Raw genomic sequence first — 72,089 nt, 5'->3', positions numbered from 1 at the left:
CCAGCGATTATTGAATTGTCCCCACCAATAATTTGATCTCTTCGAGTAAAGAAAAACAAACCCGATAGAAAGAATGTAATGTTGTTACGTATGTTGCTAAATAGACTTTGATGAACAGGTATTACAAAGGGGTTATATATAAAATGAAAAAAATACCTGTTTCTCAAGTATCTTTGTAACTGTGTTATTTTACTTACATTATAATGAATCAGCTTCCTTTTGTCCACTTAAATTATGTTTACAGAACTATTTTTGCATTTACTGCAATTTCAGCATCTTGGCCAGATTACTCTTAAAAGAGACATTTTTAAAGTCAACAAGAATTTTTTGAACTGCATAAATAAAGGTTACATAAAAGTCACTGCCAAAAACTGAATGCAGCTTCTACCTTGTTACAGGAATGTTGTTTGTTGCTAAAGATGACTTGATATCATTCATGAGGGATACATTTGACTTATGTTTCACATATTATAGACCAACAAGTTATTTATAGCAGTTTAAATACAAGCAATCACTTTTTGGCAAATACCAGAAGTCAGTTTTTGGCAGACAGTTACTTCTAGACACAACACCGGGTCCTCAGGTGGACGCAGTCTTTGAATTTGGACACCCCCGGCCTGTTTCCAGACAGACAATAATAGTGGTGACATTTAACTTTAACGAGAGGAGAAGGCATGTGTTTGGCTCCTTCACATAGTGGACATTGAGTTGTTGTGTGGGGCACCAGTAGTCCATGTCTGTTGCTGTAACAGTAGTTCATGTTTAGAAAATCCCAGCTCACTGATTTGATCGGGGCAATAGTGCCTAAAACGTTGCATTATTTTGCTGAGAGATCTTTTACTTTGCGATAATCTTAGATGAGTAGTTTTATGGACAAAAACCAGCAGGTCATTCAGTGTTCCCTTAGTGCTGTTGTGGAAGTTTCCCATTAAATAAAGCCTGCAGACGAGCGGTGAGCGGTAGCTAACATTCTATAATCCAAACACACAAAGAACACACAACCAAGTTTGATGAAGTCCCTGCATGACCGCGGGGCAGACGGTCAGCAGAGTCTCCCTGAGCCCAGCATGGCTCTCAGTTAAATACCTTCTCCAGGAACAAAAGGCAGTACACAGCTGTTTCGCACCTTAAGGTTCACACTCCCTTGCTACCTCCCAAAGAGACAAAAGATTCTTCCTGTGGAGTGTCTGCTTCCCCCAACTTCCTTACTAGACCCCCACCATTTGTCTTACTGTATGAGTGTGAGACTTGTTAAAATCTAGTGGCGCCAAGGCATCATACAATAAAATAATGTGATTAATACATAAGTAAAAGAAATTCCTATACAGTGCTAATGTATAAGAGACGTTATATGGCTGAAATAACTAAAGTCTAAAATACTTAGTCATTTGTTTAATAGTAATTTAACATTATATAATTCACATATAAAACTATGAATTGTAATTTTAAATGGTTTAAAAGCATGCAGAATAGGATATGTAGGCAAGTATATTTCTCCTTTTTTTATGAAGAAGCAAAGACAAAAAGGAGAAAAAAAGAAACGGGGCAGAGTTCGGTGGTTGAATTATTCGTCCCCACCAATGCCAAAACCAAAACTCCGCCCTTGCTCTGATATATCCCTATCCTTTTTAGGAATAAGAGAGATTAGTGCATCATTAAATGTACTCGGTAAGGAGCTTATTTTTAGTGCCTCAAGGTAAACTTTATGCAAGACTGGAGCTAAAATATCAATATATTTCTTATAGTACTCAATCGGGAAGCCATCCAAGCCTGGCGATTTCCCATTTTTCATTGATGAGATGGCAGCTCTGACCTCTTCTTCAGTTATAGGCACATCCAGTCTTGTTCTTTGTTCATTTTGTTATCTTTTTGTTCAAATACTAAGAAATGACAAAAGAAGATTATTTCATGGAAGAAGATACATCTATCCTGTGTCCCTTGGAATATTCCACACTGTTCTGTAGATACTGCTGCTTATGTGCTGTTCTTCTTCCTCCTCTGCCTTTATCTTCAGTGAACTGTATCAGTCTCTGCAGTATCTTCCAGCTGCAGCAGTCACTTCAGTTTCTGTTCAGTCTGACTGAGGGAGGTTTTTGTACGACTGTTTTTCACTGTGTGAACACCCACTGACTGTTAGGATAGTGCTGACTCTGACAGTAATAAACTGCTGCATCTTCAGCCTGGACTCCACTGATGGTCAGAGTGAAGTCAGAGTTTGATCCACTGCCTGTAAAACGAGCTGGAATCCCTGATTGTCGACTGCTAGCATACTTAATGAGCAGTTTGGGAACTCCTCCATCTTTCTGTTGGTACCAGGATAAAAGATGAGAACTTCCAGAAACATAAACATCCTGACTGGTCGTACACTTGATGCTCACAGTTGCTCCCACAGCAGAGCTCACTGCTCCAGGCTGAGTCACTGTGATCTGTCCTCTGGACTCTGAGGACACGGAGACAAAAACATAAAGCAGCTTCATGGTTTTGTGGGCTTCATTTCAGAGGGACAGATGTTGATAGAGGAGAGGAGTTTGATTCTCTGGACTTTACCTGTGAAGCAGCAGCAGAGGAGAGTCCAGATGAGGACGCAGATCAAAGTCATGTTTTTGATGAGGAGGATTTCTGTGGCTTCTGTTGTGATGAAGGACAGCTGTCAGTCATCCAGTGTTCAACTCTCAGGACTATAAACTCTCCCAGAGCACTGGAGCATGGTGCTGCTGATGCAAAGTGCCTCTCTATGGAAATCATCTGACTGACACAATGAAATCCTTCGTGCTTTTTCTGTCTGAATTAATGATGTCTTTTCTGTTTTTGCTTAGTTTCCTATTAATTGATATTAAAAATTAATCAAAATTTAATTTGCAGTTTATGGTTTACAGTTACAGTTAATGTGTAACCTGCCCCTTACCCTGGGGCACCTGGGTAAAGCTCCAGCCTCTCCAGAATCCTGTCAGATAAGATCACAGATTGAAATAGAAAGTGTGACATCATCAATATTTTTATAACTTTCATTTGATGCTTTTTTTTTATATATAAATTTGTTGTCCCAACAGCTAATTTAGGAAATTATATAGGTGACTCATAACTGAATGATCAGTCATTCAGTGTTTAACAGAACGGCTTATTCATTTATTAATGTCAATAGTAAATGATCAACTGTAATGAATATTATCCGTAGTGTCCATCTTAACACAAGGTCACTCTTCTGAAAAGAAAAACAAATCATCATCAAGAGAACTAAAACCATGAATAACAATAATCAAGAAATATAAATTAAACACAGAACACTTGGTCACAGACCAATGAAAGCTATTTTGATTGAAAACATATATTATGTTGTTTAATTTATAATGACGCAGAGTTGGTAAAAGAGGAAGAATTTATAGATTATCTGGGATGAAGAATAGTTGAGTTCTTTATAATAAATAACACAAAAACATCTGCCTTCATTGAATGAAAGCATTGAATTAATACAAATATTTATATTTTTATTGAGATGTTGAAAACAGAAAAGCTTTTGGAGAATTTCACCAGCCATTTGTACAGTACTGCACTTAAAACAACACAGAAGAGCTACTGATTGAAGGTGTTAACTACAATTTCAAATGGAAACAGAGGATAGCTGGATTCTGAAATAAACACTGGATGCTGGGAAATGGTGCAAAGTAATTGAATGACTGTCTACTACAAACCATTTCATGGGGAAACAAAATTATCTTTGTAACTCATCTTGGAATAATGAGGAAACAAAGTATTTTGAGTTCAAGAGGTGAGCTTGCATGTATCAGCATGAGGTCCAGGAAATCATCAATCAGCTGACAAACTAAATCAAACATAGAGAAAAAAAACTTTATTACTGTCAAGTTACACTCAAGAACTGGAAGACTGGATTAGACTTTGCCAGTAAAACATTTAAAAGGTCAAAAACAGTTAAAAGATGAACTTTTTTCAGCATGACTGTAAGAGAAAATTAAAAGGAGAAAAACTGATCTGACGCAAATCACAACATCTGTCAAAGATGGTGGAGACAAAGTTATGGCACTGATGGTTTTGGCTGTAAGTGTAGCTGGGCCACTGGTATTTACTGATAATGTTACTGCTGATAGAGGTAGCATGTCACAATCTGGGAGGCAGATCGTCTGGAGGAGGATTTGGACCCAAACGCAAGCACGGACGACAGCGTAGCTGTGAGCAAGTTTATTAACAATGAAAGGCAAAATATAAACCAGAGCAGAGCATTCGGTGGGCCTTGAAGGTCTGCACTTCAGTCACATCCTAGTTCTTTGAGTCAGATTTCACTGTGTTGGTGTACACAGTAAAACTGTGAAAATGTGTCTTTGTCCAAAAACTATATTTAAACTAATGTTGTACGATGTTATTGTGATGGTATTTGAAGAAGTCATATCAGCTGAGTCATGGCTGCTGTGCAAACAGTGAATGATTTTGTTGAGTTTGTTTGTTTCAGAGTCAGAGAGCCGTGTCTCTCTACAGTCAGAGGTTTTTGTACGGCGCCTCAATGAGTTTGTATCACTGTGGTGGACTTTTGGTGGAGGAACCAGACTGGAATTTGGAAGTAAGTCGAACTTAAACCTCTTTTATTTTATCAGATTTCTTTCTTGTGGTTATCTTGACTTTTCTGTTCAGTGTGCCAGAAAACAAAAATCATTAAAATAGTTTTTAGATCAATTTTCATGAAGACACAAAGTTAGCTTCAGAATAAATGTTAAAATCAATATTAACAAGTAATATAAAACATCAGAGTTGACTTGAGGATTTATTGAGATATATATATGTCTGGTTAACTCTTGAGAGCTTTTGGTTTTAATTTAGTCTGTTAGAGTCAGAGAGCCGTGTCTCTCTACAGTCAGAGGTTTTTGTGCAGCGGCTCAGTGAGTTTGTATCACTGTGGTGGACTTTTGGTGGAGGAACCAGACTGAATGTTGGAAGTAAGATTATAATGTTTTTAAAGAAACTACATCGAGGTTTAAATGTTAGCTTTATAACAATGAAGTATTCATGTAGAGGTAATATTATAACCATTGTACACTGGAGGCTGACTCCATCAGCTTTATTTTGATTTTATGTCGACATTTCTGACATAAAGACGATGCATTGTGTAAATAATATAAACTGTCATCAGCCTGTGATTATTTTCTAGTTTGAAATCACAGTCACTGTTTCTAAGATGAATTAAATGTAACTGTCCTCAAGTTAAACAGAGTGAAGATAAAGATTTCTGGTCTTTTACTTAGTCAGTAAAAATGTAGAATTTGCTTAGAAATCATAAAAGCACTACAATAAATGACTGAAACTCACATGAGGTAAGTAGAAAACTTGTGTATTATACAGAACGGAGGTTTTTGAAGCTCAACATCTTGTATAATTGTTGCCATATCTGCTTCTTTTATTGCCAGAAGTTAAAGATGGGCATTTGACAGTGTGCAGCACGTCTGGTGTTTCTGTTGTAGCAGATATCATTTCAAATGTCATTAAAATCATGTAAGCAGTAAAAGAAATTAATCCACATCATTCAAGTAGTGCTATTAAGTTTCTTATCTCCAACAAGTGATGTGTTATAGATAACTGATGAATTTGAAGCTAAAATAGTTTTGTAAATGTTTCCACATCTGCTTCTTTTATTTCCAGTGTAGTTTGAACATATTTCAGCTCAAACTGTGTGATGATTCTCTCTGTGCTGATATGCATGAGAGGTTTCTTAAAGGGAAGTGAAACAATGTGTGAGTGAATGACTGGTGGAGCAGAAAAAACACCTGACAGAAACTTCTTAACGGAGAAAATCAAATTGTGGTTCCTGTCCTCTAAGCTGATTGGTGTTTCCTAGGTGATGCCCGCCCCGCCCTGAAGGTGCTGGGTCCCTCCAGTGAGGAGCTGAAACAGGGGAAGGCCACGCTCATGTGTGTGGCCAACAAGGGCTTCCCCTCAGACTGGAGTCTGTCCTGGAAGGTGGATGGCAGTGGCAGCATCAGCTGGGAGGAGAGCAGGAGCCCCGTGGTGCAGGAGAACGACGGCCTCTACAGCTGGAGCAGCACCCTGAGGCTCCCTGCAGACCACTGGATGAAGGTGGGCTCTGTGACCTGTGAGGCCACCCAGGGCTCCCACACTCTGGTCTCAGAGCCACTGATGAGAGACCAGTGTTCCCAGTCCTGAACTATATGTGACTTTTATGCTGGTCTTACTTTCACACTGCTTTTTTTTTTTTTCCAATTCCTTCTCTCATTTTTCATTGCTTTGTTTAAAGTTTAAAGTTTGTTTAAAGTTTTAAAGAATAAAAAAATATCTATATTAAATAAGAATCGAGTGTTTGTCTTACTTTTGTGGTGATGTCAATATTAAACTCTAAATAATGATTTCCAGGGTTCTAATTGGAAGCCAGTGTGCTATCTGTAGTCAATATGAGTCGGTAGAATTAAGCCACTTTCAATACATGAAGTAAAGCAAAGTTTATGTTAAAGAGTAAGTGCGAAGGGGAATTGAGAGACACTGCCATTACTAAGCAGGATATTAAAGACATTACATATATGCAAATTCATTGCATGCTGTGTAATGAAATGTTTCAGCATGTTGCAGTTCGTTGTATAAAACACTGCGCAGGTGGAGCAGAAAAGCGCTGTATAAGAATGAGTCTATTCTCGTGATCAGTGTTGGGGCAGGTATTTTAAGAAGTAATTTAATATACAGAGTTTTTTTGTTAAAAGTATTCAGTACGTTATTTTGCTGTTTTTGTTTCTGTAAAATCACCTGAAACACAACATGTCATAACTGTCATTGAACAATATGAACTTGTAGGCTACAGTCTCTCACACCAACATAAATCCCTATCCTAACGACGACACACATATTTTCTTTCTCTTGGCATTTAGGTATATGAATACCTGTCAAGGGTCCTTGACATACAGGTCTCCGACTCGGAGGACAAAAATTAATGTCCTGTGTCTTAGGAGGGCAGGATTGCTTTGCTTTTTCTTTATACGATGCTTCGCAGTATTCGTTTTGCCTAACAACCTGTTTTTGACTCCTAAATTGTCATTAATGCAACCGCTCTACATAACAGTCAGTGTAACTGATTAGAAATCTTTTATTCATGAACCTACACATTACGGTTTATTTACTAGGTGTATGTATTTTAACAGAGCAAGAGGTGGACCACACGTTTGAAGAGCTGCTGGTCTTTATAACTGGGGCTGACTTACTTCCACCACTGGGGTCCTGCAACATAGACTTTTATGATCAGGAGTCGGGGATACGCATCGATGTGCAGCTTATCCCTGTATCTTCCGAGACGTGTTGCATACGAGGATCAATTTAAAGATCTTATGAACACTGCATTAAAAGCATTCCTGGGATTTGGAAAGCTGTAGCTGCATTTACATGAACTGATGCTGGAAAGCTGTGGTTGAAACCTGTGGCCTTTTGGGAGGAAGTTGTGTTATTCTAAGTGTTCTGAAATGGGATTGCTCCTGGGCTTCTTCACATTTGTACATTTTAAAAGTGTTTAGTATAAAGGTTTTTTGTTCTTACAAATGTGACTGTATATAGTTATATTCATAGTCCCGTTGAGACAGGTGGGGTATGCATGCAACAAGCCATGCACCAAAAAGTGATGCTCAGAAAATGCTTCAAGTATTGGAAGGAAAATAACAATTCATCTAGAAATGTTCTTTTGAAAGGTTGTTGTGCAGTCATGTTTAAGTATTCGGTTATAATGTACTGCATAGTTTCTTGTTGCTGCGTTGTGTTTGTGTTGTTGTTTTAAATGTGCAATAGCTGCCTAACAAACTTTGAACTGAAAGACGCTGACTTTTGTAAAATAAAAGTATTGTAATGTCAGTTCTCATGGTGTCTCTTTACAAATTAAAGTTGAGGCTCACCTGTTACTGTCAAATACTGGTGTTGGGATCCACTGACGAGGGCTGTTCAGTACACAGGTATGTGCTTAAGTCGAGGTAAACGGTTCAATAAATTTACCTTCATCTGTTCTCAAACTGAGAGCTCAAGATTCCAGCTCAACTCAATTTGTTCAACTGCTTTCAGGAACAAAGCAGTTTTAACTCCTAAGTTTAAAGTCAGAGTTGGTTAACTCTGAGATTGGCAGCTGACCTTTGACTATAACCTGTTTAAATATTAATAACTCAATTTGAGGAATGTGAACATGTGTCAGTGCTATTATTAGAACACATACTAATATGCACAGAGGGTAACGAGGGAATACACCACAGAAGGCAGACACAGCTGAACCTCATCAGACATGACGAATACACTCACACAGAACGCAGAATCCAAATAAAACAGGGAACCAGAGAATAGCTCTGAGACACGGGTTGACAGAACATAAGGAACAGAGGGACGAAGAGATGCGACTGGAAAACAGAAAATAAATGAAACAAATCATATTAATAATCAAAAACATGAATAGGAAGTCAACAGGTCTTTGGACCATGGCAGTGTTGAACAGCAAAAAAGAGAAAATCTAAAAACCTGAGAAAGAAAAGATGGAAATTTGATCATTTGACTGATTTGGACTTAAAGTTTCTATTTGAAGTATTTGCTAAATTGTGCAGATAATTATGACTCACTGACTTTTGGTGACTTCATTTAGTGTTAGATTTTTTTTCTTACAGAAATATGATTTTTGATAATGATCGATATTTAGAAATTGAGATTTATTTGAGCTGGTATGAAGCAGAAGTCAAAGGTCATAAATGATTTGTTAAAAATAAATGATATATTTCCAACTTTCTTTTCCTTTAGCAACAATGACATTTTCACTCTGTGTGTGTGTGTGTGTGTGTGTCCTCAGTGAACTGTATCAGTCTCTGCAGTATCTTCCAGCTGCAGCAGTCACTTCAGTTTCTGTTCAGTCTGACTGAGGGAGGTTTTTGTACGACTGTTTTTCACTGTGTGAACACCCACTGACTGTTAGGATAGTGAAAACTCTGACAGTAATAAACTGCTGCATCTTCAGCCTGGACTCCACTGATGGTCAGAGTGAAGTCAGAGTTTGATCCACTGCCTGTAAAACGAGCTGGAATCCCTGATTCTCGACTGCTAGCAGAGTGAATGAGACGTTTAGGAACTCCTCCATCTTTCTGTTGGTACCAGGCTAAAAGATGGTAGTTGCTCCAAACACGAACATCCTGACTGGTCGTACACTTGATGCTCACAGATCCTCCCACAGCAGAGCTCACTGCTCCAGGCTGAGTCACTGTGATCTGTCCTCTGGACTCTGAGGACACAGAGACAAAAACATAAAGCAGCTTCATGGTTTTGTGGGCTTCATTTCAGAGGGACAGATGTTGATAGAGGAGAGGAGTTTGATTCTCTGGACTTTACCTGTGAAGCAGCAGCAGAGGAGAGTCCAGATGAGGACGCAGATCAAAGTCATGTTTTTGATGAGGAGGATTTCTGTGGCTTCTGTTGTGATGAAGGACAGCTGTCAGTCATCCAGTGTTCAACTCTCAGGACTATAAACTCTCCCAGAGCACTGGAGCATGGTGCTGCTGATGCAAAGTGCTGCTCTATGGAAATCATCTGACTGACTTGAATCAATCTGACGATGCTGTTTATCAGGAACAATTCAATCCATCGTAGTATTGAGCAGATATATCAGTTTGTTCTTCAGAATATTCTTATTCCAAAATTTTTTCTATTATTTAAATGTTTTGTTTTATGGTTCATTGATGGATTCACATGTTTATCATAATATTTAGTAAGGATATATCTGGATTAATTTAAAATATGAATTAACGAGGTCACAGGTTCATGCTGTAGAGTAGCTGAGCTTAGTCTCAGAGAGTGAGGAGCTCAGACATGTGGAGGTACAGTCACTGCTCTTTGCTTCAAAGGACTTCTTATAAAACACAAACAGACACAATCAGTATCTTTTAAACGAGGCTGTTATCTCTGACAGCAATACCTATAACACCTCTTTCTGTAGCTATGATCACAACCATGTGACATGTAACAGCGGGGCAGATCAAGCATCGTTGTTCACTGCTGTTGATGTTTTTTTAATCACGAATTACAAACAATTACACAACTGAATTCCAGCTTTATTCAAATGAATAAAACTAAGTAATAAAACCCATCATGATAGAATCTCTGTTATCATCACGGACACTTTAAGTTCAAGAACATGTACCTGGATAAAAGCTGCTGTTGGAGGTAAAATCCTCAGACTGAACTTGGGACCTTCACATTTCTAATTCTTACAGAATTTAATGAGCAGAAACAAACAACTGATTGTTTAGAATTTATGATTGTTCAGCACTTTTCTGCACCTTACTGAGTGCTTACATTTGAGTCTTTCATGCTACTCTATATACAAATCTGTACATCTGTGTCCATAACAGAGAGAGCCAAAATGGGTATGTTTGATTTGCCTTCTGTGGCGGAGGTGTGGTCCTTGGCTCATCTGCAGGGGAGGAGTGGTACAGTGAGCTCAAGGGGGCGGTACCGGGAGGCAGGTGAGCCACAGGTGGTGGCGACTGACTGATGACGCTGTCTCTTTCTGTTTCTCTATATAGTGAAGACAGAGTCGAGCGGGGACGGGGAGAGCTGGACTGGAACAGACTGTGTTCCTTGAGTTCATAACTGTCAGTAAAACGCAATAATAGTGAGCACAATCATCGTGTGTGTTGTGTACTTTTACACCTTTCTAACAATCCTATTTATGTGAAGTTGGGATAAGGTTCCAAGAAACTTAAAACCTCTGTGAAGTGTGAGTGAGGTCAAAGGTCATGAAGCTCAAGTGTCAGCATTATAAGTTAGCTTTTTAGGAGTTTCACCATTTTTCTGTTGGTAACAGAACACGTCATTACCTTCATCTACCCCATGATTGGTTGTAAATCTGAGGGTGATGGAGACCAATTAACTTCTTTTGATGAAATAATACACACTATGTTTGTTGACTCCAGAAACACCAACAGTGACATCTGGAGGAGGTTCCCCACATGTTTTGTTTTTTGTTTTTTTGATTTTTTTTGTAATGTGCGTTACACGTGTGGCATGCCACTATACTGTGGAGAACAACAGTCACTTATGGGGAAAAACGCTCGTCCCAAACGAGTTTAAAGGCATTTGAGTCTCAAAAAGTGGTTTTAGTGTCAGGGTTACAGTTAGGTTATAGTTAGGAATTCACTTTTGATGGTTAAGGTTATAGTAAGCAGTTAGGAAAAGCATCATGTCAATTAGATATCCTCACTAAGATATGAAACCCAGTGTATTTCTTTGAGTGTGTGTACTCAGTCAACTGTATCAGTCTCTGCACTTGAGAGAGGTTTTTGTATGATGGCTTTTCACTGTGTGAACACATACTGGCTGTTAATGTAGTGATCACTCTGACAGTAATAAACTGCTGCATCTTCAGCCTGGACTCCACTGATGGTCAGAGTGAAGTCAGAGTTTGATCCACTGCCTGTAAAACGAGCTGGAATCCCTGATTGTCGAGTGCTAGCACGATAAATGAGCAGTTTAGGAACTCCTCCATCTTTCTGTTGGTACCAGGCTAAAAGATGGTTGTTGCTCCAAACACGAACATCCTGACTGGTCGTACACTTGATGCTCACAGATCCTCCTACAGCAGAGCTCACTGCTCCAGGCTGAGTCACTGTGATCTGTCCTCTGGACTCTGAGGACACAGAGACAAAAACATAAAGCAGCTTCATGGTTTTGTGGGCTTCATTTCAGAGGGACAGATGTTGATAGAGGAGAGGAGTTTGATTCTCTGGACTTTACCTGTGAAGCAGCAGCAGAGGAGAGTCCAGATGAGGACGCAGATCAAAGTCATGTTTTTGATGAGGAGGATTTCTGTGGCTTCTGTTGTGATGAAGGACAGCTGTCAGTCATCCAGTGTTCAACTCTCAGGACTATAAACTCTCCCAGAGCACTGGAGCATGGTGCTGCTGATGCAAAGTGCCTCTCTATGGAAATCATGGAAATGCCCTTGTCCATTATAAAAGGTTTACTCTGTGTTCAAGAATCATTGATTTGGTATTTCTGTCTGCTGTAATTTCATCTTTTTTTCCTCTTTCTCTTTTTAATTAATCCATTGAGTTATTCATAAACTCAACAATTTGTGTTTTGTTGATTATTTTTAAAAGCATTTTTTTAAAGTTTTACATTGTGCATCTTATGCTGAGCAAGCTTTGGTTGTGAGGATTGGGCAGGCTATTCTGTGACGTACTTAAAATCTGGTAATACAGTTGGTAAATATTTGCACGAAGAAAAGTCATCATTTCTTCATCGTGCTCTGTACTACACTATAAAGATTACAGCATAAAAACATAAGCAGCACATCGTCAGAACTTATACTGAATCTTTGCACCAGACCATGTGTGTTACTCATGGCCGTTGATCAGTGGCTGTTGATTAATGGTCATGAGAATTTGCATATTAATGATCAAGGAACTGACCTCCCAGCCCATTGGTCCTTCAGTGGGCTGGTTTCAGTCATTATGCAAATGTCCTGTTTCTAAGGTTGGAGAAACCTGCAGTCAGCTGAGACTGAAGAAGTCACCTGGATGAGTGACGAAACGTTTCTCCCCCTGAAAACGCTGCGTCCAGATGAACAGAATCAACCTTGTGGGTTTTACTTACCTGGATGATTGAGCGTGCATCAAGACACCATGTGCGTTAGTGCCTAATTATGAATAATATTACTCAGATATTGATCAGTGACAAACACAAAAGGCTACAGTTTCAAATATTTTAGACTCTCTGACTGGTGAGAGTAAAATGCTGAACATTTGTCTCAATGCTAGATAGAAAGCACTCAGGCATAGGATTTAGTGTTTATACGAATGTCTGTGGATGAGGCATGTTTTATGAAGAGCTTTGTCTATGTTTATATGTCTGGTTGGGTCTTAGACTCCATCTCACCGCCCCCCCACACACACCCGTCTGGGGCTCTCCCCAGCTTGTTTCTAGGAGGGAGGCGGCTGTCCCTCCAGTGGTCCTGCTTGGGCTCTTGTGCTCTGGGGGGAATCTAGATGTCTGGGTCCTGGATGTCCTCCGTGCTTGCTCCATGTCCTGGGGGGCAGTGCTATGGCTCCCCACAATTACTATTAGATAGTTACATGGAGAAACCTTTTGAAAACAAGCGCACTCACGCACACAGGTGTGCACAGACACTCACCGTCTTCCTTGGATGCTGCCTCTAAGCATATCGTCTGCTGTCGGTCTTTTGTGCTGCTCAGTAGCATTCAGTCTTTATTATTTACTCTTACTTATGCTTATCTAGGTTGTTGCTGTGGTCTCCCTACTGTGTTGTTCTCTTTTTGCTTGTTTTCTTCTTTTTCTTCCAGCAGGTGATCTCATGGGTTTTCATTGTCTTTTCTCACTGTCCCTCTTCCCCTCTGTTTTTCTTTCCCTCTACTTTTCTTAAACTTCTCTTATCTGTCTTTGTCTTTACGATCCCCGGGTTATATCTGTTCCAATTCTAATCATTTAAAAAAAATAAAAAATAAAAAATAATGAAGATCAATCAAGTGGACCAGTATGGCACTGATTCACTTGAGAAAATAAATCTGTTGAGAATTTTTCTTGGCCTTCAGACAATAATTCTGATTGCTTCAGTGCCGAACGGGACAGGACAAAAAAATGTGATCGTCCAAAAGCTCATGGATTGAACTGTATTTAAACTAACATTGTATGATGATATTTGAAGAAGTCACATCAGCTGAGTCATGGCTGCTGTGCAAACACTGAATGATTTAGTTGAGTTTGTTTGTTTCAGAGTCAGAGAGCCGCGTCTCTCTACAGTCAGAGGTTTTTGTACGGCGCCTCAATGAGTTTGTATCACTGTGGTACACGTTCGGTGGAGGAACCAGACTGGATGTTGGACGTAAGTTTATTCTGGTTTACTATCAAATACTGTCTTTTTATTAAAGTGCATTTAACAATTTCTCTTCTGATTTTAAGAGAAAAGCACGTAGCTTTACAATAAGTTTGATGCTGGAATTTTTTATCATCCTCTTGTGTCATGGAGGATAATTCAGATCTGCTCTGTCAAAATATTATGTCTACATTTCAGTCAAATTAAACTGAAAAAAAATCTAACAATAATATAAAGAAGAAAAACTTTCAAGTATTGTTTGAAATTACTTTGAGTTTGTGTGAATTTTAAAAATTGTTTTAGATATACATGAAGAGCATTTCGTTTCGCTGAATTAATTAATTTATTCTATTTATTTGTTTCCAGTTAATATTAATGTCAGTCATGTACAATATTGATGATTTTAAACTTGTTTTGTAAATGTTTCCACATCTGCTTCTTTTATTTCCAGTGTAGTTTGAACATATTTCAGCTCAAACTGTGTGATGATTCTCACTGTGCTGATATGCATGAGAGGTTTCTTAAAGGGAAGTGAAACAATGTGTGAGTGAATGACTGGTGGAGCAGAAAAAACACCTGACAGAAACTTCTTAACGGAGAAAATCAGCTCTTACAGTAAAGGTGTCCGACTGTCTGTGGTTTGATTGACAGCTGTGTGCTCCCTGTGCTCTAAGCTGATTGGTGTCTCCTAGGTGATGCCCGTCCCGTCCTGACAGTGTTGCCCCCCTCCAGTGAGGAGCTACAGCAGGGGACTGCAACAATCACATGTCTGGCCAACAAGGGCTTCCCCTCAGACTGGAGTCTGTCCTGGAAGGTGGATGGCAGTGGCAGCATCAGCTGGGAGGAGAGCAGGAGCCCCGTGGTGCTGCAGAACGACGGCCTCTACAGCTGGAGCAGCACCCTGAGGCTCCCTGCAGACCGCTGGATGAAGGTGGGCTCTGTGACCTGTGAGGCCACCCAGGGCTGCCAGGCTCTGGTCTCAGAGCCACTGAGGAGAGACCAGTGTTCCCAGTCCTGACCTGACTCAACCTGATACTGGTTTAATGCTCTCATTCTCAACTCTGTAACTGTCTCTCCATCTTTCTTTTTGAAGAACAAATAAAGACTAAAACTGTTATTTTCTTTCTCATAATGACAACATTCATGTTTTAGGTAATAAAGATGTTTTGCAAAGTGAATTTTGGTTGAATCAGACATTTAATTTTATTCAAATCTACAAACCTGCACTTGATGAATATATGTTTCATTTAGAAGAATTCAGACCAACTCTGCACTCCAACATGATGTCTTTATTTTACACTGGTAAAATAAAACACAGGCTGAAAGAACCATTAAGGAGATCTGCATTTTGGCAAAAGCTGAAAAAGGAGTTTTAAAGTTGTTCAGGTTATTTTTATGTTTATTTAAATGTGTGTGGTAGGTTGTTGGTGGTGTTGCTCACCTGTACCAGACAGACTGGTTCATGAAGCAATGCTGGGACCTGGTTGCCACGGAAACAGTCTCACCAGACTACAAAGCAAGTCTAAAGAAGAAAGAGTCTTTAGTGTCTCTAATGAGCTGTTTGTTCTGAGGAGAACTCACAGACAGGAGAGTCAACGAATGCAAGGAGTGATTAGAAAGAATCTGAAGAACAAAGTTTTAATTTCATTGACGAACACGGAGAAGATTAAATGAATGATGACATGAACAAACTATGAAAAAACACCTTCGGTTCAATAACAGCTTTTTCACTCATGTTCATGTTTGATGATATGTTTACACTTAAATTCACAGGTGTGTTGTTTTTATTTTGAGCCTCACTGATCAGGAACATTTTCAGCTTTTTGGATTCAGATTATTTTATCTTGATATAGATTCAGTGTTTGCTCTAAGGTCAAAGGTCATGAACAAGACTTATCCTGGTATCTGTTAATGGCCCACGTTTGTTCTTTAGTTAAATATATATTTGAAAGTTGAACACAACATACATGCGATGTAGGACACAAATTTGTGATGAATCACTTCATTTTGTGTGTGTGTGTGTGTGTGTGTGTGTGTGTGTGTGTGTGTGTGTGTGTGTGTGTGTGTGTGTGTGTGTGTGTGTGTGTGTGTGTCCTCAGTGAACTGTATCAGTCTCTGCAGTATCTTCCAGCTGCAGCAGTCACTTCAGTTTCTGTTCAGTCTGACTGAGGGAGGTTTTTGTACGACTGTTTTTCACTGTGTGAACACATACTGATTGTTAGGATAGTGAAAACTCTGACAGTAATAAACTGCTGCATCTTCAGCCTGGACTCCACTGATGGTCAGAGTGAAGTCAGAGTTTGATCCACTGCCTGTAAAACGAGCTGGAATCCCTGATTCTCGAGTGCTAGCAGAGTGAATGAGACGTTTGGGAACTCCTCCATCTTTCTGTTGGTACCAGGCTAAACGCTGATAGTTGCTAGAAACATGAACATTCTGACTGGTCGTACACTTGATGCTCACAGTTGCTCCCACAGCAGAGCTCACTGCTCCAGGCTGAGTCACTGTGATCTGTCCTCTGGACTCTGAGGACACAGAGACAAAAACATAAAGCAGCTTCATGGTTTTGTGGGCTTCATTTCAGAGGGACAGATGTTGATAGAGGAGAGGAGTTTGATTCTCTGGACTTTACCTGTGAAGCAGCAGCAGAGGAGAGTCCAGATGAGGACGCAGATCAAAGTCATGTTTTTGATGAGGAGGATTTCTGTGGCTTCTGTTGTGATGAAGGACAGCTGTCAGTCATCCAGTGTTCAACTCTCAGGACTATAAACTCTCCCAGAGCACTGGAGCATGGTGCTGCTGATGCAAAGTGCCTCTCTATGGAAATGAACTGACTCCAGCAGGACTACATAATTAGTCTTTGCAATGTGAATTCACAGGTTTTCAACATGTTTTGAGATGTAATTGGGTTGGTAGCTTTTTATTATTCTATTTATTACTTTATCCAGGACCTTTAAGCCTTCTCCTGATACACAATCTGGTAATGTGGATTAAAAGCAGAATTAAACATTCATTCAGCTACTGCTATAAAAGTGATCAATGACACCATTGAGGCAATGAACCTTTTGGTGTGACTTTTTTCCTAGACTGACTCCAACACAGACTTGGACCAGTCTCATAATGCTGTTTAATAATGGATCAATCAAATTAACATACCACTGAATAAAGGTCTCAAAGTCAGTTTTCTAAAATCTGGAATGTGTTTGAACAGACTGCCACAAGGATACGTCTTTGTTTTTTAAAGCCATTTCATGGACAGATAAGACCTGTTAATTAAACAGATGATTGATTGATTTTAAGTAAAATAATTGCATGTATTGATAATTAATTACTATCCATATGAGGTCCAAAGAGATCATCACCACAGGAAATAACAAAATAAACATAAGAGCAGAAACTTTAGGACCGTCCGAATCAACCACCTGGTTCATTCGTAAAAGGAATAAATGCATTGGACAGCACGATACTAAAAAGGCCTGAAAAACCACAGAAGAAAACTAAAACTGATAACGACAGAATGCTTAGTTAAGAAAAAAAAACATTCCCTTGGAAAACTTGGATGCAGTTCGCCTTGGTCGCTCAGCACTCAGTGACGCTGACACTGCTTTGCACCTAACAGCTTCAAGGCCAGGGTCCTCAGTTCCCCCTTGGGACCTGGACCTTGTCCTTGGCGCCCTCCATTTGAGCCCCTGGAAAGTGCTGAGTTGAAGTGGCTATCGCTTAAGACTGCCTTCTTTCTGGCCCTAACTTCCACCAGATGAATTAGTGAGCTGGAGGCGCTGTCGGTCCACAGTGACTGTTGTAGGTGGCTGCCAGATGGGAAGGGGGTGGTCCTCCGGCCCAACCCTGCCTTCTTGAAGAAAGCCCTCTCGGACTTCCACCTCTCTCATTCAGTTGAGCTGCACTCAGCTCCCACTGAAGGTTTGGACTAAGAGGCTGCTGGCTCTGTGGCCCGTCCGAGCTGTGGCACTGTATGTTGCATGTACCCACTCGATTCGGACAACGGACCAGCTGTTAGTTTCATTCCATCCCGGGATTCTGGGAAGCCCCCAGTCCAAGTCATCAGCTGTGTCAGCCTGACTGTACTGAGAGTAATTAATAGTAATTAATACTGTTGGATTTGAAGGTAAAATCCACAGACTGAACTTGTGGCCTTCACGTTTCTACCCCTCTTATGATCGAAAATCATGTGGGTCATATGTGTGTGTGTTTATTTGGGTGACTCTGTCATGGTCCTGGGTCATGTGACCCAGTATGCTGAGTTTCTTGATGTTTTCTTATTCCTTTCAGTCTAGTTTCATTTCAGTTTATCGAGTTACATTCAGTCACGCCTGGGTTACACTTTTAATTCATGATTTTTAAAGCTCCCCATTTGTCTCATCCCTGTGTGAAGTTTTCTGTGTTAAGTCTTCGTGTGTTTATCTGTCATGTTTCATGTCCAAGTTTTCTTTGTTTGTCTACTTCCAGTCATGTCTGGGTCTCGTTATGTTTCCCGTTTTATTTTGAAGGATCCTTGTGTTTTGTGTTTATTGTATTTAGCTTCACGTCCCCTGTCCTGTCATTATGTTAATTGTTGTCAGCTGTTTCCCATGTGATTCCGCTTCCCCTGATCATTCCTTATGTGTACTTAATCCGTGTGTTTCTGCTCAGTCGGTGTCAGATCGTCTGTTAACCTCACCACAGTATTCATAGGTTTACCTCATTGTTTCGCTGTGTGTCCTAGTTTACTCAGTGTTCATAGTTTTGTTGTAGTTCTTTCACTGAGTGTCACAGCCTTCTGTTAACACAGTGTTCATCGTCTCCTTAGTTTCCCTAGTTTGATGTATTTTCTTCTGCAATAAAGGCTCGCTTTATTTTTGAAACTACGTTTTGTCTCCACCGTGTCTGCATCTGGGTCTACCTCATTCTTCACACCGGCGCCCCCCGCCGTGACAGACTCTTCCCATCAGAGGATGTATGTGTGGGTGTTTCTCTCTCGTCCCTCACAGGTGCCTGCTGAGTGGTTGGGTTGACTGATTCCTGTTCCCAAACTGTGTACAGAAATCTGTACATTACAGAGAGTGCAAGCATGCACATTTTTTGTTTTCGTCAGCCAAAAGGTTTACTGATCTTTGAGAAAATTATGTAACTTTAATAACTATATGTTATAACTAGGGACCGAAAGTGCTTAAAATCTCAGAGAAGCGGTGTAGGTGAGGTAGAAAGTCATTAGGATTACATGTTACATATCACACATTGTCTCACTTTGTCTTAGATAAGTGTGTGTGTGCGTGTGTGTGTGTGTGTGTGTGTGTGTGTGTGTGTGTGTGTGTGTGTGTGTGTGTGTGTGTGTGTGTGTGTGTGTGTCCTCAGTGAACTGTATCAGTCTCTGCAGTATCTTCCAGCTGCAGCAGTCACTTCAGTTTCTGTTCAGTCTGACTGAGGGAGGTTTTTGTACGACTGTTTTTCACTGTGTGAACACCCACTGACTGTTGATATAGTGAGCACTCTGACAGTAATAAACTGCTGCATCTTCAGCCTGGACTCCACTGATGGTCAGAGTGAAGTCAGAGTTTGATCCACTGCCTGTAAAACGAGCTGGAATGCCTGATACTCGACTGCTAGTAGTATAAATGAGCAGTTTAGGAACTCCTCCATCTTTCTGTTGGTACCAGTGTAAGTAGTTGTTGTTATAAACATCCTGACTGGTCGTACACTTGATGCTCACAGTTGCTCCCACAGCAGAGCTCACTGCTCCAGGCTGAGTCACTGTGATCTGTCCTCTGGACTCTGAGGACACAGAGACAAAAACATAAAGCAGCTTCATGGTTTTGTGGGCTTCATTTCAGAGGGACAGATGTTGATAGAGGAGAGGAGTTTGATTCTCTGGACTTTACCTGTGAAGCAGCAGCAGAGGAGAGTCCAGATGAGGACGCAGATCAAAGTCATGTTTTTGATGAGGAGGATTTCTGTGGCTTCTGTTGTGATGAAGGACAGCTGTCAGTCATCCAGTGTTCAACTCTCAGGACTATAAACTCTCCCAGAGCACTGGAGCATGGCGCTGCTGATGCAAAGTGCCTCTCTATGGAAATCATGGAAATGCCCTTGTCCATTATAAAAGGTTTACTCTGTGTTCAAGAATCAGTGATTTGGTATTTCTGTCTGCTGTAATTTCATCTTTTTTTCCCTCTTTCTCTTTTTAATTAATCCATTGAGTTATTCATAAAATCAGCAATTTGTGTTTTGTTGATTATTTTTAAAAGCATTTTTTTAAAGTTTTACATTGTGCATCTTATGCTGAGCAAGCTTTGGTTGTGAGGATTGGGCAGGCTATTCTGTGACGTACTTAAAATCTGGTAATACAGATGGTAAATATTTGCACGAAGAAAAGTCATCATTTCTTCATCGTGCTCTGTACTACACTATAAAGATTACAGCATAAAAACATAAGCAGCACATCGTCAGAACTTATACTGAATCTTTGCACCAGACCATGTGTGTTACTCATGGCCATTGATCAGTGGCTGTTGATTAATGGTCATGAGAATTTGCATATTAATGATCAAGGAACTGACCTCCCAGCTCATTGGTCCTTCAGTGGGCTGGTTTCAGTTATTATGCAAATGCACTGTTTCTAAGGTTGGAGAAACCTGCAGTCAGCTGAGACTGAAGAAGTCACCTGGATGAGTGACGAAACGTTTCTCCCCCTGAAAACGCTGCGTCCAGATGAACAGAATCAACCTTGTGGGTTTTACTTACCTGGATGATTGAGCGTGCATCAAGACACCATGTGCGTTAGTGCCTAATTATGAATAATATTACTCAGATATTGATCAGTGACAAACACAAAAGGCTACAGTTTCAAATATTTTAGACTCTCTGACTGGTGAGAGTAAAATGCTGAATTTGATTGCTCAAGCAGAGTAGAAAAGTGTTATATAAGAAGCAGTCCATGTACCATTTACCATTGCTTCCTCTTCAGCCCGGACTCCACTGACAGTCAGAGTGAAGTCAGAGTTTGATGTAAAACGAGCTGGAATCCCTGATGTTTTAGTGCTAGTGTAACAAATGGAAAGTTTAGGAGGATATTCAATCCCTCTGTTGAGGCTAGGCTAAACAGTCTGATAATTAGACCTTATGACTGGTCCGTTTGATGGTGACAGTGTCCCCCAGAGCAGAGCTCACTGCTCCAGACTGAGTCGTGGTGACCAGGACTCTGGTGCTACTAATGTACAGACACTCTCTATGGAAATGCTCTGAATCCAACTGGGACTTGAAATAATTTGTGTCTTTATCAGTAGATCAATCATTTTTACAGGTTTTTTTTTTGTGTGTCCCGTTTGGATCTTTAGCCATCAGAATTGTTGTCTTAAGGCCAAGAAAGATGCCAAGCGGATTCATTTTACCAAGTGGATCATCATGGCCTTGCCATATTGGTCCATTTGATTGACCTTTATTATAATTATGAATTTATTTTATTTTCAGTTGCTACAAACGGGGCAGACATGACTGGGGGATAGGACAGGGAGAAAGAATGAAAGAAAGAGAGGGAGAGAAAGAAAACCAAAGGGGAGAAGAGACGGTGAGAAGGGGGGGAAGAAAGAAAAAAAACAAACAAAAAAACAAAACACCTGGATCACCTGTATGGAGAAAAAAAAACAGAAGAGAAAGCAAACAACAAAGAGCAACATAATAAAATAAAAAAAACGGCACCATCACAATTAACTAGCTAGCAGTAGATATCAGTAGATACTAAATAATAAACGATATTGTGCAGCACGCAAGATAGACAGCGCACAGTGTGCTTTGAGGCAGCAGCCAAGAAAGCTGTAGTCCGCGTCTGTGAATACCCGTGTGTACACCTGTGTGCATACCTGTGTGGATCAGCATGCTTGCATTCCAAAGGTTTCTCCATGTAATGATCTGCTAGGGAGTGTGGGGAGCCACAGCCCCGTCCTCCAGGGTATGAAGCAGGTATGGAGGAGATCAAAACTCCAGACATCCAGAGGCCCCCAGAACACAAGAGACCAAGGAAGACCAACAGAGGGGCAGCCGCGCCACTGTCCCAGTAAGAGCTGAGGAGAGTCCCAGATGAGGGCTCATTCAGCAGCCGCGGAGCAGAAGCCAGGGGGGTTGCAGTGACGCGCCCGTGAGCTCCGCCGGCAGCCAGCTGTGCCTGAGTGACCGAGCCCCAGGCCGAGAGGCCCGGGGCACCCCACCTCCGAAGTGGCCCGAGCGAGCCCCAGGTTCCAGGCCCCGATAAGCGGCCGCCAAGGAGTGAGCCGGTGTGTACCCGGACATTTTTACAGTATTAAGGGAAAATGTTTTAAAACCTCTGGCATTTATACTAACTCAGTTCAGGCGTTTATTATGTTGTTACATGGTTGACAAAACAATCAGATTATTTGACTATTTATTGCAAATATGTGTAAATGTATTTTTAATATAGCTCCCGTATTAAGAAAGTGAATAATATTACTAATCTTTCTTGTAACCATGTAACCAATAACCATGAATAAAGTCCGTAAAACCTTTATAAATGTACCTGCACTGAAAAAAACTACTCAGGAGGTTTTCACTAATTCAGTAATTGCCAGTACGAGAGGTCAAGGGAGCCACCAGGCTGAACAAGGAGTCCTGTCTGGCTTGCTTAGCCCATGGGACTCCAGAGGCAGCTGATAGGTACCAACAGGCCAAGCAGAATGCAGCTCGAGTAGTGGCTGAAGCAAAAACTCCGGTGTTGGAGGAGTTCACAGGGCCATGGAAAAAGATTCTGGCAAAGATATACACTGTATATGTGTATACAAAGTATACACAGCTATACCCAAAATGTGTGTCCATTTTTGTGTTAATCATTTAATTTAATTTATTTATTTATTTTTGTTATTTTCCGTGACTATGAGGACTCAAAATGATTTTGGAAACATGACTAATTTCTGTAGTATATTATATTGTGGCATGGACTGTACAGAAGGACAGAAAAACTGGGCGACACCACAGGTGGAACTATTGATTTCAAGGTGCGCCACAGTTGCTTTGGTGGGGTGGACTTCCGCCCTACTCAGATGCAATCTGGAAGGCAAACCAAGTGCACTGTGTCTTCATTGCTCTTGAACTTTACCTGTATTTCAAGGGATTTCATCTTTGTTTTTGTGGCAACATTCCTGGAGCACGTAACACTATACTCTCTGCTCACATTTAACCAAGTGCCACAAAACTCATTCGACAGCACTTCAGCGTGCAAATGGATAATGGCCCAAAGAAAACTGACAACCCAAGACTTTCTCAGGCAAAGAAATAGGATATCCTTGAATGGTCGAGTCACCTTATTTCACCTCACCAGAGCATGCTTTCCTGTTATTAAATACTAAAGTGAATGCAGACAGACACACAAGCAAGCAGAAACTGAATCTGGCTTCAGTAAAGCCCTATTAGAACATCCCAAGGGAAGAAAAACTCCATTTTCTTCATTGGTTCTCCGTTGATTCTAGCCCAGGGGTGGGCAATCTCAGTCCACGAGGGCCGGTGTCCCTGCAGGTTTTAGATGTGTCCTCAAACCAACACAGCTGATTTAAATGGCTAAATTAGCTCCTCAACATGTCCTGAAGTTCTCCAGAGGCCTGGTAACGAACTAATCGTGTGATTCAGGTGTGTTGACCCAAGGTGAGATCTAAAACCTGCAGAGACACCGGCCCTCGTGGATTGAGATTGCCCACCCCTGTTCTAGCCTTTAGGCAGTCATTGTCTACAAAGGATTTAGGTCCAAGTATTGAAAATAAATATTCACAAATATCTTTGTTTGTTCAATTACATGTGTACCTCTGAAAATGAGGGAAAATGTCTAAATATGGCTGTGATTCCTAAACCGCTGATACAAAATTAAAGCGTTTTTCTGTCTTGAATATATTTATATGCTAATGGGACAAATAAGTAGCCATGAACATTGTATTTTGATTGTTATACATCAGAAAATTGTGAAGCTTTCATTTTGACATCTGGATAGACAGGAAAGCCTTTATTTTGACATGTGCATAGACAGAATTAAAACCCAATTCTTTGATCCCCATGATAGAACAGAGAAAACCCGACTCAGAGTGGTCAAAACATTTATATTTCTTTATTCAATCATCTTACGGAAGAGAGAGCCCTGCACAGCCCCAAAAGCCAGTTGCAGAAACTCTAAATTAGAATTTAAAAATGTGTCTCATGTAGGTGTTATTTTGGTCCTTTACACTTTACACTAGTTTTTGTCTGGGTTCCTGTTTTTATTTATATGCTTGTATAGCTCTACACTAACTTCCTGTTAACAGTCTGGCTGATCCCTTAGTTTATGAGTCAAAAGTGGCCTTGCTTTACAAGCTTTTATTACTAACATACATAAAACAATATAATGAGAAAATAAGCACTAAGAATATATTAATTACATGACAACAGGAAGCAGGGAGTGCAGAGAACAGTGGCAAAAGCAAGGCTACACCTTTGAAGTCATTTGTGTTGAATCCAGAACACTCTTTCAGAGGAGTCCTTCAGAAAGCAATGGTTGTAAGTTCTGTCAGTTCTTTCTAATATTAGGCATGATGGTGTTTTTGTGACATTATTTTGTACCTTCTTTGAAGTGTAGTAGTTATAGGTCGTAGCCTCTGAGCTATTGATACAAATGTACGCTCACCCACTAACTGCTTTTTTTTTGTTGTATTAATATCAGATTATACAGGGCTTTGAAGCGTGATGTCACAGGAGGGGCGTGGCCAGGATTTTAGGTCGAGGTGCCATTTTAGCAGGCCAAACAAAGGGCGAAAGCACACGGATAATGTCAGCCACGGTTCATACTTGTCGGTTGTAATGTTAGATCGAACGATCTGGAAAATTGTCTCTCTTTTTATCGTTTCCCCTCCTGGAAGCAAAATGAGGGAGCTCATGTAGCGGCTATTACCAAACGAAGACGTCAGGCCTGGATGGCGGCGGTGAGACGAGATGATGTTGAGTTCTCTACCATCCCCAGATTTCTGTTGGTGTGCTCCCAACATTTTTATTCTGATAAGTTGTAAACAAATTCATATTGCTCTTAATAGGCTTTTAGTTTTATTTTCAATGCACTGAGGTCATAGAAAAATAGAACAAACATCCTAGTGTGTGAAGTACGTTCTGTTTATGGAGTACCTTATTATTTGGCATTATTGCAGGTAAACCAGCCTATGAAACAAATCCAGACTCGATATAAAAACGGGGTCAGCATAATGTTAGACTTTAAGTGACACACAGTATGTTAAGGAGATTCTGCAGTTCATTTATGAATGTATAATCTCAAGCTGACTTATCTTTGTCTGAACGACAACATACTCACAACGTGGCGGCTTAAAAACGGCCAAATCTTGTCCCCAACCATTTGTGAATTGGATGTGCGCCTTCAGGGATTTATAATTCCAAAAATGATTCGCCGTGTATGCACCGACTCCACAGACAAGGTACGAGAAGGTATCAGGGCACGACAATGGTGGTAGGTCTTCAGGGTTTGTACTCCACTGCCGTATTTCATACGGGTCCACCCACGCACGCTATTTTTTCCCAGTACAGTCCTTTGTCTTTTCAGCTGATTTTAAACATGGTTCTAATAATCGCCCCCTGGTGTCTGGCCGCAGTATAGGTCATAAACCCCGCCTCCTCCATGGGACTGGGGTCAGAAAAAAATAAATTAATTGTCCTCAGATAAATTTCTTCCAAAGATTCTTTCTTTTATTATCAATAGTTCCCATCATGCTGATTTATGTCCAAGGGTCTCCTTTCCCATAAGTTTGATTCAAATTCCTACCACAGTGATGTTAAATTGGGGTGTAACGTCATCATAGCAGCTTTGACTGGCAGCTACAGCAGATAGAGCGTAGGCTCTGAGAGGAGAGCCAGCGTTTACATTACAAAACGACAACCGACTGTTTTAACCTGACAGCCTGAGGTGTTCTTCAGTAAACTGAACTACCCAACAGAAGGACCCGAGGCCCCGCCGTTCTTTTTCGGTAAGTTAAATGTGTTTGTAAACTAATCCGTAACTAACGTCCTTAGCTCGGTCATGAAAATTAGGTAGTTAAGATTAGTACTCGACTTTCGGATAAACTTGTTTTGTAAAGTTCCTTTAACTACACCTGCATGCACTCGATGAATATATTTTTAATTTAAATTTTAAAGACTTTAGACCAACTCTGCACTCCAACATGATGTCTTTATTTTACACTGGTAAAATAAAACACAGGCTGAAAGAACCACTAAGGAGATCTGCATTTTGGCAAAAGCTGAAAAAGGAGTTTTAAAGTTGTACAGTTTATTTTTATGTTTATTTAAATGTGTGTGGTAGGTTGTTGTTGGTGTTGCTCACCTGTACCAGACAGACTGGTTCATGAAGCAATGCTGGGACCTGGTTGCCACGGAAACAGTCTCACCAGACTACAAAGCAAGTCTAAAGAAGGAAGAGTCTTTAGTGTTTCTAATGAGCTGTTTGTTCTGAGGAGAACTCACAGACAGGAGAGTCAACGAATGCAAGGAGTGATTAGAAAGAATCTGAAGTACAAAGTTTCAATAACAGCTTTTTCACTCATGTAAAATCTTAAATTCACAGGTGTATTGTTTTTATTTTCACCCTCGCTGATAATAAACATTTTCAGATTTTTGTTGCTTGTTATAAATATTGTGGCTTTGCTCCACTGCTAAGGTCAAAGGTCATGACTAAGATTGACCTTGGTTTCTGTTACTGGCCCACGTTTGTTCTTTAGTTAATTAAGCACAAATTTGTGCTGAATGTCGCTGAGAGAAAATCTGTGTGTGTGTGTGTGTGTGTGTGTGTGTGTGTGTGTGTGTGTGTCCTCAGTGAACTGCATCAGTCTCTGCAGTATCTTCCAGCTGCAGCACTCAGTTTAGTTTCTGTTCAGTCTGACTGAGGGAGGTTTTTGTACGACTGTTTTTCACTGTGTGAACACCCACTGACTGTTGATGTTATGGAGACTCTGACAGTAATAAACTGCTGCATCTTCAGCCTGGACTCCACTGATGGTCAGAGTGAAGTCAGAGTTTGATCCACTGCCTGTAAAACGAGCTGGAATCCCTGATTGCCGAGTGCTAGCAAGGTAAATGAGCAGTTTAGGAACTCCTCCATCTTTCTGTTGGTACCAGTGTAAATAGTGATGTGGGCTGCTGTAGTAAACATCCTGACTGGTCGTACACTTGATGCTCACAGATCCTCCCACAGCAGAGCTCACTGCTCCAGGCTGAGTCACTGTGATCTGTCCTCTGGACTCTGAGGACACAGAGACAAAAACATAAAGCAGCTTCATGGTTTTGTGGGCTTCATTTCAGAGGGACAGATGTTGATAGAGGAGAGGAGTTTGATTCTCTGGACTTTACCTGTGAAGCAGCAGCAGAGGAGAGTCCAGATGAGGACGCAGATCAAAGTCATGTTTTTGATGAGGAGGATTTCTGTGGCTTCTGTTGTGATGAAGGACAGCTGTCAGTCATCCAGTGTTCAACTCTCAGGACTATAAACTCTCCCAGAGCACTGGAGCATGGTGCTGCTGATGCAAAGTGCCCCTCTATGGAAATGCCTTTTTTTGCACAGTAATCCCTCCATATACAAAAATTTGCATGAAAAACGCAAAAATGTTAATACTTCACCAAGTGTAAATTTTTCAGATAGCAAGAAAATATCATTAGTTATTAATCTTTCATTTCTGTAATTTAATAATTAGAATTTGTGCACATTTGTCTATTTAAGAAAAAATTCTCCTATAATTGCTGATTATGCGTGGGGTAGAATAACACAATCTTTATATGTAAATATACTAATAGATTTGCTGCAGACTAAAAGTAAGTGAAGGTACAACCCACTGGACCATATTCAACAGAGACACACTTCACATAGGATTCATTACGTCTGGCTAAAATTAATGTAAAGGATCACACTTAATGACCGTGGACTTATACTTTAGTATTCATAAATCAATGTAAAATGTGTTATTAGTTATTTATCTTAGGAGTCTGGAAATAAAGCGACTGGACCTCTGTAAGTTCTTGAGGATGTTTCATCCGAGAAGTTTCTTTGGTTCTAAAAGGCAAATGGTGGAAAGTCCCAGATTTTCCCTTAAGAGGGACATTGATCCACCATTGATTATGTGCCCCATCACACGAGCCAACCAAAATATGTTGAAGATCACAATGAATTAAATTATCAGTTTTTCCTGTAATCCTAATTTCTCTAAATGTCTAAACGTCTTTCTGTAAAGACTGTTAACATAATACTGAGTAAGGAGGGACTCTGTGACTCATCTGCTGCTCTAGTTTCTAGTCAGACGTTGCCAGGACAGGACCCTTCATCCCTTAAAATGATGAAGCAAATCTGTCAGTTAAAACTCATTTTAAACTGAGCTAAGTCATAAATACAGTTATAGCATTTGTATAAAACTAAAATGCTTGAAAATCAGAAGAAAACTCAGCAACCTTTGATGATTTTAATTAAAATTAAGATAAATACCTCTGGCTGCATAGACAATGCTCATGTTGCAGGAGTAATGTCCTTGGTTTGACTCTATGCTTTTTTCTTGAAGCATCTTTATTGAGCTCGACTTCTGTGAAATGTGTCACATGTAAAGCATTTAATTTATTAATAAACTACAATAAACCTTTCAATTGATCAGCCGTGGACGTGTCTGTAAAGCTGTATAACAGTGCTGCTCTCTTGTGGCCTGTGTGTGGTATTACACACACATGCTGCTCAGAGCTGTTACTGAAGCACTCACTATAATCAGTTATTCATCATATGGCTATAATGTAAATGCTTGAGGAATAATCTTTATTATATAGTTTTTATAAATTGTATTTTTCTTTGAATCAGATAGAGGCTCGCTTTATTTTTGAAACTACGTTTTGTCTCCACTGTGTCTGCATCTGGGTCTACCTCATTCTTCACACTGGCGCACCCCGCCGTGACAGACTCTTCCCATCAGAGGATGTATGTGTGGGTGTTTCTCTCTCGTCCCTCACAGGTGCCTGCTGAGTGGTTGGGTTGACTGATTCCTGTTCCCAAACTGGAAAACTGGATGGACAGAGAGCTCTTAACTACCAGATGACTGACAGCCACATCACCCCTCTCTCCTGGGCCTCCCCCACTGAACAAACAGATTAGGGATGTTTAGAAATCTTTTGTTTCAATATTTTGGCACAGCTCACTGCCAAAGTTAATAAATGGGTGTACTGCATTTACACTTGTTTTTGGTTTTGGCTTATTCTTGGGTGGAGTTGGAGTCGGGAGACAAATTCTTGTTACACCGAGGATGTAATACACTTTTACATAATTTAGTGAGCATCAAAAAACAACACTTACTATTGAAAAAGTACAATTATTCAGCACTTACTGCACCTTACTGAGTGCTGGCATTTCAATCTTTCTCACTACTCTGTGTACAGAAATCTGTACATTACAGAGAGTGCAAGCATGCACATTTTTTATTTTCGTCAGCCAAAAGGTTTACTGATCTTTGAGAAAATTATGTAACTTTAATAACTATATGTTCTAACTAGGGACCGAAAGTGCTTAAAATCTCAGAGAAGCGGTGTAGGTGAGGTAGAAAGTCATTAGAATTACATGTTACATATCACACATTGACTCACTTTGTCTTAGATAAGTGTGTGTGTAGGTGTGTGTGTGTGTGTGTGTGTGTGTGTGTGTGTGTGTGTGTGTGTGTGGGGGGGGGGGGGGGGGGTCAAGATGTGACCCCATAAAGACTTCCCTAATCCTGCTGGTCTGGAAGTCCAGCAGTTCATCTAAACAAAAGGCACTTGAACTAAAACGTATATTGGTGTGTTTGATATACCATAAAACAATAAAGGAAGGTATGACCTCTCTCGTGCCCCCAGAATGTGAGTGTGCATGCCAGAACACTCTGGAAGGCACACAGAGTCTTTACAGACTGCTCAGGATCAAACCTCTTTCAATATGCAATTGATTGTAAAACTAAGCATATATGAGCAAATATTTCTACGCATAAATGACAATCCAATAATATAAACCTGACAGAATCGTTTTGAAATTTTCTACAAAGTTTGAATAAAGTTAACTGTGTGTGTGTGTGTGTGTGTGTGTGTGTGTGTGTGTGTGTGTGTGTGTGTGTGTCCTCAGTGAACTGTATCAGTCTCTGCAGTATCTTCCTGCTGCAGCAGTCACTTCAGTTTCTGTTCAGTCTGACTGAGGGAGGTTTTTGTACGACTGTTTTTCACTGTGTGAACACCCACTGACTGTTGATGTTGTGCTGACTCTGACAGTAATAAACTGCTGCATCTTCAGCCTGGACTCCACTGATGGTCAGAGTGAAGTCAGACTTTGATCCACTGCCTGTAAAACGAGCTGGAATCCCTGATTGTCGATTGCTAGCATAGTAAATGAGCAGTTTAGGAACTCCTCCATCTTTCTGTTGGTACCAGTGTAAATAGTGCGTACTTCCAGAAGCATGAACATTCTGACTGGTCCTACACTTGATGCTCACAGATCCTCCCACAGCAGAGCTCACTGCTCCAGGCTGAGTCACTGTGATCTGTCCTCTGGACTCTGAGGACACAGAGACAAAAACATAAAGCAGCTTCATGGTTTTGTGGGCTTCATTTCAGAGGGACAGATGTTGATAGAGGAGAGGAGTTTGATTCTCTGGACTTTACCTGTGAAGCAGCAGCAGAGGAGAGTCCAGATGAGGACGCAGATCAAAGTCATGTTTTTGATGAGGAGGATTTCTGTGGCTTCTGTTGTGATGAAGGACAGCTGTCAGTCATCCAGTGTTCAACTCTCAGGACTATAAACTCTCCCAGAGCACTGGAGCATGGTGCTGCTGATGCAAAGTGCCGCTCTATGCAAATGCTCTGACTGTAAGACAGATTCAGTTGGTCTGAAGAATCATTTATAAGTGGATCTACCAGTTTATTGCAGTTCTTTTTGGGAATATTTCAAGCTTTTTTCTTTCCTTTCCTTTTTGTTTTGGTTTAATTTTTTTGGTGGGGGGTATCTTAACCCAAGTAACTGCTAACCCGCAGTGAGGTAGTTTATTTTATTTAGGACATGACAGCAAAGCTTAGGAAAAATCATTTTGTGATTCTCATTATAGCTTTAACACTTATTGCTTTAACAGCAGGATGGTCCTGGGTTCATCCAGGCTGGGGACTTTCTTTGTGGAGGGTGCAGGTTCCTCCAGTGTTTCTGTGGGCTCTCTCCGGTTTCCTTCCACATCCAAAGACATGCAGATACTGTGGTTATGTTAACTAGTGACTCTAAATTGATCAAACGTGAAAATGTGAGTATGAATGGTTGTCCATCTCTTTATCTATCCTGGGTGTATCCTGTCTCTTTTCCCAATAGCATCTGAGAGAGGCTCCACCATCCTCTTCACTTAGTCCTGAATCTGCATGGACCCACATGCTCCTGGTGTCACGATCTGGTTACAGGGACTCAAACGCAGAGCGGTTAGGTGTCTCCAAGGTGTAGTTTATTTACAGTGCCAGTGCAATATATGTACAGTGAAGGGATCCAAAACTCCGGGGAATCACAGGGTAGCTCTCTCACACTCGCTCACGTCTTCTTTGCTCACACTCACACACGTTCACACGGCAGGGAGATCGCAGGTCCGGGGGGGGGGGGGGAGATCTGAGGCAGAAGAGAAGGAAAATCACCAACTAATCACAAATCACAAATTATGAAGCACAAGTCCACAGGAGCTGTGAGAACACTAACGTCAGTAGTACAATCATTCAGCGACGAGAGGATCTGTGTTCCAGCCTCAAATAGTGCTCCCGGTGATGACAGGTGATTGTTGTCAGGTGTGTGTGTGGGCCAAGGGCGGGAGCCCACAGTGAGCTCCGCCCAGGCAGAGAGGGAGAGAACAGAAACAGCAAATGTAGCCTTGTGGGGCCGACCGGGCAGGCACGTAGACCATGACACCTGGTCCTGAATAATTCTGATATTTTAATAGAACAGAGCAGAACTTAACTAAACTTCATGCAAGAGTGAAAATGTCAGGATAAGACACATTGCTTGACTCATGAAGTCAACTTTTGCATGAAATGAAACTTGAGAAAACTGATAATTAAAAGTCAAAGGCATTTTGAAGCAGCTCAAACTATAAACATTAATGTGATTCAGGCACTGTTGGAAATCTCTATATCATAATTGTGTCATAACCCATCAGTATTTCAAAGTGTATGCTCTCCTGCTCCCTTTAAGTCACTGTAATCCACTTTTTCAACAAACTCATTAGTTCCTGGATGTTTTCAAAATAAAAGCTTTCTACCATCTTACTTTTCAGAAACACTTTATTTCTACAGGTTTTCCTTGTGAAACAGTTGTGGGAACTAAAAAAATATTCAGTTCAGTCCAATTCAGTTTTATTTATGTAACATCAACTCACAACAGTCACTATTGTAACATAAAAAAGACTTACAAGAATACAGGAAAACCCCAACAATCAGAGAGCCCCCTATGAGCAAATATTTTTCAGGATGATTTTTGATGACGATACTAATAGCATGAGACGTCACATCATTTAAAATTCTAAAGGTTTCGTGCATTTCCAACAATATCAGCTGTAAAAGTAATTCTGTGAATATGATCGTCCTTATCAATCATAACTATTCAAACACAGTAAAGTCCTCAATTTTAAATCACTACATTATTTTCCACGAGCAATTGTGTTTACAGAGTTCACACTAAATATTTGAGCATATTATTCTCAATGAAGATTAAAAGCCTCAATGTGCTCATTCTAGTGACATTTTTTATGACTTGTTATTTATTCACTTCCTGAATGTGACACTGCAGATAGTAAAGGTATGGATGGATGTTTTGACGCTAATTTATTCTGAAAGCAGAAATATTTCAGCAATATAAAGTGTGTGTGTGTGTGTGTGTGTGTGTGTGTGTGTGTGTGTGTGTGTGTGTGTGTGTCCTCAGTGAACTGCATCAGTCTCTGCAGTATCTTCCAGCTGCAGCAGTCACTTCACTTTCTGTTCAGTCTGACTGAGGGAGGTTTTTGTACGACTGTTTTTCACTGTGTGAACACAGCTTGACTGTTCAGCCAGTGAAAACTCTGACAGTAATAAACTGCTGCATCTTCAGCCTGGACTCCACTGATGGTCAGAGTGAAGTCAGAGTTTGATCCACTGCCTGTAAAACGAGCTGGAATCCCTGATGCTTGAGTGCTAGCAGCATAAATGAGCAGTTTAGGAACTCCTCCATCTTTCTGTTGGTACCAGGATAAATAGTTGCCATTAACATTCTGACTGGTCCTACACTTGATGCTCACAGATCCTCCCACAGCAGAGCTCACTGCTCCAGGCTGAGTCACTGTGATCTGTCCTCTGGACTCTGAGGACACAGAGACAAAAACATAAAGCAGCTTCATGGTTTTGTGGGCTTCATTTCAGAGGGACAGATGTTGATAGAGGAGAGGAGTTTGATTCTCTGGACTTTACCTGTGAAGCAGCAGCAGAGGAGAGTCCAGATGAGGACGCAGATCAAAGTCATGTTTTTGATGAGGAGGATTTCTGTGGCTTCTGTTGTGATGAAGGACAGCTGTCAGTCATCCAGTGTTCAACTCTCAGGACTATAAACTCTCCCAGAGCACTGGAGCATGGTGCTGCTGATGCAAAGTGCCTCTCTATGGAAATCATCTGACTGACTCCAGCAGAGACTTGGATCAATGTGATGTGTCTAAAAAGAGTTGTCATGGCATATTTGGCATGTGACTCACATGAACCCTTCATGATTTATAGACAGATGAGAAATTTTGTCAAAATTTACTCGTGCAGTGAGGAGATGTGAAGGCTTTTCTCCTGCAGGGGCATTTTGCTGAAATGATTCAAGACCACTTGTCATTGTCCTGGCTCATTCGACCAAGCGGTTTGCATTTCCTGTGTTTTTGTCATTTTTTTGTATTATGTTCAGTCTACTTGTTTATGTTAAGGATCATTCTTTAATGCCTGCATTGTTCTGTTTAGATTTGGTTATTAGATTTCCCCTTGTGTCGTTGCCCTTTGTGTCTCCCTGTGTGTGTCTGTGTTTATATTGTGGTGTGAGTTCTTGTGCCTTGTTTCTCCTCCGTGTGTTTCATTCCGTCATGTTTATCTATGTTTCCCAGCCCGTCGTGTCTGCTCTCTCCCTCGTGTTCCCTCACTCCCTTTCGTCTGCCTCTTCTCCGCTCCCGCATCATGTTTCCTGTTTTATTGTGAAGGTCTTGTGTTTCCATGGTCGTTTTGTCTCGTTGTGGTTATTCGTGTTAGCTGGGTTCCTCGTGTGTTCTCGTTATCCCTCTGTGTATTTAGGTCAGCGTCTCCCTCAGTCCTGTGTTGCGTCCTCCCTCATGGCTGTGTTTCCCTGTGTGCCTCTTTGTGTTTGTAGTTTATACTTCCCCCAGTCTAGTTTTGTTTTGTATTTCCATTCAGCAAATAAAGCTGGTTTTTGATTTTACGTCCTGTTTCTGGGAGTCTGCATTTGAGTCTTTTCCTGCCTGCCTGCTCAGCCGTTTCATGACACCACTTGTTCTTTGACATAAATCATATAAAGTGTCCTTCAAGTCCTTCAGACTTTAAGACAGTTGAACATCTGTGGGTGAATTTGGATCGATGTGTTAGAGTTAAAAGAGTCCAAATTTGGTAAATATAGCTTGAGAGAAACAACGACACTGTCATATTAGACTCTGTCATTATTTATTCACCAAAGACTAATGAACTCACGACTCTTCAGTTTAATTTGAAACACAGCATGGAATAATTTACTTGATAGAAATGTGAAATATTCGACCCATAACAGAGACATTTTATGTTTCCGCGGGCACTCCGCTGTGTGCGACTCAGGCAGCTTACCAGTTGTTGTTGTTGTTTGCCAGTTTTTCTTGTGGATGAGTGTTGTGTTATGTCAGGCGGTTTACTGATAATCAGCTTATTTGTGGTCTTTTATCTCCTTTTGCTTTGAACACACTCAAGTCACGACTGACATGTAACATGTTCAAGTGGCTTTATTGTCATTTCAGCCATATACAGTGGTGCAGTACACAGTGAAATGAGACAGCGTTCCTCCAAGACCCTGGTGCTACATATAACAGTAAATCAACATAGGACTATAATAAAGTGCAAGTATGCAAGAACTACAAAAACAGAACAGAGTGATACAGACACAAGACAGTGCAACAGAAAAGTGCACAGTACTTTTCTACAAATTATGCAATTATGATGCCGTTATTATTTCACACTAAAATCTTTTTGAGCATTTTCTTTCAATGAAACTTAAATTTTTAAAACTTTTTTTTAGAAATTTTTCTTCAAAAACAGTTCATACATGGCACATTTTTGTTTCTATGTTTTAACCTTTTGCCAAAGTATCTGCAAATAATTTGTCATCCATTTCATTTCGCCTTTGATGAAGATTTAAAATTACTATACTGCCATATGGTTACCATTTAACCATACTCTAAAACAGGGGTGGGCAATTCCAGGCCTCGGGCGCCGGTGTCCTGCGGGTTTAAGATCTCACCTTGGGTCAACACACCTGAATCACATAATTAGTTCGTTACCAGGCCTCTGGAGAACTTCAGGACATGTTGAGGAGCTAATTTAGCCATTTAAATCAGCTGTGTTGGTTCAAGGACACATCTAAAACCTGCAGGGACACCAGCCCTCGAGGCCTGGAGTTGCCCACCCCGGCTCTAAAAGCATGCTGACCACTTTGGGCTCAGTTTATGAGATTTAATTTGTAATTAAGTTATTTTTATTTTTCCCAAATATACCAAAAAAAAAATTGTTTGTTTTTTTCCATTTTTACATACAAAATTGTTTAATTTTTGAGTTATGATAAAATTCTGACAAATTTATTTTTCTGATTATTTTAATTGTAATTGTAGAACTAAGAAATAGATCACAGATTACAGACGAGGACATCAGAAGTCAAAGAAACGCTTTAATATTTTTATCTTTGGTACTGAAACTCGTCTGTTGCCATGGTTCAGCAGTGAAGCCTGTCTGTTACCATGGTTACCAATCTCGGATAGAGAAGTGAAACAGCTGAAGAGCAGTTTCACCCAAACTCCCAGTTTCTCTAACATCTCTCTCTCTCTCTCTGCAGTGGGTCGAGTCCCCCCCTCCCTGACCGTGCTGGCGCCCTCTAGTGAGGAGCTGCAGCAGGGGAAGGCTACAGTCATGTGTGTGGCCAACAAGGGCTTCCCCTCAGACTGGAGGCTGTCCTGGAAGGTGGATGGCAGTGGCAGCATCAGCTGGGAGGAGAGCAGGAGCCCCGGGGCGCTGCAGAATGACGGCCACTACAGCTGGAGCAGCACCCTGAGGCTCCCTGCAGACCAGTGGGAGAAGGTGGGCTCTGTGACCTGTGAGGCCACCCAGGGCTCCCACACTCCACTCTCAGAGACTCTGATGACAGACCAGTGTTCCCAGTCCTGAGCTGACTCACTGGGACTCTGATACTGGCTTTAGTCTGCAGCTTCTCTCAGTCTGCTCCCTCTGTGTCTGTATTGCTTTGATAGTTTTCATGTTTTCATGCTTGTGGCACTGTTGATGGTTTTAATACTTCAAATAAAAACTGAGGTCTTCAAATAGTGGTTTTCATGTGTTTCCATTCAGCTGCTCTTCTGTCTGATAATCATCCTTCAGCTTCAGCAGTGATGCTTCCATACACTGAAAATCTCTGCTTCAGTAACGTTGACTGAGAGAATCACATGTGCTGTATCACATCAGAGTGTAAATGTAAAAAAATGAAAACAACTAAAAAAAGAAAAGAAAAAGCAATAAGTTAAAAATAGAATCACAGCCAACAGCTGCTCCCTGTTATAAATAGTTTTAAAGTCTTTTGCAGCTGCATTATTTTCCATCATGTTGGACTTTGTGATGATCTTTGCTGTTGGGTGTAGAAGAAGTAGAAAACATGGTGACAGATTATTGTAACCTGCATGTGACCCATGATGAGACCCGTCCTGGTTTTCTTCAAAGTCAGAATTGATAAAATAACCCAAAGAAAAACTAAACTTTCTTTATCAACATAGGAGACACTAAAAATGTCTCTTTCAGAACATCAGTGCAGGTTAAAAAGTGTAAATGTCAGAATAATTTATGTCACAAAGATGAAGTTAAAGACTTGATGAACTAAACTTTAAATCTTCAGATCAAATCATGTGAAATATTTCTGTGACCAAGAATGTAGTTGAGCAATCTACATACATACATATATCAGTACTGCAGTTTACTAAAATATTCTCATTTAATAACTACTTCCCAGTTTGAATATTTACAGGAGAGTTTCTTCATCACAGATCTGACTCACAGTATCAACTGTTTTGTGTTTCACATGTTCTTCTGTGCGAGCTCGTCAGGATGGACACAAGTCTGATGTTTTGAGTCAAACCCACATTAACATTACTGTGTGTGTGTGTGTGTGTGTGTCTGTGTGTGTGTGTGTGTGTGTGTGTGTGTGTGTGTGTGTGTGTGTGTGTGTGTGTGTGTGTGTCCTCAGTGAACTGTATCAGTCTCTGCAGTATCTTCCAGCTGCAGCAGTCACTTCAGTTTCTGTTCAGTCTGACTGAGGGAGGTTTTTGTACGACTGTTTTTCACTGTGTGAACACATCTTGACTGTTCAGCCAGTGATAACTCTGACAGTAATAAACTGCTGCATCTTCAGCCTGGACTCCACTGATGGTCAGAGTGAAGTCAGAGTTTGATCCACTGCCTGTAAAACGAGCTGGAATCCCTGATTGTCGAGCGCTAGTGTAGTAAATAAGACGTTTGGGAGTTCCTCCATCTTTCTGTTGGTACCAGGCTAAACAGTGAGAGCTGCCAGAAACATCAACATTCTGACTGGTCGTACACTTGATGCTCACAGTTGCTCCCACAGCAGAGCTCACTGCTCCAGGCTGAGTCACTGTGATTTGTCCTCTGGTCTCTGAGGACACAGAGACAAAAACATAAAGCAGCTTCATGGTTTTGTGGGCTTCATTTCAGAGGGACAGATGTTGATAGAGGAGAGGAGTTTGATTCTCTGGACTTTACCTGTGAAGCAGCAGCAGAGGAGAGTCCAGATGAGGACGCAGATCAAAGTCATGTTTTTGATGAGGAGGATTTCTGTGGCTTCTGTTGTGATGAAGGACAGCTGTCAGTCATCCAGTGTTCAACTCTCAGGACTATAAACTCTCCCAGAGCACTGGAGCATGGTGCTGCTGATGCAAAGTGCCGCTCTATGCAAATGCTCTGACTGAAAACAACAAGTAGTTGGATCAAATAGTCGATGCTGTTTATCAATTAATCAGTCAGTTTATGAAAATGTTTTCTTTCTTGTGTTTTAGGACACATCCAGACATTGATGGATGTGTGGGATTTTTAAATTTGGGTATTTTTTGCAATCTTTTACAAAAACATGTTCATTGACTGAGAGAGGCAAGAAAATGTTTCATGATCAAACCAGAGCAGTACTTTGTGATATAACCCCAAGTGTTGCCAAATGCCAACAAAACATGCAAACAATGTCTGAAGATAAAGGCTCAGACATCCATCCTTGTAAGACAAAATCTGATTTCCTCTTGTTCACTTAAAAAAGAAGAAGAAAAGAAATGTTGTACTTGTCTACTCAAACACATGAACAGAGTTTCAGAGAATCTTCACCCTGAAAGAGGTTTTAGAAACTTACCTGTCAGCAAATCAAAGAACCGCTTACATGTAAGCAACAGGACAGAATAGAAAAGTTTTCCCCAAAAAAGAACCTGCACATTTGAACACGGCGTCAAAAATGAAAGACATTAAAAAATCAGAGGAAAGGTACAATTTGCAAAACCTATTTTAGAGTTTTGTAAAACTCAGTACAAAAAAACTTGCAGTGATTCACATTGATGCATGATGCTGACCACAGGATGCAAAAGTTAAACATGACCACAGCGCAGAATCATTCATCTCTGTTTTAATTTGATATTTTTATAACAGGACAACCTGTGAGGCTGGAAAGACTTCGGTTTCATGCCCTGAACAGGTCACTTTCTGTTTGGTGATGTAGTGTCTGCAGTGTTGGGAAGGTTACTTTTAAAATGTATTCCACTACAGATTACAGATTACATGCCCCAAAATGTATTTTGTAACGTATTCTGAATACTTTGGATTACTTAATATATGATCATGCTTTTTACAACTACATGAATGTACTATTGCTGTGTGATTTATTACTGTTACTGAAGCCTACTTGCCGTACCAATAACAACTCGATTTTTACATCTTAATATAAATGAGTAACAGTAGGTGGACATTAGGTAAGGCTGCACTTTTTGCAGTGATCTGCAAACGCATATATAAAACAGGTCCGCGGCTCCGAACCGTAGTAAAGGACCTCTGGCTGATACGTCGGGTTCGTGTCGGCTCGTAGCTGAAAACTAGCTTTACTTTGTTGTCTGGGTCAAGTTTGTAAGAGACAGAGAGAGGCGTTGAAAGGCTGCTCCAGCAGAACTTATTGTTTCGGAGGAAAACACGAACACAGTGTCCAGTCGAGTCTTAACAGCTTACTTACAGCTGGGCTCGTCAGGCACTCTGTTTGGCTGCTGTGGTTATTATTATATTTACATGCTTCCAGCTCCCGTTTCTAATCGATGACAGCTCGTACTTTTTCTCCCTCTTCGCACTCACAGACACATAACAGGTACAGCAGTCCATTCTCCCTGCAGCGCGGACTACACTGCCCATGAGGCTGCATTCTTTAGGGCGATGCCTGTAACACTCTGCCTGTTGCCTTCATATTAAATTATTTTTTGAATAATAATTTTTAAATATTTTTAAATATTTCTTCACGTCATAATGCTGGCAGCAAGTAGAGATGACATGGGCCGCAAGATTGAGACACAGACATTAGAGCCTCTTAATGTTTTCTTTGAGTTTCAATCAGCATGGAATTACCATAGAGAGTGCACAGCCTAACATATGAAACAGGAGAAGACGTGTAATCCTTTTATTTCAACAAAGTAATTGTAATCTGAATTGATGTGATTAGCAGAGTAATCCAAAGAGTGGGAATGTGCTGGAAATATCTTTTATTTTATGAATTTGTCACATGTTTTAGTAATATCACTTTTGGGTCACTTCGAGGTTCACATGTGGGGAAGCATTCAGCTTTTACTCTATTGCACAAAGTCAGGCATCGTGAGAAAGTTGGTGACACCCAGAGGGGGAGAATTCAACAGGTGGTGAAGTCTTTTGTTAATCAGGTCTTTGACGATGTGGGGAAGAGGCAAGGAGCAGTCTCTATGTGACACTGGAAGAGGAGATAAAGTTGTAAACTCTCTCCCTCTCTTGGAGGGGTCAAGGGTGTGACAACAGCTGTGGAAATGCCTTCTGTTTGACTGTATTTAAAGAGGGCTGCTATTCATCTTTAGACACACGCATCAGTGCCCCACTGAATGTCCTCTCTCCCTCAACTGCTTGGGAATTAAAAAGGTGTTGGCTCATCGTGTCTGCAGACTTTGTTGATTATATTTCCATGACATTATTCTGCAGTCACAAAGTGAGATATGTCACAACAAAGGAGCGAAAACTGAAAAAGTGTTTGTTTACATTGTTGAATTAACACCGAATATAAAAGCTTCAGTGCTCTTTGGTACGGATTCTCCAGTTTTTTTATTTAAAAGTATTATAATTACGATTTTGATTATGTCCCCACATTCGGTGTCAATGATGGTGATGATACTGGAGGATAAACATGAGCTCTAACACATCTGCTCAAATTTACACAGCTTTCACATCACTTCATTGTAGGGGTCGAGTTTTTCTTTATTTGTTACCTGTCTATGAATCTACAGTGTTCAGTTGAGTCACATTCCAAATATGCTGTGAAAAACTCTTTTTAAACGAGTCGTGCTGGAGTCAGTCAGATGATTTCCATAGAGAGGCACTTTGCATCAGCAGCACCATGCTCCAGTGCTCTGGGAGAGTTTATAGTCCTGAGAGTTGAACACTGGATGACTGACAGCTGTCCTTCATCACAACAGAAGCCACAGAAATCCTCCTCATCAAAAACATGACTTTGATCTGCGTCCTCATCTGGACTCTCCTCTGCTGCTGCTTCACAGGTAAAGTCCAGAGAATCAAACTCCTCTCCTCTATCAACATCTGTCCCTCTGAAATGAAGCCCACAAAACCATGAAGCTGCTTTATGTTTTTGTCTCTGTGTCCTCAGAGTCCAGAGGACAGATCACAGTGACTCAGCCTGGAGCAGTGAGCTCTGCTGTGGGAGCAACTGTGAGCATCAAGTGTACGACCAGTCAGGATGTTTATAACAACAACCATTTAGCCTGGTACCAACAGAAAGATGGAGGAGTTCCGAAACTGCTCATTTATGGTGCTGACACTCGACAATCAGGGATTCCAGCTCGTTTTACAGGCAGTGGATCAAACTCTGACTTCACTCTGACCATCAGTGGAGTCCAGGCTGAAGATGCATCAGTTTATTACTGTCAGAGTTTTCACTATCCTAACAGTCAGCGTGTGTTCACACAGTGAAAAACAGTCGTACAAAAACCTCCCTCAGTCAGACTGAACAGAAACTGAAGTGACTGCTGCAGCTGGAAGATACTGCAGAGACTGATACAGTTCACTGAGGACACACACACACACACACACACACACACACACACACAGTAGTACAGGTCCTCCATCTTTTTTTTTGCCCAAAAAGGGTTTAATTTGTGAGAGTAAACTTGTGCAGTGTAAATAGTCAAACAGTAAAATGTAAACCTTGCAGCAGTTAAGGAGTGAAAGGCCATTTTTGTTGAAACACTTGTTTCCTGGTTAAGAGCATTGCTTAGAAACTCGTGTTTGGTTTACTTTTACTTTTCTGTTTGGGAAGATTGGGGAACATAAGGACCTGTTTTCTTGTTTTGGCATTGCTCACATCCAAAACAAATAAACTCCTCTATACCAAAAACGAACCTTCTTATCAACTCACATGATCTTGTTGTGCAAATAAAGTCATCCTGTTTTTATTAAGCTGTATATTTTCAAACTTGAACATTGTTAAAATGATTTGGTCGATGTTTCATCTTTCACTTTGTTATTCTCCTGGTCTTTCATTTGTTCAACTGTGATGCTAAAGTTCAAAAAACAAATCCCAGAATTGTTTTCAGTTAAGCTAAGCAGTGGCTTCATGTTCTAATTATCTTTAACATTACAGGGCTCTAGAATAACTTTTTGCCTTGGTTGCACTGGTGCGCCACTTTTTCAACCGCATCGCTTAACACCGCGGTTTTACATGTGCCCTTTTTTGGGGGGAAATTGCTGTCCATACAGACAATATTGATTTGTAAATGATTAACTAACAATCTTTGTTAGATTTGTATTGTTGATTGTCATTTATGCTTAGAAATATTTACTTATATATGCTTAGAGTTTTGTAATTAGTTGTAGATTGGTAGAGGTTTTGATCCTTGATAGTCTGCAAACTTTGTGTGTATTAGACAGCACTTTGGGAGCATGAGAGGTCATACCGTGTCTTATTGTTTTATGGTAGGATTAACGTAGTTGCGTCTGTTCTAGTCTAAGTGCTCTTTGTTTAGATGAACTGCAGGACTTCCTCACCATGTTATCTAGGATGAACCATCTAGGGGGAGGGGGAGGCTACCCTCTTCCTGACCAAGGATGTTTGATCCTTTGATCAGCAGTCCACACACACACACACACACACACACACACACACACACACACACACACACACACACACAAGGTACTCTTTGTGTATGTAGACGTTATATGTTAATGAACCTATGCATATTCATGTAACCTCAATAAAAGGACAGTGTATGGGAGGACGGACGAGAGCTACTGGGGTCAAGCGAAGGGACGGCGCTCTGTCCAGTCTCTCCCGTGCACGAGTACCATGAAGATGTTTGCCTACTTGCGTCTTGCTTGCAGTGTAATTATATTGTCTTAACGTTCCAGCGAATAGGTTCAAGCTACAAACCTAACATTAATTGGTCCTTCGATGCCGGCTCCCTGGGATCGCTTTCACCGAGGGGGGGGAGGCACGCTGAAAGACTGACGTCAGCCAGGAAGTTCCTGTGGATTCGCTGTCTGTCTTTCTCCTCGATGAATGGCGATCGGCGGGATTCAGGCTGATATTACACGCTAAGCAACGCCAAGTAAGTTTAAAGAGGCCGACTCTATAACCGTGTCGTTGTGCAGTCTCCGCCATTTTGTGAGGCGTTGAGAAGTTCGCTGCTTTGTGGAGCGATAACTGGGTTAGTGTCCCGAAAAAGAAGTTTTGGTTAAATCGCCCAAGGGTCCCAAGCGTCCGGTGAGTGTCCGGTTTTGAAATCGCCCTGGGTGTGTGTCCCGAGCGTCCCTTCATTGGGTTTTGTCGCGCGAGTGGGTGAGCGTCCCACAACTGGGTCAGGGTCCCGAGCGGTCCGGTGTGAGTCCGGAGTAGGCCTATTTTGTGTTGTTGTCATTGTCGTCGTCGTCGTTGTTGTTGTTGTTGTTGTTGTTGTGTGTGAGTGTGTGCGGAGCAGAACATGTGGTCTGTGACACCGACTGTTGTTGTTATCATGGGTTTCTAAGCAACCAAGAGTGAGTTGGAGGGAGACAGACGTTTGTGCTGGACTTTGCTCCTGGCAGCTGACACAAAATGTTTATTCTTTAGCTTGCCCTGATCGACAACAGCCTGTGTGCCAGACCATAGACGTAATTGAGGTGGATAGTTGTTAAAAGTAATCTACATTAAGCTTGTGGTTGCTTAAATTCAGTACAATGACATGTGAGGTGAAGTGATATAGGTAAATATTTAAACTAATGAAGTGCATAGAGGCACTTGACCTGTGTGAAAGACTGTCGTCTTGTTATGAGCCATTGTTGAGATATGGAGCACACCTGTGAAAACAACTAATATGCTGAACCCTGTATGAAACATCTAAAAGTACATGATGGAGAAGCTGAATTGAATATGAAAGTGTAAGACTTTGCCGCTGTGGGCAGAGCAACTACTGTGTGATGTTGCGTTGCAGTTTTTTTCTGAGCTGATGAGCAAACTACACATTATCAGATCGAGAGCTGTCTAAGAACTACTCTAAGAGAGGGAAACAGCACTATGTTAACTGTGATAACTGGAGTGTGCAGCGTTTCCATGAGCAGTTTTCCTGAATCTTGACTCTTGTGTGTAGAGTGTTCATAACATCAGCATCATGTTTTTGTTTATTTGTTTTGTTGGATTAAAAATAATTAAATAAACTGGTGATCATGCTTATGGATCACCATGGCACATATCTCCAGCCATATGGTTTATTTATGCAGATGAAAAAGTGAGTGTGAATGTGTCTGACATCACAGTGTTTTTGTGCGCTGTGTAAAAGTAATTGCCTTTGATTGTGAGTGAGAGCGGTGATTCTGCAGGTCACCAGCTGTTGTAACGAAAAAAAAAAAAAAAAAAGAGTGAAAAAGAAAAATCATAGGAAAAAGGTTTTGTGTTGATCAGCCAAAAACAACTACAATTTCATTTTCTGCTTTTAAGAAAAGACTGTTCACAAAAACACAGAGAGAGAGAGATGTGTGTTGATTAAGCAGTGATGATAATAATGAAATGTCTTAGTTTGTCACTTTCAGGTGAAAAGCAGACCTGAATCAATTTTCCACATGCAGCAGTCGGAAGAAAGTTATAGTTTAACATCATTGGAAACATGCAGGCCAAGTTTCTGGCTGACTTATTTACAGCGCCATGTGTCTCTCAACCTCACAAGCAAGCAAGCTCTCACCCCTCCCTGAAGACAAGGAATGCAGCTCCAAAGCAATAACATGATAAAGAGACAGCAGCAAGTCCTGAGCAAAGAGTCCCAGCAAAGCAGCAGCAATGTGGACAAACAGTATCAGAGAAGAAGAGCAAACCCATCATCCTGACTGATCGGATGGATGGCACTGTGTTTACAACAGGCTGTGACTTCACTGTGCATGTGAAGAAAACGTTTGAGGAGAACTGAACAGTTGGAGTTTGACATTTGCCACCTGTGGAGTAAAATGGCAAGAAGAGACAGTGGAACACAGGACAAAGCTGAAGGAGAACTGCCGGCTGTTTGGACTGTTGAAGTGGGAGAGGACAAAAGAGTGAGAGGACAACAGAGTGAGAAGACTAGGTGAGAACACAGAGGAATGCTGTTATTTAATGTGGGAAATCAAAATTTGGGTTAGCAAACCTGGGGAAAAGAAAACTGACTGCTTAAGTTGGAAAATTGAGAAGGAGTCTGGATATATGCAAATATAAAAAACATATACATCATATACAAAATCACACACACAAGCAGAACATGCATTAACCCTACTAACACAAACACAAGAGAGCTCATGAAGATTAGACAACATCTTCAGCATGTGAGTCTGTTTATCATCTTGTCCAAGTCACTTAGTGTGATGCAAAGACCAGTGGACTCATAGCACATTAGTTAAGAAATGATTAAATAATAGCAGAGAAATGTGTAGGAAAGGCACAAACACCCATGCAATGAAAATTAGCTTGTTATCTTTCATCAGTGTTAAAATAGTGTCAATTTAGCAGACACTTGTTATTAAATACTGAATTTATCCAATGCAAAAAATTGACTCTCCAGGTTGCAGGACAACAGTTTAACTTTTGTGGGAAAAAAGATCCTGGTTTGACCAACCAGTGATCAGACAATAAATTTAGTTGTTAAAATGGTAAATTGGGAGAAGCTTCCTGCTTGATTGAGGCAGCATAAGTAATTTACTGTATGAGGGAAATTGTCTTTTGTGATACTATTTTGAACATGCATTTCTGTCGTCCTGTCAACTTAGTGGGTTAATAGCTGATATGCAAATTAGTTGATCGGTTTTAGATTAATGAAAGGTGATTGAATTCTAGCACGAGTGAATGAGATGTGTTGGAGTTTGTTGTGTGTTGAGTGGAGACTCTAAAACACTGAGTTTCCTGTTTTGATGTGCGAGTGAATCCTGTATTTAGATACACAACTCTGAATACGTCAGAACAAACTTCTTTTGTGAAGTGCATGACAGCATGTCACATGTTTTATGATGAAGGGAAAAAAGGAAAACTGAATAAAATAGATCTGTGGCCTAAATGAGTGAAGAACACAGACCTGGTGATTAAACTCATAAGTTAAAGAAGACATTAGGCTTATGTTGTGAGTGGTGCAGCTGATGGTTGGTTTGGAGTGAATCTAGCTGATGATTCTTCTCCTGTTGTGAAGTTGATGAGGAGTTTGTGTCATGACTTAGCAAGGCCTTTTTATTTTGATACTTTCACAGTGCACTGAAAGTTTGGTTTGATAATCTCTGTTATTTTTCATTTTTATTTTTTGAACAGGCACTGATTTTGTTTGTCTATTTCTTTTCTTTAAGCAGATCTGCACGTCGGGAATTAAAAGTGCTATACGACCTGTCGAGAAAGCTGTTACAAGTGAGTTTTCTCCACGTTGAAATGGGCTCAGGAGAAAGCTACTTATTGGGACAATATTAAATGAGAGTCCCTGTCCTAAAAAGGATTCAGCGATGTAATCCTATCTAAACTTCTTTTTCTTTTTGAAATGACGTCATTTTGCTGAGAGTGGAAACTAAATGCAACGATAGGTTCCACTATCAGCAAAGAAAGAAAGAATGAATGAATGAATGAATGGAAATAGAATAAAAACAAACTGACTGACTGGTAAAAGCTGACAGGACTTGACCACGACTCAAGTTTAACCTCCACCTAGACAGGACAAAAGGGTGGATGATTTTATGTGTTTTTGTTACAGGAGCAGAAAGATGACAGCAACATTCGAGGTTGCATGATGATTTAATCTTTTAAATGCCATTTTCTCTGTCTGTGAATTTACTATGTGTGTGTTATTCACTACCTTGTGTTGCTTACAGAGGTAATGGTGACAAAGTATGCAATACGCCTGCGCAAGCGCTAACATTTGCATTTTCTTTTCTACAGCATTGCAGTTTTTCATGTGTTTGATCATGTGATTTATAAGAGGATTAGTTAATGTTTTTTTTACTATAGGATTTCTGGGTTTATATGTGTATGACATTCTTTCTACAGCTAGGGATGGATAACTTTATGGTGTTTTTATGGCACCTCTGGAATGTGGATGGCCGACGCCTGCCCACCAGGATAATCAATGTGTGTTGCTAATGTTTGTTTTTTGAGACTGCATGTACAAGATTCGGCAGAAGCGGACAAGTGACATGAGACAAACAAATAAGAGATGTGGTGTTATGGAATAGTTAATATGGGCTCATTTGCTGGCCACTCTTGAGCCCATAAATAATATATGAGTGGAGTGACTTTGCTTACGAGAAGTCACTGATTACATTACTGTTGACTGAGTACATGGGATGATCCATGTCTGAGGCAACTTATGGTAATAATTGTAGTTTACTGATTTGAGAAAACCTGCATATGACACTTGTCTTGCTAGTGTTGAATGCTTATTGTTCTTATGATACAATTGTTTACAGGTATGAAGTTTGATTTTACTTCCAGATTTTGCTTTCCAGGCCATGATGGTGTGTATGCAGGCTCCTGGGAGAGCCCGGTGTTAAGCATACTTAATATGCAAAACACACTAACATTTTTATTGCAGGATTGTAGGTCCAGGGTGGTGCTGCTCCAGGGGAGGAGATGCCCTGATGTTGCCTGGGATATGATCTAGCTAATCTTTTTCTTTAAGACAGGAATCCAGGTTTGGTGTGTTGGCGCATGGGTGTGTCCATGCGTCAAGAGGTGGGGTCCAAGGAGTAACATTAAGCAATGTTTACTATTATTGTTGCAGTGATTTGTGTGATTAGCCGTTTTATTTACAAATATTAAACCTATGCAAGTGGTGCACCCATGTTCAGATGAGGCTTTGATGGCCTATAAGTGAAGTTCACTGAACTAAAGAATGTGGTTTGATGATTGTTGACATGCTCTCCAAATAGTTTGTCTTCCTAGCAAGGAAATACAGGTGCAGCAGTAATCTCCTGAGAAATCTTCAGAGGCCCAGTGAGAAGCGCATAGCTGACAGGACCAGGCAGTGGTTGAGGTCAAAGGTCAAGCTGGTTGGGGCCCATCATGAGATCAGACCTTGGAGCCACAGCAAGGACCATTTTAACTGCCTGCAAAATAGCGAGAGACCCTCCTGGATTTATCAGAGCCACTGCAAGAGGTCGAGGGCCCAGGAAACCCCGGCACCCTCAAGACAGCACAATAGAGAAATCTCACACTTGGTTGTTTCAGTGGTGAGGGGGGAGTGCTGATTGAGCCCCCGTAGGGTAAGCTCGCACTTCAACCTCCAGCCTCTGATCAACTCTAGGGCAACCAAGTGCGAGGCGTGACGGACCTGTGTGCGACCAGGACCCTCTTGGTTACCTTGACTACGACGCTCATCCTTATAGGACCCCAGCTGGTGCCGGAAACAGCTGAACCAGGAGGAAGGCAGAGGAGATGGACACATGACAACTCTCACCTAAGAGAGACAGATCCAGCAGGCCCAAAATCAGGACTATGCATTACGAGAAGGAGTGCCTGAGAGGATCGTCCACAGGATGGGAGCTGAGGCCAGGAGAGAGACTTCAGGAGGATCAGAGATCATCTTCAGCACAGCAGACATCACACAGAGAGCTGTGCTACTGAGCTTCCAGGAGATCAAGAGGAGACTTCCCACAGCAAGATGTTAAATAAAATGAAACATTCAATATTGACGCTGAGAAAGACAATTAAGGTGTACGACGTGCTCTGCCTTAAATCTTCAGCAGCGTTGGGATATGAAAACTCGAGGGATGAGGGCTCCATCGACAGCGCAGAAGGAGTTCGAGGATGACATCATGATTCTGTGAAAAACACAGGAACCAGAAGCTATGGTGGTGATGACAGCAATTTCCTATGAACATCATCTAATGCTGTGCCACTATACTGTGCATACGATGACACTCTGAAGGCTGCTGGGATCATAACAGCAGTAAGATGACGGAACCCAGCACCCTTTCCACAGAGAGCTTTTCTGCAGAGCGTGGACAATTAAGGAGTCATAAATCCCCCTCACAAGACGAAGGTCTGAAGTCAGGTGATGGGGGCTGGTAAGAGGCCATAAAACTAGAGTGCTGAGAAGTCTGCAGCTTGGAAATAGCTGAGACCCATGTTGACGAACAACAAAACCAACTGGTATGTTTGAATGTCTATTCTACATACATTTGGACTCTGGTCCTATGGACAGTGATGGAAACAACTGGAAGAGACATTCATGACGCCCTGCAGAGCTTAAACCACTCTGCAGAGAGACATGTGATGTGCACACCCGGAGGAAGCACCACCAAGCTGAGATGTTTTTGAAAATGTTATCTTCTTATTTTCACTATTAAATTAACAATTTCTTTGTTTGCTCATAGGATGCAGTTTGCCATGAGATGAGATCAATGAGGAATGGGATAACTGCTAATACATTTGTTGAACTGTGTACCTTTTCAGTAATTTAGGGTGATTTGACGTATGCTGAGTATAAAAATGTTTGCATTGAAACTGTCAGACATGAGGTATTCATACCTGGGAACTTTTCAAGCATAAAGGTCAAAAAGGGGGGAAATGTTAGATTTGTATTGTTGATTGTCATTTATGCTTAGAAATATTTACTTATATATGCTTAGAGTTTTGTAATTAGTTGTAGATTGGTAGAGGTTTTGATCCTTGATAGTCTGCAAACTTTGTGTGTATTAGACAGCACTTTGGGAGCATGAGAGGTCATACCGTGTCTTATTGTTTTATGGTAGGATTAACGTAGTTGCGTCTGTTCTAGTCTAAGTGCTCTTTGTTTAGATGAACTGCAGGACTTCCTCACCATGTTATCTAGGATGAACCATCTAGGGGGAGGGGGAGGCTACCCTCTTCCTGACCAAGGATGTTTGATCCTTTGATCAGCAGTCCACACACACACACACACACACACACACACACACACACACACAAGGTACTCTTTGTGTATGTAGACGTTATATGTTAATGAACCTATGCATATTCATGTAACCTCAATAAAAGGACAGTGTATGGGAGGACGGACGAGAGCTACTGGGGTCAAGCGAAGGGACGGCGCTCTGTCCAGTCTCTCCCGTGCACGAGTACCATGAAGATGTTTGCCTACTTGCGTCTTGCTTGCAGTGTAATTATATTGTCTTAACGTTCCAGCGAATAGGTTTATGCTACAAACCTAACAATCTTGTTCTTGTGCTTAAAGTGCTTTGGCACTCTTTGGCCATAAGAATGCAGAGATGGAACCGAGTGTTATGGCACGCCGTCTTTCTCTCGGTTCTGCAATGTTTGTATGTTGTGTTCTTAGTGGTGTCCCTGCTAGCTTGGAAAACCCACTCCCTGTTGGTGTATGAGCAACAGACGCTTTTTAACATCCGTGACTCACTGCTGATGCTCCACAGTGTTAGCGAGCGATCTGGAGGAATCCCGCCGCCGTGCCGGAGGAGCAGCTTCGCCGCGATCGCTGCTCTGCGCTTCCACAGGCCCCGCTGGTTTAGAAACTTATTCCCGTTAACGACAAGGAAGCAAGATGAACAGCAATTTTACTTGCTAGCAAGGGAGGCTGGTTGGAACCAGGCTCTTGGAGCTAAACACTCCTCACCTGTCTGCTAGCCAGCATCAAATAAACAGCCTTCCTTGCAGCTTTTTATTCTGAGAACACAAACACCACTCGTTGTAAAACCCCCCTATGGTCACAAAAGGTTAAAACACTGCGTGTGTGTGTGTGTGTGTGTGTGTGTGTGTGTGTGTGTGTGTGTGTGTGTGTTTGTGTGTATGTGAGTGTGTATGTTTGTTTGGTGGTGCGTTTGTGTGACCTCCTGCTTATCAAAAGGGTCATAAAAGCAGGAAGCTTACTAACCAAGAAAACAGAACCCTCACATAGGATGTCCCTATAATGAAACACTACAGCCTCCCCCACCAACAAACAGGCTGGAGAGGTGGTCAGAGACAAAGGAATGTCTTTGACCATGCTGCTTGAACTAAGTCTTACACATTTAAGTAACACAATGACAACATTTAACAATTTGACTCCAACAGTCCCCCCTTTTTGTCAACTTTGTACATAAATTTCCACTTATGCACCCTTGTGTTTGACAGTTCAGTATAGGCTTCATTCACACACAGCTCCTCACATCATTCACTTCCTACTGCTGCAAAAGTTCACAGTTCATACATGTACGAAACGTGCTTAGCAATTATCCTACTTCTCATTCATCTCACACACAGGAAACTACATCCTGCAAGGAAACAAATGAATGTCAACAGTCAAAAACAAGAATCAACGTTCTCAAAAGAATATGCACTACAATCCAAATGTATGCAGACATAGGCATTCAAACACATCCGTTGGTTTTTGGTTTGTCCATGTGGCTTCCAGCTATCTTCAAAGCTGTAGCCTGGTCAACACTCCTCTTTATGACCCCTTTCAAACCCCCAAATCTTCTCACTGTAGACACCCTGTGGGGTGATCGAGTCACCTGGTGAATCATCTGCATTTACAACTCCTCTCCTTTCCTGTTGTCACTGCAGAAAAAGTTTTTTAAAGGAAATTGGATCAAGTTGTTTATGATCTTCTCCCCCCTTTTTGAGTCATGTCCACCCATGGCTCAAAACTCCAACCAACTTATATAAGTGTACATGATGTAAATGTAAACAAAAGAAAGCCCCTTTGACTGTCTGGCTTTTTCTTCATAATGATAGCCATATTAGGACACATAAAGGCAATGGTTATATATCTATATATTTTAGCACAAATGACAATATAAAAAATATCAATCCTAACAATGCCCATGTGTCAAAGTAACTGAGAATAAAAAACAGAAAACATGAAGGAGATATTCCTGGCCTGGCTTTTTATAGCAGATAATCTTAAAAAATATTCTGCAATTTTGCATAATTTTAAAAAGTTTACATTTCTTCAGTATTGAACAGCAGAAAATAGGCTTTCTTGTCCGAGGTCATTGAAGTAAAAGAAAAAAAGAAAAAAAAAAGACAGAGGCTGACAGCGCTGTAAACAACGGTAGACTGGTGGGTAATAAGCGAAGGAATAATGCAGAAAACAGAGATTTGAGACGGGAAACTGTTCTTGAATACAGAGAGAGAGAGAGCTGTGCATGAAGTGTGATTTTTATCTTGGTGGAAACAAAACAGTAAAGTAAGAGGGAATTCATGACGATGTTTATCAGATGTGAATAGTTTGTTGCTTCTTTTGCTGCTGGTTCAGTCAATTTTGCTTGGAGAGAGACAAAACTTGCAGCTCAGAATCAGCACAAAAAAGACGTAAACAGCGCGGACCCGACGCATCAGAATCAGTGAGCTGTCGGCTTTCAGCCCGATGGCGTGTCCGTCTACGTGCCGTCGTGTGAGAAAGCAGAGAAAGCTGATTCTGATGCGTCGGGTCCCGCTGTGTGTTTACACTGTGTGTCTTTGTGTGGAATCCGTTTACCTGCTCTCATTTACTGTTTGGTGGTTGATAAAATACTTTTGTGATCTTTAACCTGAGATTCCGGTGTTTCTGGGAAAATATATTTATGTTTAAAACTCGATTTAGGATTTAATGAATCAATGTCGCTTTATTCAAGCTACTCACCTCTCTCTATCTGCCTGTACTTTCAAACGTACAGACGGACTACATGAATATCTGAACTACGACCAATCAGAGAGGTCCCACCCCTGATTATCTCTGATTGGTTTAGACCACGATAGGAGCATAATGTGTGTCGGTTGTTGACCACAGGGAGAGTTTCAGAGTTGCAGAGAGTGTTTTTTTATTTATTTATTTTACTCGAATAGTTGGTCGTACCGCTGCGACCTGAGATTATTTTTAATCGCACTTGCGACCAAATTGGTTGCACTCTACAGCCCTGCATTACATTTAATTTTTCTAACTTAGCTTTGCTCCAGTGGTAATTAGAGTGAAAGGACTTGAAACTCAAAGTTTTACTCGTCTCTGTAAAACAAATTATTCATACCACCTTTACTTAACAGGAGCTTTACTGTGATAGTTTTAATACATTCTTCTATATTTAGTATGGTTTTAATATTTTCGTATTTTAAATTACGCAGGATATATGATAAAACAATAATTTACTTGCAAAGAGTTTTAATTTCTACACAAATACTTTCATTATGTGGAAAAAAAGTATTTGAGATGGAATTGTTTTATTTGATCTGAGAACAAAAAGAAATTGTTCATTGTTAATATATTTAGATCATATAAACAATATACAGGTACATTTATCAAAGAAAGTAAGAGAGAAAAAATACTACAGACGGGCATCTGAGGGTGAGGGGAGCGTGCCAAGCTCCAATCGACAGCACAGAGGGAGTTCAATGATGGCATCATGATTCTGTGAGCAGCACAGAAACCAGAAGCTAGGGTGGTGATGGGGAATGACCGACAGCAATTTCCTATGAACATCACCTAATGCTGTGTCACTGTGCTAAGCATACTTTAACAATCTGAAGAGGGTCTTCCTTTGTGTCATTGTTGTTGTCATTTGCATCATGACCACTTCTACAAGACTGCTAAAGTGATTCAACAGGTGGGATCATAACAGCAGTAAAACAACTGGATCCAATACCCTTTCCGAGAAAGGTTTTCTGCAGAGATAAAAAGGACAATAGAGGAGTCCTAAGTATTCCCCCCACAGGAAGAATGCCTGAAGTGAGGCGATGAGGGTTGATAGAGGCCATAAAAAGGGGCTCTATCATATAATCATATATGCTTAGAGGTATCAATTGTATAATGATAGAGGTCTGATCCTTGGTAGTCTGCAAAGACTATTCCAGAGTGTTCTGGCATGCACACACATCCTAAGGTCATGAGTGAGGTCGTACCTTCTTTATATAGTATGGGAGGACACCTACTCTGTATCTGTTTAAGTATAAGAGCCTTTTGTTTAGGTGGACCGCTGGACTCCTGGCACCAGCTTTTAAGGAGACGTTCACAGGGCCATATCTTGATACACACACACACACACACACACACACACACACACACACATACATACAGTGCCTTGTCTTTGTAACCAAGGGGGGTTTACGAGGGGAGGTACTATTGTATTGTGTGAACTGTTTTCCCAATAGGAAGCGGAGGCCATCGTTGGGGTCATTTTGTGGTAGACACCGACGAGGCCTCCATTGCAAGTAAATCGATCGATCGCTGACTGTCTCGTTTTCTTCATGATGAATTAGTCTCTAAACCAGCGGGGCTTGTGGAAACACAGACCCAACAACACCCAGGTAGAAGACGAGTATTAATAACTGACTGCACACTTATTTCCACACTGTCATCCTCGAGTAGGTGAGAGGGAACGATGTCTTGCCCCAAAGACATTTTGTAGGTTTGGTGGCTCCTTAGAGTACGAGCACCTGGATGACTGAGAGCCTTCACAGATCTATTTTCAAGCTGAGCTCAAAGGTCAAAGCCAAGCTTTTTTCAATACACTGCTCAGCTTTCTTTATCATAATCGTACACATCATGGTTTTGGGAGCTTCGTTTCAGAGAAATGATTTTTGCAAGATGAGAGATTGTTTCTCGAGACTTTCTCCAACTTTTCCTTGCTGTGCAAAAAATGATGGTATTTGTTTAAGAGACATACAGTGTGTGTGTGTGTGTGTGTGTGTGTGTGTGTGTGTGTGTGTGTGTGTGTGTGTGTGTGTGTGTGTGTCCTCAGTGAACTGTATCAGTCTCTGCAGTATCTTCCAGCTGCAGCAGTCACTTCAGTTTCTGTTCAGTCTGACTGAGGGAGGTTTTTGTACGACTGTTTTTCACTGTGTGCTCACCCACAGACTGTTAGGATAGTGCCAACACATACAGTAATAAACTGCTGCATCTTCAGCCTGGACTCCACTGATGGTCAGAGTGAAGTCAGAGTTTGATCCACTGCCTGTAAAACGAGCTGGAATCCCTGAATATCGAGTGCTAGCAACATAAATGAGCAGTTTAGGAACTCCTCCATCTTTTTGTTGGTACCAGGATAAACGGTTGTTGTTATAAACATCCTGACTGGTCCTACACTTGATGCTCACAGATCCTCCCACAGCAGAGCTCACTGCTCCAGGCTGAGTCACTGTATATTGTCCTCTGGACTCTGAGGACACAGAGACAAAAACATAAAGCAGCTTCATGGTTTTGTGGGCTTCATTTCAGAGGGACAGATGTTGATAGAGGAGAGGAGTTTGATTCTCTGGACTTTACCTGTGAAGCAGCAGCAGAGGAGAGTCCAGATGAGGACGCAGATCAAAGTCATGTTTTTGATGAGGAGGATTTCTGTGGCTTCTGTTGTGATGAAGGACAGCTGTCAGTCATCCAGTGTTCAACTCTCAGGACTATAAACTCTCCCAGAGCACTGGAGCATGGTGCTGCTGATGCAAAGTGCCTCTCTATGGAAATCATCTGACTGACAGAAACATGCAAGTTAGAATAGAAAGCCTTTTTTTGTCACTATAAAGTTGTACAAAGAGATACAGAGAAAATGAGACAAAGACACAAAGTTGCAGGGGGAGAAGTGACAGAAACACATTATATTAGATTAATATTTCAAACATGACAAAATGCTGATCTTACAGCATCAAAATGATTGTATCTCTACAGTTTAAACATTTCTTATGCACAGAGTGGATAGTCATATTTACTATATCAGTCTACTCTTCATTCTATCAGAAACAGTTTTCACAGCTCGTACATTTTCTTTTTACACATGTATGTAAGCATTGAGCCAAATGTAATAATGCCAACATATTAAATGAACAATAGTTGTCTCTTGTATATAATACATCTATATATACACTGTCACACTGTCATACTTGTCTTTGAGTGAAGAAATGAATGACCAACAAGACATTTTTTCTCCTTCATTTCTGTCACACAAAGCTGTATGAAACGTTTCTCGCGGTTAGTATCATGGTTGCTAGGCAACCTGAACAGCGCGACGCAGGCTAGACCGTCCCATTTCACAAGCCTCTCACTTCCGCACTTCTCGTACTCATAGTACGCACCGTAGTGCGCGTACTTCAAGCGTGCAGACCCTGAATTGGGACACAGCCACGGGCTTTACACAGAGACCTGACTGAACTGGAACAGAGGGAGCATGGGAACCAAACCTAGGAACTAGAAATCACAGCAAAAGACATAACCAGAATAACCTAAAGCATAAGATAATAATAATTAACACAAAACACTGGGTCACATGACCCAGGACCATGACACTTATAGCACTAGAATTAAATAATAAGGGAAGGATTCTGGATCAGCATCATGATGAAAACTTGTGGCCGTAGTATATACAGTATTCTGGAGAAGGTATAAAATGTCACCGTATGTGTGTGTGTGTGTTTTATGCGTATGGATTTTTTAAATTATTACTCATCATATATTACTGTCTATTAAACCTGATTTTTTCATCCCCATGATAGAACAGAGAAAACCCAACTCAGGAGTGGTCCAAACATTTATAATTCTTTATTCAATCATCTTCCAGAAGAGAGAGACCCCACACAGCCCAAAAGCCAGTTGCAAAATCTCTGGCTTAGAAGCCAAAAATGTGTCTCGGGACGGTGTAACTCCGTCACAACAGGTAACAATAACGCCTGTACCAGTTGTTGTATAGCAGAGGTGCTCAAGTATAAAAACAATAATAAACACAATGCTTTGGTTCTATAACATTTTTCTATCATTACTTTATTTTGGATTAGGTGCATGAGCTTTTAAGTATGGATAATTAAATAATAGATTAATGAAACACCAGAGTGTGCCCTGTTCTGAGATGTACAGCAAGTGGAGAGTGACAGATGAGATGAGGAGATGGAAGAGTGACTCACAGGCAGAGCCGAGTTTATTTCCCACAGTTTTGTTGTTTAATGCTTCCGAGCGCTGTCACCAATCTTTGCATTTTATTATCATCTCATAACCTTCTTTAATCAGCTGCCATCTCTGCTGTGGACTTTTTACTGTCTACAGTCTCAAAGCAACACAGACCTCCATCACTATCTGCAGCAGGAGCAGCAGCAACCCCTCAACAGCAACAGTGTTGTTGTTATTCAGCCTGGTTCCATGTGCCCCTTTTGAACTTTGAGCACCCGTCCCTTCCAGCATCTCTGCACGGCCCTGCTCAGAATCATCATCTGTTTTAGGTTGACATTTTATATGTTTTGTAGAATAACAGGACAAACTGTGAGACTGGAAAGACTTGAGTTTCATGCTCTGTTTTGTGACGTAGTGTGTAATGCTCAGCAGTATTATCATTTTAACTGGTTCTGTGCGCGATCTGAAGACACTAAGTGTTTGTGAGAGAACATAAAACTGTTTTGATGCATTTGTGAGGTTTTACCTGATGAGTTTTAAGTTTTGTGATTGTAGCTTGAAAATTAAATTTAATGTTTAGAGTTATGATAAAGAAGGTGGAAGCATTAAAGTGATGTATCTTAACAGTTGTAAAATGTAAATGACCAAATTGGATTATTGGAATATAGTTTTATTGTGTTTCGTTGTTTTTATGTAAAAATTATAATTTTAATATGTTATGAAATTATGATTTAAAGAATTCATATTGTTGAGATTGTTTGTCTCAGAGTCAGAGAGCCGTGTCTCTCTACAGTCAGAGGTTTTTGTACGGCGGCTCAATGAGTTTGTATCACTGTGGTACACGTTCGGTGGAGGAACCAGACTGCAAGTTGGAAGTAAGTCAGCCGTAGAGCTTTTTTTTTTTAATGTAATTTTCTTTTCTTTAATTTCATTTAATATGAAAGGCTAGGAAACTTTTTATGTAACTGATTAATTATTTTATTCATAAATTCTGTCCTAAGAAACAAAGTCAGCTTTGGAAATGAATATTCAGACACTCAGGACAATTTCCAATGAAAATCTGGGATGTTTCATATTATTCATTATTATTTCTAGTTCTGATGATAAAGTTGTATTTTGAGGGCTTGTAGGTTTAGTTCAGTCACACAGAGAGCCGTGTCTCTCTACAGTCAGAGGTTTTTGTACGGCGCCTCAATGAGTTTGTATCACTGTGGTGGACTTTTGGTGGAGGAACCAGACTGGATGTTGGAAGTAAGTCAGACTTAAACCTCATTTACTTTAGCAAATTTCTTTCTTTTGATTATCTTAACTTTTCTGTTCAATGCGCCTAAAAAAAACCTCAGGAAAATAGTTTTTAGATAAATTTTCATGAAGAAACAAAGTTAGCTTCAGAATAAATGTTAAAATGAATATTAAACACAATATAAAACATCAGAGTGGACTTGAGGATATTTTACATATACATACATCTGGTTAAGTCTTGAGAGCTTTTAGTTTTAATCCAGTCTGACAGAGTCAGAGAGCCGTGTCTCTCTACAGTCAGAGGTTTTTGTACGGCGCCTCAATGAGTTTGTATCACTGTGGTGGACTTTTGGTGGAGGAACCAGACTGGATGTTGGAAGTAAGTCAGACTTAGAGCTTTTTTTTTTAATGTAATTTTCTTTTCTTTAATTTCATTTAATATGAAAGGTTAGGAAACTTTTTGTGTAACTGATTAATTATTTTGTTCATAAATTTTGTCCTAAGAAACAAAGTCAGCTTTGGAAATGAATATTCAGACACTCAGGACAATTTCCACTGAAAAAAGTTAAACTGCACAGAGTGAAGATAAAGATCTCTGGTGTTCTTATTGTATCATATCATTTAAAACAATGTAAGCAATAAAAAAACCACATTAGGTAAGTAGTGGTATTGAGTTTCTTATCCAGAACAAGCTGTTTATTATGAAGAACTGATGATGTGGAAGCTTAACATCTTTTAAAAGTGTTGACACATCTTTGTTTTGTTTTGTTTTTTTATTTCCAGTGTAGTTTGAACATATTTCAGCTCAAACTGTGTGATGATTCTCTCTGTGCTCATATGCATGAGAGGTTTCTGAAAGGGAAGTGAAACAATGTGTGAGTGAATGACTGGTGGAGCAGAAAAAACACCTGACAGAAACTTCTTAACGGAGAAAATCAAATTGTGGTTCCTGTCCTCTAAGCTGATTGGTGTTTCCTAGGTGATGCCCGCCCCGCCCTGAAGGTGCTGGGTCCCTCCAGTGAGGAGCTGAAACAGGGGGAGGCTACAGTCATGTGTCTGGCCAACAAGGGCTTCCCCTCAGACTGGAGTCTGTCCTGGAAGGTGGATGGCAGTGGCAGCATCAGCTGGGAGGAGAGCAGGAGCCCCGTGGTGCAGGAGAACGACGGCCTCTACAGCTGGAGCAGCACCCTGAGGCTCCCTGCAGACCACTGGATGAAGGTGGGCTCTGTGACCTGTGAGGCCACCCAGGGCTCCCAGACTCTGGTCTCAGAGCCACTGATGAGAGACCAGTGTCCCCAGTCCTGAACTATATGTGACTTTTATGCTGGTCTTACTTTCACACTGCATTCTGTAGCTTTTTTTTCCAATTTCTTCTCTCATTTTTCATTGCTTTGTTTAAAGTTTAAAGTTTGTTTAAAGTTTTAAAGAATAAAAAAAATCTACATTAAATAAGGACCGAGTGTTTGTCTTACTTTTGTGGTGATGTGAATTTTAAACTCTAAATAATGATTTCCAGGGTTCTAATTGGAAGCCAGTGTGCTATCTGTAGTCTATATGAGTCGGTAGAATTAAGCCACTTTCAATACATGAAGTAAAGCAAAGTTTATGTTAAAGAGTAAGTGCGAAAGGGAATTGAGAGACACTGCCATTACTAAGCAGGATATTAAAGACATTACATTTATGCAAATTCATTGCATGCTGTGTAATGAAATGTTTCAGCATGTTGCAGTTTGTTGTATGAAACACTGAGCAGGTGGAGCAGAAAAGCGCTGTACAAGAATGAGTCTATTCTCGTGATCAGTGTTGGGGTAGGTATTTTAGAAGTAATTTAATATACAGAGTTTTTTTTGTTAAAAGTATTCAGTACGTTATTTTGTTTTGTTTTTTTTCTGTAAAATCACCTGAAACACAACATGTCATAACTGTCATTGAACAATATGAACTTGTAGGCTACAGTCTCTCACACCAACATAAATCCCTATCCTAACGACGACACACATATTTTCTTTCTCTTGGCATTTAGGTATATGAATACCTGGGGTCCTTGACATACAGGTCTCCGACTCGGAGGACAAAAATTAATGTCCTGTGTCTTAGGAGGGCAGGATTGCTTTGCTTTTTCATTATACGATGCTTCGCAGTATTCGTTTTGCCTAACAACCTGTTTTTGACTCCTAAATTGTCATTAATGCAACCGCTCTACATAACAGTCAGTGTAACTGATTAGAAATCTTTTATTCATGAACCTACACATTACGCTTTATTTACTAGGTGTATGTATTTTAACAGAGCAAGAGGTGGACCACACGTTTGAAGAGCTGCTGGTCTTTATAACTGGGGCTGACTTACTTCCACCACTGGGGTCCTGCAACATAGACTTTTATGATCAGGAGTCAGGGATGCGGTGCATCCCATACGCATCGATGTGCAGCTTATCCCTGTATCTTCCGAGACGTGTTGCATACGAGGATCAATTTAAAGATCTTATGAACACTGCATTAAAAGCATTCCTGGGATTTGGAAAGCTGTAGCTGCATTTACATGAACTGATGCTGGAAAGCTGTGGTTAAAACCTGTGGCCTTTTGGGATGAAGTTGTGTTATTCTAAGTGTTCTGAAATGGGATTGCTCCTGGGCTTCTTCAAAATTGTACATTTTAAAAGTGTTTAGTATAAAAGTTGTTTGTTTTTACAAATGTGACTGCATATAGTTGTATTTATAGTCCCGTTGAGACAGGTGGGGTATGCATGCAACAAGCCATGCACCAAAAAGTGATGCTCAGAAAATGCTTCAAGTATTGGAAGGAAAATAACAATTCATCTACAAATGTTCTTTTGAAAGGTTGTTGTGCAGTCATGTTTAAGTATTCGGTTATAATATACTGCATAGTTTCTTGTTGCTGCGTTGTGTTTGTGTTGTTGTTTTAAATGTGCAATAGCTGCCTAACAAACTTTGAACTGAAAGACGCTGACTTTTGTAAAATAAAAGTATTGTAATGTCAGTTCTCATGGTGTCTCTTTACAAATTAAAGTTGAGGCTCACCTGTTACTGTCAAATACTGGTGTTGGGATCCACTGACGAGGGCTGTTCAGTACACAGGTATGTGCTTAAGTCGAGGTAAACGGTTCAATAAATTTACCTTCATCTGTTCTCAAACTGAGAGCTCAAGATTCCAGCTCAACTCAATTTGTTCAACTGCTTTCAGGAACAAAGCAGTTTTAACTCCTAAGTTTAAAGTCAGAGTTGGTTAACTCTGAGATTGGCAGCTGACCTTTGACTATAACCTGTTTAAATATTAATAACTCAATTTGAGGAATGTGAACATGTGTCAGTGCTATTATTAGAACACATACTAATATACACAGAGGGTAACGAGGGAATACACCACAGAAGGCAGACACAGCTGAACCTCATCAGACATGACGAATACACTCACACAGAACGCAGAATCCAAATAAAACAGGGAACCAGAGAATAGCTCTGAGACACGGGTTGACAGAACATAAGGAACAGAGGGACGAAGAAATGCGACTGGAAAACAGAAAATAAATGAAAAGAATCATATTAATAATCAAAAACATGAATAGGAAGTCAACAGGTCTTTGTACCGTGGCAGTGTTGAAGAGCAAAAAAGAGAAAATCTAAAAACCTGAGAAAGAAAAGATGGAAATTTGATCATTTGACTGATTTGGACTTAAAGTTTCTATTTGAAGTATTTGCTAAATTGTGCAGATAATTATGACTCACTGACTTTTGCTGACTTCATTTAGTGTTAGATTTTTTTTCTTACAGAAATATGATTTTTGATAATGATCAATATTTAGAAATTGAGATTTATTTGAGCTGGTATGAAGCAGAGGTCAAAGGTCACAAATGATTTGTTAAAAATAAATGATATATTTCCAACTTTGTTTTCCTTTAGCAACAATGACATTTTCACTCTGTGTGTGTGTGTGTGTGTGTGTGTGTGTGTGTGTGTGTGTGTGTGTGTGTGTGTGTCCTCAGTGAACTGTATCAGTCTCTGCAGTATCTTCCAGCTGCAGCAGTCACTTCAGTTTCTGTTCAGTCTGACTGAGGGAGGTTTTTGTACGACTGTTTTTCACTGTGTGAACACCCACTGACTGTTAGGATTGTGTTCACTCTGACAGTAATAAACTGCTGCATCTTCAGCCTGGACTCCACTGATGGTCAGAGTGAAGTCAGAGTTTGATCCACTGCCTGTAAAACGATCGGGAATCCCTGAATCTCGAGTGGTAGCATAGTAAATGAGACGTTTGGGAACTCCTCCATCTTTCTGTTGGTACCAGGCTAAACGCTGATAGTTGCTATGAACATAAACATCCTGACTGGTCGTACACTTCATGCTCACAGTTGCTCCCACAGCAGAGCTCACTGCTCCAGGCTGAGTCACTGTGATCTGTCCTCTGGACTCTGAGGACACAGAGACAAAGACATAAAGCAGCTTCATGGTTTTGTGGGCTTCATTTCAGAGGGACAGATGTTGATAGAGGAGAGGAGTTTGATTCTCTGGACTTTACCTGTGAAGCAGCAGCAGAGGAGAGTCCAGATGAGGACGCAGATCAAAGTCATGTTTTTGATGAGGAGGATTTCTGTGGCTTCTGTTGTGATGAAGGACAGCTGTCAGTCATCCAGTGTTCAACTCTCAGGACTATAAACTCTCCCAGAGCACTGGAGCATGGTGCTGCTGATGCAAAGTGCCTCTATGGAAATCGTCTGACTGACTTCAACAGGATTACATCACAAGCAGTCATCACAATGTGAATTCACAGGTGTCATTTCAATCAGTCAACATGGTTTGAGAGTCATTTGTAAAATCATCTAAATGATATGAGTCATATTTATTCAGAAATGTATATTTTAACATCCCCTGGTCTAGTTTTGTTTTGGTTGCTGTGGCTCTAAGTCAGCACAGACTTGTATCAGTTAAATAATGCTGTTTAGTAATGGATCAATCAAATTAACATTTTACTGAAATTCAAAGTAAGTTCTCTAAATTTGGTCCTGTATTGGAGCAGATAACATGTGGATGTCTGTGCCACAAGGATACTCCTCTTTTTATTTATTTAATTTCAGAGGCTCAAAAATAACTGACCAATTGAGGACGAATGAGGACAGAATTCATAGTTTAAGGGAAAAAACTCTACCACAGCTTAATTTTGAGTACTTTACACGTCATATTCATTAGTCTAAAATACTCTCTAAGGGGGAAATGGACTGGTTTTTCTATAGTGCTTTTCTGCTCATTCACCCATAAAGAAATACAAGAACATTTTTGTATGCTTTTCCTACTGGAATGCTTTCTATACAACATTCAAACACATTTAGACTGAGATGGATGCATTGGATGGATGCTTCTGAGCTACAGTAGCCCCATTTGGCTGTATCATAGTCTAAGTCTACTACCAAGAGATCAAGAGTCATCTTCATGAAAGGAAACTCTTACCAGTTACAAACTGCTGGTTACACTCAAGAACTGGAAGACTGGATTAGACTTTGCCAGAAAAACACAGAACAATCAGGAACAGTTCCAAGATGAAATTTTATCAGCATAATTGGAAAAGAAAATGATGAAGAAGGAAAACTGATCTGAAGCATATCACATCATCTGTCAAAGATTTTGGAGCCAATGTTACTCATTGGAGTAGTTGGAAAGTCATTGGACAGCACTTCACAGTGCAAATAGATGATGACCCAAAGAACACTGACAACCCAAGACTTTCTCAGGTGAAGACATGGTCAAGCCACCTTTTTTTGGTCTCCTATTATTAAATGGCAACAAGGCTCAAAATGTGGGTTTAGTGTAAGGGATACAGTTAATTTAAGATTTAAGCTAGGTGTTAGAGTTCAGGATTCATTTTTAAGGTTAGGGTAAGAGGCTGGGGAAAGCATTAAGTCAATTAAATGTCCTCACTAAGATATGAAACCCAGTGTATTTCTTTGAGTGTGTGTACTCAGTCAACTGTATCAGTCTCTGCACTTGAGAGAGGTTTTTGTATGATGGCTTTTCACTGTGTGAACACATACTGGCTGTTAATGTAGTGATCACTCTGACAGTAATAAACTGCTGCATCTTCAGCCTGGACTCCACTGATGGTCAGAGTGAAGTCAGAGTTTGATCCACTGCCTGTAAAACGAGCTGGAATCCCTGAATATCGACTGCTAGCAAAGTAAATGAGCAGTTTAGGAACTCCTCCATCTTTCTGTTGGTACCAGGATAAAAGATGGTAGTTGTTCCAAACATGAACATTCTGACTGGTCGTACACTTGATGCTCACAGTTGCTCCCACAGCAGAGCTCACTGCTCCAGGCTGAGTCACTGTGATCTGTCCTCTGGACTCTGAGGATACAGAGACAAAAACATAAAGCAGCTTCATGGTTTTGTGGGCTTCATTTCAGAGGGACAGATGTTGATAGAGGAGAGGAGTTTGATTCTCTGGACTTTACCTGTGAAGCAGCAGCAGAGGAGAGTCCAGATGAGGACGCAGATCAAAGTCATGTTTTTGATGAGGAGGATTTCTGTGGCTTCTGTTGTGATGAAGGACAGCTGTCAGTCATCCAGTGTTCAACTCTCAGGACTATAAACTCTCCCAGAGCACTGGAGCATGGTGCTGCTGATGCAAAGTGCCTCTCTATGGAAATCATCTGACTGACTTCAACAGGATTTCATCACAAGCAGTCATCACAATGTGAATTCACAGGTGTCATTTCGATCAGTCAACATGGTTTGAGAGTCATTTGTAAAATCATCTAAATGATATGAGTCATATTTATTCAGAAAAGTATATTTTAACATCCCCTGGTCTAGTTTTGTTTTGGTTGCTGTGGCTCTAAGTCAGCACAGACTTGGATCAGTCAAATAATGCTGTTTAGTAATGGATCAATCAAATTAACATTTTACTGAAATTCAAAGTAAGTTCTCTAAATTTGGTCCTGTATTGGAGCAGATAACATGTGGACGTCTGTGCCACAAGGATACTCCTCTTTTTATTTATTTAATTTCAGAGGCTCAAAAATAACTGACCAATTGAGGACGAATGAGGACAGAATTCAGAGTTTAAGGGAAAAAACTCTACCACAGCTTAATTTTGAGTACTTTACACGTCATATTCATTAGTCTAAAATACTCTCTAAGGGGGAAATGGACTGGTTTTTCTATAGTGCTTTTCTGCTCATTCACCCATAAAGAAATACAAGAACATTTTTGTATGCTTTTCCTACTGGAATGCTTTCTATACAACATTCAAACACATTTAGACTGAGATGGATGCATTGGATGGATGCTTCTGAGCTACAGTAGCCCCAAGTGGCTGTATCATAGTCTAAGTCTACTACCAAGAGATCAAGAGTCATCTTCATGAAAGGAAACTCTTACCAGTTACAAACTGCTGGTTACACTCAAGAACTGGAAGACTGGATTAGACTTTGCCAGAAAAACACAGAAAAATCAGGAACAGTTCCAAGATGAAATTTTATCAGCATAATTAGAAAAGAAAATGATGAAGAAGGAAAACTGATCTGAAGCATATCACATCATCTGTCAAAGATGTTGGAGCCAATGTTACTCATTGGAGTAGTTGGAAAGTCATTGGACAGCACTTCACAGTGCAAATAGATAATGACCCAAAGAACACTGACAACCCAAGACTTTCTCGGGTGAAGACATGGTCAAGCCACCTTTTTTTTGGTCTCCTATTATTAAATAGCCACAAGGCTCAAAATGTGGGTTTAGTGTAAGGGATACAGTTAATTTAAGATTTCAGCTAGGTGTTAGAGTTCAGGATTCATTTTTAAGGTTAGGGTAAGAGGCTGGGGAAAGCATTATGTCAACTAGATGTCCTCACTAAGGTATAAAAAGCATTTATTTGTGTGTGTGTGTGTGTGTGTGTGTGTGTGTGTGTGTGTGTGTGTGTGTGTGTGTGTGTGTGTGTGTGTGTGTGTGTGTGTGTCCTCAGTGAACTGTATCAGTCTCTGCAGTATCTTCCAGCTGCAGCAGTCACTTCAGTTTCTGTTCAGTCTGACTGAGGGAGGTTTTTGTACGACTGTTTTTCACTGTGTGAACACCCACTGACTGTTAGGATTGTGAAGACTCTGACAGTAATAAACTGCTGCATCTTCAGCCTGGACTCCACTGATGGTCAGAGTGAAGTCAGAGTTTGATCCACTGCCTGTAAAACGAGCTGGAATCCCTGAATATCGAGTGCTAGCAAGGTAAATGAGCAGTTTAGGAACTCCTCCATCTTTTTGTTGGTACCAAGCTAAATAGTTGTTGTTATAAACATTCTGACTGGTCGTACACTTGATGCTCACAGTTGCTCCCACAGCAGAGCTCACTGCTCCAGGCTGAGTCACTGTGATCTGTCCTCTGGACTCTGAGGACACAGAGACAAAAACATAAAGCAGCTTCATGGTTTTGTGGGCTTCATTTCAGAGGGACAGATGTTGATAGAGGAGAGGAGTTTGATTCTCTGGACTTTACCTGTGAAGCAGCAGCAGAGGAGAGTCCAGATGAGGACGCAGATCAAAGTCATGTTTTTGATGAGGAGGATTTCTGTGGCTTCTGTTGTGATGAAGGACAGCTGTCAGTCATCCAGTGTTCAACTCTCAGGACTATAAACTCTCCCAGAGCACTGGAGCATGGTGCTGCTGATGCAAAGTGCCTCTCTATGGAAATATTCACAGTGACTCCAGCATGACTTCATAAGCAGTCATCACATTGTGAATTCACAGGTGTCATTTCAATCGGCCAACATGTTTCAAGAAAAATGTAAAATGGTATAATTATAATTTTTTGATCTGGGATGCACTTTCGAGGTCCAAGTATTTTTGTTTTTAGTCTGTTATTTATTCATTCAGGATCTCTAAGTGTTCTCCTTAACTACAAACTGCTGCAGCAGATTAAAAACAGAATTAAACATTCATTCAGCTACCGCTATAAAAGTCATGATGAATGATATCTTCGGGGCATTGAAACTTTTGGTGTGACTTTCTCCTGGACTGACTCCAACATGCTGTTGTCAGGGTTCCTGGGTCGTTGACCCAGCATTTTCAGTTTGTTTCATGTCTGGTTTATTCTCTGTTTTCACTCCCTGTTCTTTGTGCCAGCCTTTCCCTGTGTGTTACTTCAATTATGTTCAGCTGTTCACTCACCAGTCTCCAATCAGTCATTATTCAGCCAGTGTGTTTAAGTCCTCAGTTTCTACTCACTTACTGTCTTGTTATTGATATTGTCACTGCTGTCTACGCTGCATGTTTGCCTTTCAGTTCAGTTCAGTCCAGTCAGCCAGTCTTCTTCCATGTACTGTTTATCCGTTCATCCTGCCATTGCATTACAGTTTTTGCCCGTTGCTTGAACACTATAAACCCATGCTCAGACTAAAGTAACACAACGTGAAGCTTTTGTTACCATACCTCAAACACATGTACCCATACCTTAAACAAAAGCGCTGCTTTGCACCCCAGTACCAATTATGCAACACACCTACCCCTTTATGCAACACACATGGTCCTGCATGCTACACTCTATTTCATACATAAGACACTTCGCTCACAAAATGAAATCTCAGGGTGCCATTCGGAAAACACATGTATCCAAAATACAAAACACATCGGATAATTGCAACCACTCAAATACACACCTGAAGGCACGTACTTGCAAAACCGAACACCAATTAGCCAACTACAAAAAGCCCTCAGCGTAGCCATTTCAAGAACTTTGCAAGCATGGATGGAGGGAGAGCAAGAGGAAGAGGTAGAGGAGGAGGAGGAAGAGGAGGAGAAGGCCGAAGAGGCCATGAACGGACCCATATTTCTGATGAAATAAGAGCAACTTTGGTGGACCATGTCATCAACCATGGCCTGACTATGAGGGAAGCTGGGCAGAGAGTCCACCCACATCTAAGCCGCTTCACAGTGGCATCTGTAATACGAACATTCCGACTAGAAAACAGGTATGTCTTCACCTCCATACCTTCTGCTCTACTCAGATGGTTTCATAGCACTGTTCTACAGTATATCACATTACCATATCAAGTGTACGGGGTGCTAATGCTCCTTTTGCAGCCAAAGTGGCTGATTCCTTATATTGAAGTACAGTGTTGTACAGTGGATGACACAGTACATACAGTAAAGTACTGTAAGAAAAATAAGCAAACCGATGACAATATGTGGTTGTATTCCTCCAGAATGACCCGAAGACCTTCTGGGGGAGGACGGCAACGCCTGTTCACACAACAGCAGGAACTTGCCGTTGTGGACCTAGTGAGGGCAGACAATGCCATCCGTCTCCACCAGCTACGACGGAAAATACTTGCAGACAGGCGAGTGTTCAGCAACATAAACCATGTGAGCATCACCACCATCAGACGCATCTTGGGTAAACTCAGCATCACCATGAAGCAGCTCTACAGAGTCCCATTCGAGAGGAACAGTGACAGGGTTTCGACATGCAAGAGGATATTTTCCCCGGTGCCCAGCGGGAGAGGACACTGCTTGCGATGTTGATGAGGTCCTGTGGCCAGACCCCAACAGACGGCGGGATCCATGAGCCCACTTATGCACAATTGTCATGGTTTTTTGTGTTTACAGTATAGTGTTTTTTCTATTGCAGTATTATTGTGTTGTGGTTTTTTTTTTTTTTTTTGCTTTATCTGAATTCATGGTACTGCGATGTACACTATTGAGTAGGTCTATTTGCGTTTTTGGTTGTTTGGAAATGTGTCTCCTGTAAATGTGCCTTCTGAATACACAATGGAAATCAAGGACTGCAGTGTTTTATGTAAAGAAGACTAGTGTGTTCCCCCTGATCTGTAAGTGTTTGCATATGATGCAAGTATGTGTCATTTTGTCAACAGAGTTACATTTTGACAGAGGAATGTTAGGTTTTGACAGCAGAGTTTAGGTTTTGGGAGTGGAGTTTCATTTTGGCACAGATGTGTATGGTATATTTCCCAGTGTTGTGTCGTGTTTACTTGTGTTTAGAGTTTTGGCACAATGAGCGACGTTTTGCCAAATGTGTTCAAGCAACGGGCAAAAACTGTAAACACCCTTAATCCTCACCACGAGTCCTGTGTTTGGATCCCCTCTTCTTCACATCCACACAGCAACCCCTGACAGCTGTTTAGTAATAGATCAATCACATTAATATAATCAAGATCACAAAGTCGGTTGTCTAACTTTCTGATTGTATTTGAATTGAAAGGTGTGTAGGTTTTACCCACAAGGATTTTTTCGCCAGACACTCAAAAGTAATTGAACAACTGTCTACTACAACCCATTTCATGGAGATATAAGACTTGTTTCCTCATTATTCAAAGATAAGTTAAAAAGATGAAGTATTTTCAGTTCAAAGTTAGCATAAGGTTCAGGAAATCGTTAATCAGCTAATATACTAAACTTTAAAAACCACCCAAGACTTTCACAGGCAAAGAAATAGGATATTCTTCCATTTTTAAGTCACCTTCTTTCACCTCGACAGAGCATGCATTCCTGTTATTAAATACTAAACTGAATGAAGAGAGACCCACAAACAAGCAGAAACTGAATTTGGATTCAGTAAAGGCCTAGTGGAGAATTATGTAGTTGAGTTTGTTTGTTTCAGAGTCAGAGAGCCGTGTCTCTCTACAGTTTTGTTTCAAAATAGCTGATAACTATTCACTGATAGCTGCTAACATCTGCAAACAAATATAATTCTATAAAGTTGTTCTATATAGTGTGTAACTGTTAATATAGAGGGTTATTAAATTTATTGCTAATGAAATTGTAACCCAGTGTTAAAAACAGGATTAAAAGCATAAATATTGATACTCTTTTGATTAAAATACTCATTTCACAATGGGAATAAATATTGATAAAAAGCAATTAAATATAATAAATGCTGATAAAAAGCATGTAAACATAAGTTTAATCAATATGTGGATAAATGGTGTGGAGGCAGGACTGACCCTCCTCCAATCTGTGTGCGCTGCTCGGACACCTGTGTGTGCCTTCATGTACCAATCAGCTACGCTAGAGATACAGATGGAAGGAGAAAGAAGCTATCTGGATAGTAAAAGCCTTTTTGGTGAAAGTACTTGGAGAGCATTATTGAATTCTGAAGGCCATGCAAACTCTGTGAAGCCCTGTATAGCATTTGCTGCTTCACATTTGGCCTGTCTCAATATGCGAACTTGTAAGGGTCTGAACAGAGTTTCATCATGTTATTGTTGCACTATTATGTTCCGCCACATGTTGTTATTACATGGGTTGATTAAGGTAAACATTAGGCTGACATCTGGGGCCAGAGCTGAAACTCTTCTGGGCCAGCACAGGACCACCATTGTATCTGCAGCTGGCCTTGTGCTGGCCCATGTGTGGGCCACGTCTGGCAAACCTGATCTGGCAAACCTGATCTGGTCCACCAAAGGGCCGTCATTCTTTGCGGTATGTGGGCCATGTGTAAGCACCTTGTGTGGGCCAGATCAGGGCCATAACAATTTTACTGTGTGGGTAATAGTTTATGTTACACTTCTTTTGCCCCGGATCACATTTTATTCACTGCTGTTGTGTTTCTACATCATTGTAAATAAAGTCATTGTCGACACCACAGCTCGGAGTCTGTTTTGGGTTCACTCCACGCTCTGGTGACAGCCCTGAAACTTGATTAGATGTCATGGCTTTGTTCCACTGCGGTTATCAAAGGTCATGACTAAGATTCATCTTGGTATCTGTTAGTGGCCCACGTTTGTTCTTTAGTTATTTATATATTTGCAAGTTGAAAACAACATGCATGAGATAGCAGTGGGACACATATTTGTGTTGAAGGGCTTTATTTTGTGTGTGTCCTCAGTGAACTGTATCAGTCTCTGCAGTATCTTCCAGCTGCAGCAGTCACTTCAGTTTCTGTTCAGTCTGACTGAGGGAGGTTTTTGTACGACTGTTTTTCACTGTGTGAACACCCACTGACTGTTAGGATAGTGAAGACTCTGACAGTAATAAACTGCTGCATCTTCAGCCTGGACTCCACTGATGGTCAGAGTGAAGTCAGAGTTTGATCCACTGCCTGTAAAACGAGCTGGAATCCCTGATGCTCGAGTGCTAGCATGGTAAATGAGACGTTTGGGGGGGCTTCCATCTCTCTGTTGGTACCAGGCTAAAAAGTGGTTGTTGCCAGAAACATGAACATTCTGACTGGTCGTACACTTGATGCTCACAGTTCCTCCCACAGCAGAGCTCACTGCTCCAGGCTGAGTCACTGTGATCTGTCCTCTGGACTCTGAGGACACAGAGACAAAAACATAAAGCAGCTTCATGGTTTTGTGGGCTTCATTTCAGAGGGACAGATGTTGATAGAGGAGAGGAGTTTGATTCTCTGGACTTTACCTGTGAAGCAGCAGCAGAGGAGAGTCCAGATGAGGACGCAGATCAAAGTCATGTTTTTGATGAGGAGGATTTCTGTGGCTTCTGTTGTGATGAAGGACAGCTGTCAGTCATCCAGTGTTCAACTCTCAGGACTATAAACTCTCCCAGAGCACTGGAGCATGGTGCTGCTGATGCAAAGTGCCTCTCTATGGAAATGAACTGACTGACTCACACAGGGACTTGGATCTATCACCTCACATGTTATTGAATATAAGTATTTTTTGAAGAATGGTTTGGGGTTGAACTTAACTTAACCTGGACAGATTTGTGCCCAGTGAAATGAAAGTCCTTTGCACCATTTAATCACATTTAAATCGTCTGTCTGGACTAGTGATGTGCGAATCATGAACGAATCGTTCAATACTCGAGAATCACTTTACTGCCTCGTGAATCATGATTCACAACCCCAACTGACTCACTGACTCATCCCTGTTGCTGTTTGCAAACTAATTTCATTAGTAGAAATATATCTAGCTTATAATTAAAATTGTTGGAAAAAACAACAGCCAGTTATGGTTTAGGGCCCGGATGGCTTAGGGATAGAAGCTCCTCTTGAGTCTCTCTGGCCTTGCCTGGATGATGCAGAACCTTCTTCCAGATTGCAGAAGTTGGAACAGTTTGTTGCCAGGATGGGACGGGTCCTTCAGTATCTGTGCTGCTCTAGTCCGGCATCTCCTGGTGTAGGTGTCCTGAAGCGGGGGGAGAGCAATCCTGCAGCAGCGTTCTGCTGTACGGATCACTCTCTGGAGAGCT

General features: G+C 40.8%; 1 protein-coding gene across 1 annotated transcript; it reads left to right on the top strand.

Annotated features, from left to right (window-relative positions):
• The first annotated feature begins 40,800 nt into the window (after nucleotides 1–40,800).
• Nucleotides 40,801–59,367, top strand: LOC146548557 (immunoglobulin kappa light chain-like). Its single transcript, XM_085262452.1, has 4 exons — nucleotides 40,801–40,938; nucleotides 41,046–41,359; nucleotides 57,897–57,930; nucleotides 58,883–59,367. Exons 1-4 carry the CDS (start codon nucleotides 40,887–40,889, stop codon nucleotides 59,224–59,226), a joined length of 744 nt encoding a protein of 247 aa, XP_085118578.1. The 5' UTR covers nucleotides 40,801–40,886; the 3' UTR covers nucleotides 59,227–59,367.
• The last annotated feature ends 12,722 nt before the right edge of the window (nucleotides 59,368–72,089 follow it).

This window comes from Mchenga conophoros, linkage group LG22, assembly GCF_057382185.1.
Source record: "Mchenga conophoros isolate Kocher_MC1m ecotype Shallow Benthic linkage group LG22, M_conophoros_male_GT1.1, whole genome shotgun sequence".
NCBI lineage: Eukaryota > Metazoa > Chordata > Actinopteri > Cichliformes > Cichlidae > Mchenga > Mchenga conophoros.
The sequence above is the reverse complement of the archived record's forward strand: the minus strand, read 5'-3'. Positions and strand labels throughout refer to the sequence as shown.

Coding starts and splice junctions, on each gene's coding strand:
- LOC146548557 (XM_085262452.1), top strand. CDS start 40,887: ATGACTTTGATCTGCGTCCTCATCTGGACTCTCCTCTGCTGCTGCTTC. Junction 40,939..41,045: donor CCTCTGCTGCTGCTTCACAG/GTAAAGTCCAGA, acceptor CTGTGTCCTCAG/AGTCCAGAGGACAGATCACA. Junction 41,360..57,896: donor CTAACAGTCAGCGTGTGTTC/ACACAGTGAAAA, acceptor TCACTGTGGTGG/ACTTTTGGTGGAGGAACCAG.